This window comes from Phragmites australis, chromosome 17, assembly GCF_958298935.1.
Source record: "Phragmites australis chromosome 17, lpPhrAust1.1, whole genome shotgun sequence".
NCBI classification, from domain to species: Eukaryota; Viridiplantae; Streptophyta; class Magnoliopsida; order Poales; family Poaceae; genus Phragmites; species Phragmites australis.
In genome coordinates this window covers 14,472,324-14,544,412 of record NC_084937.1, presented here as the reverse complement: position 1 = coordinate 14,544,412, position 72,089 = coordinate 14,472,324, and the positions used below count along the sequence as shown (strand labels likewise).

The 72,089-nt window shown below is 41.7% G+C and overlaps 4 protein-coding genes and 1 long non-coding RNA gene across 12 annotated transcripts in view; 2 read left to right on the top strand and 3 right to left on the bottom strand.

Moving 5' to 3' along the window:
* Positions 1-10,825, bottom strand: part of LOC133897388 (replication protein A 70 kDa DNA-binding subunit D-like) — a 12,384-nt gene extending 1,559 nt beyond the window's left edge. For 3 of the 8 annotated variants that reach the window (XM_062338113.1, XM_062338111.1, XM_062338114.1), the window contains exons 1-9: positions 9,202-9,276; positions 8,458-8,532; positions 1,625-1,777; positions 1,180-1,453; positions 989-1,091; positions 754-884; positions 596-677; positions 347-479; positions 39-190 (exon numbers count right to left, since the gene is read on the bottom strand). In XM_062338113.1, the coding sequence (XP_062194097.1) occupies positions 39-190; positions 347-479; positions 596-677; positions 754-884; positions 989-1,091; positions 1,180-1,453; positions 1,625-1,768 (1,019 nt within the window). In that variant the 5' untranslated portion in view covers positions 1,769-1,777; positions 8,458-8,532; positions 9,202-9,276. Of the gene's footprint in view, positions 1-38; positions 191-346; positions 480-595; positions 678-753; positions 885-988; positions 1,092-1,179; positions 1,454-1,624; positions 1,778-6,779; positions 6,854-8,457; positions 8,533-9,201; positions 9,277-9,650; positions 9,726-9,831; positions 9,880-10,263 lie in introns of those variants that run through there. The other 5 variants (XR_009905901.1, XR_009905900.1, XM_062338112.1 and 2 more) reach the window with 4 other exon arrangements.
* On the bottom strand, positions 3,437-16,763 carry LOC133896896 (uncharacterized). The gene is made up of 12 exons (XM_062337532.1): positions 16,424-16,763; positions 15,727-16,310; positions 12,695-12,913; positions 12,162-12,490; positions 11,183-12,060; positions 10,264-10,316; positions 9,999-10,046; positions 9,827-9,879; positions 7,310-7,361; positions 6,780-6,851; positions 5,148-5,288; positions 3,437-4,899 (listed from the first exon to the last, which is right to left on the bottom strand). The coding sequence occupies exons 1-12, from the start codon at positions 16,702-16,704 to the stop codon at positions 3,437-3,439; spliced, it is 4,173 nt and encodes a 1,390-aa protein (XP_062193516.1). The 5' UTR covers positions 16,705-16,763.
* A 32,849-nt stretch (positions 16,764-49,612) lies between these two features.
* Positions 49,613-51,346, top strand: LOC133897396 (UDP-glycosyltransferase 90A1-like). The gene has a single exon (XM_062338124.1). The coding sequence runs from the start codon at positions 49,687-49,689 to the stop codon at positions 51,160-51,162; it is 1,476 nt and encodes a 491-aa protein (XP_062194108.1). The 5' UTR covers positions 49,613-49,686; the 3' UTR covers positions 51,163-51,346.
* A 6,733-nt stretch (positions 51,347-58,079) lies between these two features.
* LOC133896894 (BURP domain-containing protein 14-like) lies at positions 58,080-60,113 on the bottom strand. The gene has a single exon (XM_062337531.1). The coding sequence runs from the start codon at positions 60,111-60,113 to the stop codon at positions 58,080-58,082; it is 2,034 nt and encodes a 677-aa protein (XP_062193515.1).
* Positions 60,114-65,428: 5,315 nt separating this feature from the next.
* LOC133897474 (uncharacterized) lies at positions 65,429-68,766 on the top strand. Its single transcript, XR_009905913.1, has 4 exons — positions 65,429-65,844; positions 65,939-66,070; positions 66,826-67,161; positions 67,750-68,766. It is a non-coding gene; the product is annotated as an uncharacterized LOC133897474 (long non-coding RNA).
* Positions 68,767-72,089: the final 3,323 nt, after the last annotated feature.

Here is a 72,089-nt window from a genome sequence, read left to right as displayed (position 1 = left end):
AGGAAAAAATACATGAAGTAAGAATAGGTGTCAAGTACTTGAAGCGATAGCCTGTGCAAGAACATGTGGTGCATTTATATCCTGGGCCATCTGGAGTGCAAGCACGACTGCATTTGTTGCATGATGCAAACCACCATGCTGTGGTTTGAACCAAGCGAGTAATTGTCACAGTGCAGCGGCATCCATTTTCCTATAATCAAATTTTGTCGATAATTGTCATGCAACAGATATAAGGGAGAATAGCTAATTAACTATGATGCATTATTCTAAGGCATTATGGTTTAGTATTGTAGGAGGAATAATCATTGGGATAAATAATAGCAGCAGTTGCATATATGATCCATACCGGAAAGTCGTATGGATTCATTGTTTCTAAATCTTGGAGCTGCTTATCTTCAACTTGAATTGGTTTTAGTGTGGATGGAGGTTGCTGTGTGGAGGCAGCAGTGCGTTTGATCACCAGTTGTTGGTTTTGGATACTGTGCATAGATGTTTGTAGGGTGAAAAAATAACAAGGAACATATTAATGTTTAGTGTTATAACAGAGAACCTCAAAAGGATATAAATTATTGTATGACAGTATCGATTTACGTACGTGTTATAGAATGGTTCAGCTTCTGGGATTGAAGGATTGAAATACCAGTGACATGCTGCGTTTCCACTTAGGTATTCTTCACCTTTTAAAGTGGAATAGTTAGAGTTGATGATGTATGTTTGTTAGTAAAAAGTATTTGTTGCAAGAGTTGTTATTACCTGCAAAAGTTTTCATGAGATTGCCAACAACAAGAATAACAACCGGTGTAGCTTGTTGTTCATTATAAATTTCATCAATGGTAAACTGCGTGGCTCGCTGTCCCCACAGTGTCAGTTTAACCTCAACATTGCTGTGTGCGAATAAAGTAGTTTATTCATTTGATTCTATTGATTGCATGTATAGCAAACTGGTAGAAATATTAGTGTATAAGTTTGCAAGGAATAGATTGCTTACTTTAGGTCTTTAAGCATGATGTGTCTGCTTACAGTAGGAGTTGACCGATTCGCAAGTTGTATGAGAGATGTGTCTGAAACTTCAGTGACGATGCCAATCACATCTGGAATATGCAACATGCAGTTATTTGAGGAACTTAAAAAGGAATGATTATATAGAGTTAGTAAATAATGGTTAGCAATGATACAAACCCAGGAAATTCTTGTTTTCACCAGTATAATGAGGTAGTTCAAGAAAAGGTGTGAGTTTGTAGACATATCTTGGGAATGTTTCTGGTGGATCTCTCGCTGGAGTTATCTTAGTGTAGCAAGTAAATTCAATCATATATGGTGCATCAACTGGCCTGTACAGGGTTTTGGAATTTGAGACTCTGAAGCGGCTCATAACGTAGATACCACCTTCTTGGAGCAAAGGATCTTTCCTTTCTATTTCTGAGTTTGGTATTTCAGCATATATTGCATTACCCTGTGGTTAAAATTTTGATATAAGTATTCTAAATTATCAAGTAAGTATTCTACATATATGCATGGGAGTTGAATTAGTATTTTAGGTTGGAGACTGAGTATTGTAGAGGTATCCATGTAAGCTGAATAATGGTTATATAGCTGCAAGGTAAGTAAGAAATTATGGCAGTACCTGTTCATCTATAAGAACAAGGTCAATGTGGGCTATTGGTCCATCGTCGGTGCCACCACGATACTCCCACTTGCGTGAGACACGCGCACATATTGTCCAATGTTTGGACTTTGGATGCAACGTTGGGAGAAGATCAAACGGCATATCGCAATCCTGCACATGTGTTATTCAGAGTTGTGAGCTTATAAGAATTAGCATGTGTTACAGAATAGGAATAAAGTGTCTGAAGCAACCAAATTTCAGAAACATTCATGTATATAGCCCTGTGAGCTGTAGATAGCCATTGGAGTTTTTGCTTACCATGTGGATCATTGTATCCAAGTAGCACTGATTTCTCAATATGTAGCAATATAATATAGTGCAATGTGATTTTGGACAGCAACATATGGAGCTTTGTGATGTGACAGGAGGATTGAATCTTCTTCAAAAAGCTGACATTGTAAGGCACATTCACATAGAAATTTTCTACGTGTGCATAGATATAGGAAGAATAGACTGTAGGGCTTCTTTATAAACTATATTCCGTGTAGTATCGGTACAACTGCCATCATCATCCTCTATCAATATCTTGAGACCATGTCTAGAAGTCACACGCGAAACAGCCACATATAGCTGACCATGGCTAAAAACTGGATTTTTCAAATAGATGCCTACTCTATCAAGTGTATGACCCTGACTTTTATTAATGGTCATGCAATAGCATATCTTTATAGGAAATTGACGGCGCTCAAGAACAAAAGGAAGCTTAGAGTTTTTCAGAGTTAAACAGATACGAGGAATGAATATATTTTGTCCTGTGTGTGTGCCGGTGATTATTTGTGCTTCAATAATTGTATCACCCATGGCTGCCACTATCAAGCGTGTTCCGTTGCATAAGCCACTAGATTGATTCAAATTGCGTAGCAGCATTATTGGAACTCCTATTTTAAGGATCAGTCTATGTTGGGGAAAATTGTTCCCGTTTAACGAATTCAAAAACTCAACAGGGTATAGGAGGTCATATGAATCATGGACACCCTGTGCCTTAGATATTTTGTCGCAACTTAGATACTCTTTTTCATCACCAGGTATAAGAGATACCATATGCGAGTTAATTTGATCAGCTACTTCATTAGTCGGTGTTAATATAGCTCTTGCACGGAGATATGAAACATCGGAGAACTTTACTTCTAAATCTGGGTATGTAGCATTGATTAAGCATGCAATTTTGTCATGGTCAGTCATAAGAAGTAGATCATGCGGTATTTTTATCCATGTAGGTTCTAATTCACCTTCTTTTGCTATTGCGTGTAATTTTCCCTCACCTAAATCTAACACCCATTGGCTAAATTCTGCAATTTCTCGTTGAGCTTGTGTGTCTAAATTTGGGCAGCAAAGCCTCATATTTTTACTCAATGTTAAAACTGTGGCATTTTTCCAAAGAGGTGAGTTTATTATTGCTGCATTTACAATTTGTGCCCTTGTACCACCCTCAATAACAGGTAGTATTTGTCTCAAATCGCCTCCCAGAACAACAACTTTGCCACCAAAAGGAGTGTCTTTTGCATGGGGTGTCTGAGTTGACAATAAATCACGAAAAGTTCTATCTAGTGTTTCAAATGCTATTCTATGTGTCATGACAGCTTCATCCCAAATTATTAATGATGTTGCCTCAATAAGTTCAGCTAGCATAGTTCCTCGTTTAATATCACACACAGTGGCATTATCTATGTCACAGGGGATTTTGAATCTAGAATGCGCTGTTCTGCCACCCGGCAATAGCAAGGATGCAACACCAGAAGAGGCAACTGTGAGAACAATTTTCTTTTGTGCTCATAGGTATGCAACTATAGCATTCCATAAATAGGTTTTACCAGTGCCTCCATAACCAGAAACAAAAAAGAAGCCGCATGTATTATTTAGTACTGCATTTGTTATAGTATCAAAAGCTTGACGTTGTTCGTCATTAAGATTTGAAAGTAGGGGATCAGATTCAAGCAACAAATGTTCATTGTCGTATGAAAGTTCTTCATCAATAAGTCGATTTCCATATGCTACATGAGATGGATTTGATCTATGTGGTAAGTTATAATCTCTCATTCTCCCTCCATTCTTTGCAAATAGTGTAGATAGGTCATCAAGTAAATAGTCTCTTAATTCATTGTCAGATAGTTGATAGCTTGGGTTGCCAACAACTTGTCTGAATCTATATTGGATATCATCAACTAATGCTCGCCAAACTTTTTCAAAGAATGTATGTTCGTCGTTAACCTCGCAAAAAAGAAGCATTGTAACAAACAATTGCCTAAGTTGTGCAGAAGTAGCCCATGATGCTGCTTCGTCAAAAGCATTATACCATTCTTGGTCATCACCAAGGAGGCCACGAGCATTGCATGCTTCTTTAAATGTTGCATATGTGACACCGTTGTGTGTTTTGACATCATCATAATTCTGAGCGCCTTTAACAACCATTAACAACATTCTAAGGTAATATCGTTCGCCAACAGATGGATGTACATAATATAGCCGTCCTATTTTTGTTCCTATTTGCCTTGGTTTCCATGCTCTTGATGTTTCATCCCAACGCCATTTTGAGGGGAATTCACAGTATGTTAGCTGTCTTGCTTGAGGATGTATTTGATTGGCTGTGAACCATTCAGTTAGCATGGTTCTACGCAGGAATTCTACAGAGATGATATCTGCTAAATTAGCATTAGCATTGTATGTTATATTATTTTCATTTGGCAAATGTACAGGCAATCTCTCCACAGATGGAAAGTGTCTATGTATGTCAAAGCCAAAAATACGCCAGCATGCATCTTGTTCACAGATGTAGCGGCAATCTAGGTATTCTTTAACCTCATTTGTAGTTTGTGTTTCGTCATCATATGGTACATCCTGCCCATTCCTTATTTTTTCAATATAAACTTTGCCGCAGTCTGGACCCTTTGTCACATACTTGAATAGGTATTTGATGAAAATGCTTTTGTTGCACCATTCTACATTGATGTGCGCTTGAAATTTCTTAAGTAAATGCATATTGTAAGGCACTATCCATCTGTTGTTGAACTTTACATTTCCTTTTTGGATGTACATGTTATTATCAGATCTTTTGTATATTGCAAAGCCATTTTCATCAATAGTGGTCTCAGCATGAAAAGGTTTTGGGTATCGTTTTGAACATTTATTGTTTTTCATGCAGGGGCTGTCCTGATGGGTCTCACCGCATGGGCCATGCGTCATATGTTCAGCAACCAATACATAACCCAGGGGATCAAGTTTTGGATCAGGAATTTCTGCGCTTATGTACGTATCAATGAATGTAGATGATGGCTGTGTGGTGTCGTGGGACACCCATGTAATAATGTGTGCGTGAGGGAGGCCGCGTTTCTGGAATTCGATAGTATGCAAGACTGAGAATGGGTGAAGGAATCCCAGGTAACAGAGGGGGTGGAGGAAAGAGAAAGGAAGTCAGTATAAGTATATTTGGAATAAACATAGCCTAATTTCGGGAAATTATGTTATAATAATTACAAACGCATACCTGCGTTAATCGGCCCAAAAACCACACCTTTTTTTATGTCCTCTAGAAGTTCTTCAAGCTTCATATGATACACTCGCACAACGATGTCGGCCCTATCCGTGGATTTTTGGCCAGGCTCAAAAACCAATGTTTCAGAGATCTCTGGCCATTTGGAATCACATGTAAACGTTGTGAAGAAGTCTGGTGGTCCATACACTCTACATATCGCTATTCCATCATGGTAATTTTGGATCATGTAGCGTCTTCCACCAGTGTGTGAAGCCGGCAATATGGTTTTCCCAATGTGATTCCCGTCTATGCACCCATGGCTTACAGCATCGGTTATACCTTGTAAGTTTTCTACTCTGAGTTTAGCTTGGTTTTTTAGTATGAACCAGAGTCTTATTTCATCTATGCAAGCACGAGCATCAACTTTAGCTTGACTGGATAGTGTGCTGCAACATAAATATGGGTTTGGCTGATTCTTTCTATAGTGGAACATGTAACGGAAATAGTCCTGCATTGTCATTGTAGAGCGTATTTTTTCATGAAGTGGATCAATACCGCTATAAGGTATACCAATCTGGTAACCACGTTCACCATATGGAAAAAGCAGAGGGTATTGGAGCGGCATGAAAGCAGGATGCAAAGCAGATATTTGATGAAGTTGGTCATCATGAGTTTGTATCACTATGTCTCTTTTGAATGTGTCTAGTGTGAAATCACCAACAACAAGCATAGCAAGTTCATCAGTTGTAGGCAAGTTATATTGTACTGGATCACCTTCTTTTGCCCCTATTATTCTAATAATGAATTCCTCATTGTTATGATGTGTGAGTCTATCTCTTGCAAGCTTAAATTTTTTTGCGAATGGATTGTGCATGTAAAGCATCCGCATTAGCTCTTCAACTATTAATGGATCTAGTGGGTCAATAGGCCTTTCTTCTGGGTTCAAAGCATGTATTCTATTTCTAACTTCGTTGGCAGTATCGTATATATATAGTTGTATAAATTTAGGAGGGTTGCCATCTTGTGGAAGCAAAGATCCAATACGGTGGTAGACTTGACCATTAATTTTGAAAACTGGTGGGCCTCGACCATCGTTCATAGAGCGATCTATGTTTGCTCCCATTGATGTAAAAGCAAATAGAGAATTGTATTGGCGTATATTCTTCAAAAACTTTTTGCAACGAGCATCGCCGTTAAATCTACTTAAGTTGGCCAGGGGCTCAGGTCGTTGTTTAAAAGGTGGTATTCTAATCTTGCCTCCTCTGCAGCAAGAATTGTAAATGATTGTATTGTTTCTTATGGATGAATCAGATTTAACCCTTTCTCCAAGCCAAAATAGGGCATGGCAATATCTGCATTCGTATTCAGGTGGCCCAAAATAAGAACGATGGGGATAAGAAGCTGTGTAACATGATGTTTAAATTAGGATATGCGAACCGAGTGTAGTATTGTAGGTAAGCAAAGGTGGCAACAATCGAAGAGGAAGCAACAGAAGCTTAATCAGTCAGCAAAAAGATGTAGCTAAGTAAATTCGGTTGTAAAATGTTTATTTTTTTATTTTTTTCCATTATAAAAAAAATTGGAAAATTGTATTCTACAATGGGATTATGGTGGGCACAAGCGCAATATGGCAACCGCACATACCTTTTAGAGCATCGATGTAATCTTGGCTGAAGTGGCCACATTCTAATGATATTCTATTACCATCTAGCGTTGCTACAACAACAAAGCAACAATAACAGTTTAGACACTAAAAGTATATATTATTGTAGGTAGCTTATAAAATCTAGTGATTCTACAAGGTGGTACTAAACACCTGTCTGCGCCAATCTCTGTTGATCTAATAATCTCCGCCGTTTGCGTTGATATTCAGCTGCGCTCATAGTTAAAGGTGAGTGATGTGCAGCATCACTTGCTACATCACCTGGTACCAGCAATAGATAGTAACACTACTTTTTGTAGCAACTCATCATATGAGCTTAAGATATATGGGAAATAAACATACTTCGCTCTCTGCGAGCTCCACGCCTAGATCGCGCGCGATGTGTGGATGAAGATGCTGTATGTTATAGAAATAGTAGGGGGAAAGATGGTAACCAAGGTTTCAATTTTGTAAGCATATTCTAAACGCAAGAAACAAGAGTAGCACCAAAGGAAAGAAGCGATGAACATACATGTTGAAGGATCAGTTTCTTGGTACGCCTGAACTGCATGCGGCTGCATTGACTATCGAAGCAAATAGGAATAAGCATGAAATGCCAGTAGCATAGTAAATAATAGCTGTTACAGCTTATCATGTTATAATTTGGACAACCATACGTGGACAGGAGGGGGGGAGGAGGGGAGAGAAATGGAGGGAGTTTGATACCAGTGGATAATATAACCCACATTCATTAATAAACATACTGCAATATTTAACAAGGAACACATACAACAACAGGAAGAAAATGTACATAGTGCACTCAACAAAAAATTAGACAAACAAATATAGGGATGCAATCTCTTTTAAGAAAGAGTGGTATTCTGCCTCTAGGCTATCATTGAATTGCAGACTACGCTTTCTGACAGATGCACCCATACCAGCTAAATGGACAACTTTAGTAGCTATACTAAGTGCAGCTTGAGCAATTCTTCTATGCAGAACTAACCCCTGAAAATTATAATCAACCACTAGGAAACCATATATGGCTTGCAGGTAAGCAACGGCCTGAAGAGCAGATTGCTCATAAGCTGCTGTGCATCTTGCTTCAGCACATGACCAGAAAAAAACCTGACGCGAGGTACCTTGTGTACTCATAAAGGGTAACTCTATTTCTACCCCACAAAGAACACTTCCATCACCAGCAATCTCAGAGAGTAATGAAGCATATGGTAGATGGCACTTATCCACAACAGCTTGCAGGAGGGAAACATATGACGCTCCAACGATAAACATATGGGTTGCTTGATTTGTTCTGGTGGGCCTAGTTTTTTTTTTAAAAAAAAGGAGGAAAGAAAAGGAAAATAAAAGAGGGAAAATGCCAGTAAGGCAAGCAAGGAGAAAAACGGGGAGAAGGGTAAAAAAAAAAAAGGGAAAAAAGATTTAAGCGCATTAGTAGGCACGTATGTAGTCAAGCATAGTGTAACATTCGAAGTTAAATACAGCACACACATATACATTCATAGATATATATGCGTGTATACACATGCGCATTTATATATTTCTCCATAAATGGTCAGTAAGATCCAGTGAGGGAATTAGCAGCATGTGAACACGCGCACAAGAATAAGCATCAATGTATTTCAAAGGCAGCTCATAACAAAAAGGGTGTATGGAACTTACTGTGATGGCACAATGGAAGTCTGCGGGCTACTTCACGTTGATCAAGCGACGTAAAAAGCTGCAACAACGATTAACCTGGAGGGAAAATTTTAAATAAAATAATTCTGAATTAAAGTAGTAGCCTCATTGGTAGGACAGTTAAACAATGGTAGACATATATATATATATATATATGTATATGTATATGTATATGTATATGTATATGTATATGTATATGTATGTATGTGTATGTATATATATATATATGCATTTACATATCTGTCTATGTATCCTACACACATATACATTCATACATATATATACGTGTATACACATGCGCATTTATATATTTCTCCATGTATGGTCAGTAAGATTCAGTGAGAGAATTAGCAGCATGTGAACACGCGCACAAGAATAAGCATCGATGTATTTCAAAGGCAGGCATTTATATATTTCTCCATGTATGGTCACTGACATCCAGTGAGAGAATTAGCAGCATGTGAACACAAATACAAATGATACAGATCAATGCATTTCAAAAGCACGTCATAACAAAAAGGGTTCGTAACATTTGACGTTAAATACAACACACACATATACATTCATAGATATATATGCGTGTATACACATGCGCATTTATATATTTCTCCATATATGGTCAGTAAGATCCAGTGAGGGAATTAGCAGCATATGAACACGCGCACAAGAATAAGCATCAATGTATTTCAAAGGCAGGTCATAACAAAAAGGGTTTATGGAACTTACTGTGGCGGCACAATGAAAGTCTGCAGGCTACTTTACGTTGATCAAGCGACGTAAAAAACTGCGACAGCGACTAACCTGGAGGGAAAATTTTAAATAAAATAATTCTGAATTAAAGTAGTAGCCTCACATTGGTAGGACAGTTAAACAATGGCAGATATATATATATACATATATGTATACATATATATATATATATGTATATGTATATATATATATATATGCATTTACATATCTGTCTATTGAAAATAAAATAATTCTGAATTAAAGTAGTAGCCTCACATTAGTAGGACAGATAATCAATGGCAGTCTATATATGCATTTACATATCTCTCTATATATAGTAAGTAAGATCTGGTGACAGAATTAGCAGTATGTGAACACAAATACAAACGATATATATCAATGTATTTCAAAGGCAGATCAGTAGAAGAAGAGCTCCTGGATCTTACAGTGATAGCACAATGGGACTCCGTGGATCACTTCACGTTGATGAAACAACGTAACAAGCCAGGACAGCAAATAACCTGGAGCAAAAAAATTAAAAATTAAAAACCTTTGAGCTAAACACTAATCTAACATGACTTGCGTGTGGGGTATAGGGACCAAAACACCAATGATGCTGTACCAAACCTGTGTAACGGAAGAACCCTGTAAGCAATTCCTTCAACTTGTTCTCCGCTGCAAGCAAAATACAAGGAAACCAACAAATCATAGATTATCATCGAATAAAAAAAATCAAGTAAACAAATACATTATACGTTAACGCTAAATTCGGTTCATTTTTTCCTGTACCAAACCTGTGTAACGGAAGAACCCTATAAGCAATTCCTTCAACTTGTTCTCCGCTGCAAGCAAAATACAAGGAAACCAACAAATCATAGATTATCATCGAATAAAAAAAAATCAAGTAAACAAATACATTATACGTTAACGTTAAATTCGGTTCATTTTTTCCCCTCTCCTTTTGCACAGACGATGAAGTTAATAATAACCCGAGACAAAACCAATGAATCACTGATTAGGGGCGTAGAAAAGAAGCAGAAGAAGCAAATGATGCTGTACCAAATGTGTCTAACGGAAGCACGCTGTAAGCAATTCCTTCAGCTTGTTCTTCGCTGCAAGCAAAATACAAAGAAACCAACAAATCATAGATTATCATCGAATAAAAAAATCAAGTAAACAAATAGATTATAAGTTAAGGCTAAATTCGGTTCATTTTCTCCCCTCTTCTTCTTTTGCGCAGACGATGAAGTTAATAATAACCCGAGACAAAACCAATGTATCACATATTAGGGGCGTAGGAAAGCAGCAGAAGAAGCAAACGATGGCGGCGTCGCCGGCGAAGGAACCAGGGGGAAAAAAGGACGACGAAGAAGAAGGAAAAGAACAACAACAACAAGAAGAAGAGGTGGTGGGGAGAAGGCATCCATAGATCCAGACAGGCAAAAGCAGGAGAGAACAATAATCAGCCGGGGTAGCAGAGAAGAAAAAGAGGGGAAGATATAAAGAGCAGTGTGTGGAAAGTGCTGAGGTAACTAAAGTATAACTACGGTAAAGTTCTCTCTTATCACGCGAGGAAAACGATCATGGGTAAAAACCAAAATCCTAAACAGAAAAAACCGCACGAATCGAAGAACCCTAGGAGACCGAGGAGCTGGAGGCGTACCATGGAGGCCACAGCGAGCTGAAAGCGAACGGCGAAGACAGACGACAGAAAAATCTTTCTTCGTGTTTTCCGTCCCCTTATCTCTATCTCCTCCCTTTTTTTTCACGTGGCCGATCGCTGCAAAGCAAGCACAGCAAACACTAAGCTCAAATCGTCTCTTGAATCGACGTGTGCACTTCCACGAGAACCTTCCCCGCCACTCCAGCGCTATCGCGCGACGCGGGCGCGGGAGGCTCCGCCAACGAGGCAAGCCACACGCCAGTCTAGCGCCATCGTGCGGCGCGCGCGGCACGACCTCGAAAAACGCGACGCGACCTCGGGAAGCCCCGCACACGAGCTGAGCCTAGCGCAGCGCGGAACGCGAGTGCGGGAGGCTCCGCCAACGAAGCCAGTCCAGCGCCATCTCCGCACACGAGCCGAGCCAAACGATACACATCGAGCGGTGGAATCAATTTTGGCCGACGTGGATAGCCTACGTAGCCACCGACACTCCCTGCTTTCATAAGTAGTAATATGAATAATAAAGGCCAACCTTTGAGGAATATTTTTACCCCAACTGCAAAAGATAACGTTCCAAATGTCCGAACTGGCCCCCTTCTAATCCAGTATGGCCTCAAAAGAAGAGCCAATTTCCACCAAAATTCCACTTCTTTCGATAGAACTACAAGAGGGCTCATGGCACAGATCCCAATGGCAGTCTTACGAGCAACAGGAGCTAACACCGTATAGACGCCTAATGCAAAGGCAGCTGTCAAGGCAGTGATGGAAGTCTCCATGAAATATGAGGATGCGCGTAGGTACACTTTGCGGCTCGTCAAGTGGACCATGGAAGTTCCAGAGTACCTGAGACCAAAAGTAGCTATCGAGGAACAAATGAAAGCTAATGCGTTGGCCATCATGAATGCATCAAAAGCATAGCTCCCAGCAAGTGTTGGTGTACCTCCATTTGGGTGATCATCTTGTATGTATCCACCAGGCAGGGCAAAAGTTGCACCGAATGTCACAGTTGCAATTAAAACAGAGCCAATAGACAGATTTTGTGTCAAATCTTTCAAGTTATCCAATTCTTTGATATCATAATCTGATTTTACTCTATGAATATCTTCATATTTTTCATTAAAATGGTCCTCGCGAGAAACACCATTCTTAGCGCCGGCATAAACGAGTGACAAGTGTATCCAGTTAGCGGGGTTCTGTAAACCAAAAGAAGTAGGGACAAAAAAACTATGAAGATGCAGTTATTTCCAGTACCTTCAGACAGCGAAGCTTAAAGAAAACCGAAAGAATAGTTTACCAGATTATAATGCATCCCTGGGGGAATCTTATACCGTGCAATATCTAGAGGATTTTGCCCTTTTGCATTTGTTAAATTCAAACTTACTTCCCGTCTCCCAAGTAGAGCGCGAAACATAAAAAGACTCCCTTCCTGGACAGCTTGGTGCAATGCAGTGTTGCCATCGTTGTCTTGCAGATTCCAAATCCATGCCAGCGATCGATTGCTGCAAGCATAACTGACCAACCTCCTTTTCTTTTTCTCTACAGCAACTTGAAGGAAAGTCCTCCCCTTAGCATCACGCAAACCGGCGCTACTAGGACACCTCTTAACAAACATTGCGACGTTTGGCCATTCACCGGGGCCGGTCCGGAGGGGGTCGAGCGGTGCGACCGTCCCGAGCCCCCAAAATCTAAAGGCCTCATATGTATATATATACTGTGTATATCGGTCTAAATGCAAACTGATAAAATTAGATCTGAACAATTTATATTTAATAATGGGACTCTATTTTTAATCTCGCTTCGGACCACCAAAATATCAGGACCGAGCCTACCATTCACCAACAGATGCAGCGACATGTACGGGGAATAATCCATTGCAATCTGATTGATACAGTGCGTCCGGGTTAGCGTTGAATACTTGCAGACATCCTACAGTTCTTCGCCACCTCGGCACTGGCGTAGCAGCAGCAAAATGAAGAGGCGTGCTCCCGTTTTCGTCCCTTTCTTTAGCAAGGTCCTTGTTCCATCCTAGCAGCTTTTCTGTAAGACCTGAAAACGAGCTATTTATTTTAGAGAAAATTGCAAAATCCGCCAGAAGTCAGTTCAAGATACAAGTACGACTCCCACAAGTTAAATAGTTGAATTTAGCAATCAAAATCATGTTAGGCATAATACTTGTTCATTTGCAAATCTGCATATTATTTATCCTTGTATTAAGGGAACAAAGAACTTATTTTGCATTGGAATACAAAATATGATGTCATATATCGACGGACAAGACTATTAAAACAATATGCCCTGTGTTTTTAGATGGACGGAGTAAATTTCTTGACCAAAATAAAATGTGGGCCCGCTTGTAATAGAAGGACGGTTCTAGAAATTTTTGTGACAGAGTTGAAACTTGAGTTAAATACTTTTTTTCGAAAGGACGGTACTAGCAATGCTGATGTTATTAAAGAAGAAAAAAATTAACCCAGTTTATGAGTAAAACCGGATTCAAAAACCTTAACAACTACATGGTTGATTTAAGGCCAACCTACGAAAGACCCAACAACTTGAGCACCTCAATGACAAAAGCCAAACACCACAACACACCAGCAAAAACAACACACGCGGAGTCCACCAATGGATCCACCAACGAGTCATCATTGCCAAGCTCGACGTATGTTGCGCCCAAGCAGCTCCGACTTTCCGTAGCCAACCACAGCCTCTGTGTGACGCATGCTGCGCCCAAATAGTTCCGCCTTCCCGTAGCCGACCACAACCTCTTTGCAGATGCCCCATGCCCCGTCTACGATAGACTCATGTCATCGTTGCCAAGCTCGTTGGACACCCCGACGCAGCAACTCCGACTCCACCATAGGTCGCCCGAGGGCAAAAAGGCGCCAAACAGAATCGAGACCCCGCCGAACAAACTACCCCTAAAGAGGACCGGTGTGGCCGCAATCGTCGCTGAAGCAGGCTCCCTCCACAACCAAGCAGTCAGCCAAAACGTGGCGTGAGATCCACCAAAGCGACGCCTCCAGGGAGAACATGATGCATCAGGCGCCGCCATCGCCCATCCCGACACAGACAGGGTTTTGACCCGAGGGATCCCACGGCATAAGGGGGAGCACCTTCGACAGACACCTCTAAGGAGGAAGTGGCACCCGAGGGCGTCACCGTCGTTGCCCGAAACCAAATGTCGGGCAAGGCTTTCACTCGGGACACCCAACCCCCACCCGAAGCTGTAGCCACTGCAGGCGCGCGTTGCCCCAAAGCCCCTCCCCCGCCCCCCACTCCAACACGCTCCCCACGGGCCAGACCAGAGGGAATGAAGGGAATCCGGCAAGGGGAGGAGCCGCCATGGCACTGAGGGGCTGAAGGCAACCGAAGACGCAGCGGGAGAAAGCCAAGCTAGTAGCACCACGCCAAGCACAGCACGCGGCCGGATAAGAACACACCCCCTCACCACAAGGCACCCCACGAGCCGGATCAGAGAAAGAGCAAATCCGGCAAGAGGGGGAGTACACTCCAGCTGCACACTTGCCAAGTGCAGGAACCACCACCGCTAGTAACAGCATGATGATAGGAGGGCGGCGACGACAAGACAGCAGCAGCAGTGGAGAGCAGTAGCAACAGGGCATTGAAGGCCAACAGCAGCGGGCAGCAACACCAGCGGAGAGCACATAATGGAAAGGCATTGATGGCCAACACAGCAGCAAGCCTTAACATAGCAAGCCAGTGGCGAGGGCCCATTGAGGGGGACGGTAGGGGCATCGCGCACGACAGGGCCAACAAACCGCAACGACAACAGTGGGCCGCAGGTTGAGCAAGATCCCTAGGTGGTCATGGTTGGCACGGTTGGCAGCTAGGACATTCAGTGTGCCATTGAGCCTCCAGAGCTCGCCGCCCTGGATGTGGTGCCAGCACAGGCCAACGAGCACGAGCCACCACAACTGCTCGCCATCGACTACAACCGGCACCAGATCTACAGCTCGCAGGTGCTCGGCGAGCACCAGAATGCGCACAAGTGCGAGCGCACACACGCCAGACACCGCAGTGATGCGGTGCCGCTCGGGCTCGACCACCACCATGTGCACGTGCACGGCGTGTAGCCAAACGCAGACCAAGGGGCCGCCACCGACCCGGTCCGCCCCCTGACAGAGGGGAACCGCGCGCGGTGCTGGATCTGCGCAGAGCCAACCGTCAGCGCACAGATCCAGCTTGTGGGGATGCCGGATCCACACCTAACGGCGCCCACCGAGCGGAAGAGGGGGGAAGGAGGGAGGAAGGATGGGGAGAGGGGGCGAGACCGTGGCGGCAACCGCTTGGTGCCGCCGCCGCCATCACCGGCCAGCAGTGGTGGCAGCAGCCGCACAAGGTCACGGTGAGGGGGGCTCCGGTGATGGCAATGCGGTCGCCCCCCGTGTCGCCTCGCAGGGAGATGACGCGGGGGTTTTCACTCATCGGCGGTAACCAAGGATTTGGATATCACTTGAGTTAAATACTAAGGATTTGGATATCATCTTTCTGTCCAAACTGCCCTGGCCTGAATGTTTTTTGTTTTGAACTAGGTCTTGTGGCTCGTAATAATGGTGTGGCAAAGCAAATTACAATACAGATGACAACAATGAAGTGATTCAAATAGTATTACATAGATTTCATCTGTTATTAGACATTCACAAAAGTAACTCACAGATGTTATGGTTAAAATAAAAACCATTAGTTCCTTCATTTTTCAAAGTTAGCCTTGTAATGCCTAAAACATACTCTTATGTCTCGAAGCAAAAATAATAATTATATCCGCAGAAAAATGATAGATGAGCCTCGGTGTAAAAGCAACTGAAATTTGGAATGGAGCAAATGCTTATAGTGAGTACCTTTGCTTCGAAGAACCGCAGCGTGCAACGCATTTTGCTCATTTGGCCCCAAATACGATAGGTCTTTATCTTTACTCTTATCATGTAGTGTTTGTGCTATGACTTCCTTCTCTAGCAGCACGGCGAGGTACAATGGTGAAGAGCCCTTTACAGGAAACCTAGCCAATTCTGAATCTGTCGTCAGTAGCAGTTCAACGAGAGGATTATCTCCAATGCGGACAGCCTCGTGCAAGACCGTTTCCTTACTCTCATTCTCTTTTCTCAGCAGGTCCTTCACTATATTGTCACCATATTCACTTCTAGCTAGATTAATGAGATGAGAAACCATTTGGGATTTCCCAGTCCTGGCAGCACAATGCAATGGCGTGTCACCATTGTTATTTACTGCTAACAGGAGGTGTTTGGCCATGTCCTTAATGAAGGTCGCACACTCCTTGAAGTTGTCACCATCCCCATTGGCGGCCACCACATGTAGCACGGTGTCCACTCCAACCGTGACATCCTCTAGAAGCGACGCTGCGGACGGTGTTTGCATGTTTGCGCCTTCTTCTACATCGTCTGAAGATCGCAGCTTTGCCAAGCTTCTGTGGTTGCAGGTACTTCCAGGGTTAAAAACTTATCGACTCCATCCAAAAAAAATGCTTCATGAAGTTTATGCATCACAGTTGGAACTGTCAGATGCGTTTGTTCGTATTACCTGCAGTTGAGAAGATGATGCAATTTCTCCCGATCGCCGTTGCATGCCGCTGCTAGCAGCAGCGGATGCATGCTCGCCGGGGAAGGCTTGGCCGCTGGAGTCTGGTCGCTCGCCATCACCATCACCATCGTGCTAATGTCCTCCTTGTTCAGTAGATCCTTCAGCCGCTGGCAATCGCCACGGTCAGCAGCCACCATAAGTTTTGCATCCATGGCCACTGCCGGAGCATTCTTTGCCACCATTGCCAAGCTAGGAGGCTCGGCTTGAGTGGTCGACGCCATCACCACCACCAGGTTTGCAACTCTCCCTTGCACTTCCTGGTTACAAAAGTTGGATATTAAACGTGTGAGAGGTTATGTGTTCAGTGCCAATCCTGGGACATTCTTATACTGCATCACCGTATTCGTTGGAACCTTGGCTTTATTCCCACGTGCAATCCATTTCATGTTTGCATCAGAATAGCTATCTACATTTGGTTAGGTTGTATTTGTACGTATACATCATTCCACCATTACTTCTTATTTGGTTCTATTCTTGTGCTCCTTTTGATTTATCAGACGAATCAGATCTTGGTACCGTTTGGTGACAGGGACGTTAAAGCCCAATTCTGGATTTGCTTTTTCTTCTATTCATAAATGAAGTACTTTTCGTAAATCAAGTAGAATCTCCTTTACATTTTGCTGAACCTTAGCCCTTTTCTGGCAGCAATTTGCAGAGGCACATCAATATATCACCCTGCTATTCAAGATGTAAATTGGAGTCAGCAGTTCGATAAAAAGGCTGATTTTTTTTTTCCAAAAAACTAATAAGAAACGAAACAGAGGTTCCGAATCCGTTATGAATAGTACTCTTATTTTTCTTGCAATACAAAACAATGCTAATCCCGACGGTTCCTTTGCAAGTGGCCAACGTTTTAGAGTATATTTGGTTAAATATATATCATAACTATACGTAATGACATTGTTGGGAATTATGTTAATGTTAAGTTACAAAAAATGTCAGGAAATATATTAATTTATATTAGACAAACCAGTCGGCAAGCCATAAATAACTGTTCGTAAAGATTGAATATCTTGTACTGATACAAGCAAGTGAACCAGAGACTAAAACTTCCACCGGCTAAAGAGAAATTCTTTTGTCAGGCCTTTGCAAAAGAGTATTTTGCATGTTTGCTGCCGCCAATAAGCAAGAATAAGTTCCAAAGTTTGTATGTGCGCCTGCCAAGATCTTCCTTTAACAATTACGTGACGAGGAAGGTTCTGGTAAGGTCTTCTTTTAATAATGGTGTCATGAGGACATGCCGGCCGGGATGCCAACAAGGCTAGCTTTTAGTAGGTTTGCTATATGAAATGGATCAGAATTTCATATTATTACCTTGTTTGGATTGTTGTATGAATCAAACATGACATGGATCATATGGTCACAAGTAGAATCGTGAATCATGCCCAAGATTGGATTGATCTTGAAAAAATTATAACTTTTGTTTAAGTTGTTTAAGTTTTTTATTTAATTTGCTTTAATTTACACCGTAGAAGTTTGCTTCTAGTTTGCAATATAATCTCGTAATTTTTTTAACTATTACTTTATATAACAAATTAAATGTATATTAGCAGGATTAAAGAATACAATAAATGTATTTGAATCAAATAAAACTTGGTGATTTTGTCCGCCCCACAAAGTGGGTGAGCTTGTGCAGTTGGTCACATGTCAAACAAGATAGATCCTACCTAGTTTGGATACATGTGGATCTGCGAGAATTCTTGATCAAGTGAGTCCCAACTAGCTTAAAAAGCCACAATTTGCTTTTTTAATGATTTTGTGAAGAGGAAGGTACCTACCTGTAAAAACTCTCTTTCTCAAAAGTGATGTGTGTTGATGAAAGAAAATATCTTTTACGAACGAAATGCGGTGAGAGCTCACTTACAGGAATGACTCAAGCTTAAATAAGGAGTGGAGAGGAAAAAAATGCTCAATGTGATGAGGGTAAAAGATTTGTCTCACTGGCCTGATGACCATATGTCTGTATTTACAGTGTCATTTATGATGTAAGTGTACAAATATAGCAATACAGGAATAGTAATATAAACTATCACTATGCAACAGGAACTTAGGGCCGATCGAATCACATGGCTCGAGCCTAGGCAAAATACTTTTAACCTCACTCTGAAGATATTATCTAATTGTGATAGTCACTGTGGTGATATGTGATCCTAGTGCTTGTTCGGTCGTCGACTGCAGTTATTTCGTGTCAGTGGCCTAGGGAGGTTCACAGGCTCTATAGGCCTCGGTCTCCGTAGAGAGTCTAGTGCTCCGGTTTTCAGAGGAATTTTTTACGGCGACCTTTTAACGGTATTTGTGGCTGGGGCATTCTCCTAACACTATGGAATACTTGTTTTGAGGAAAGAATTCAAGCTAAGTGTAAACCAAGTCATATGATAAGGCTCAAGTATCACCTGATACGTAGTCATTACAAAGCCACCGAATATCGCAGCATCAGCGAAGCGAGACTGCAAGAGGACATCGTGATCGCATCATTATGCCGGGATACATGAAAGCATCTCCGCATTTGGGCGGACACAAGTTATTCCATCTATAGCCTTAGCGCTGCTCTGTTGTTAGCCTCCTTTAGCTTTCCACAGGTAAATCGAATCTATACCATTATTGTGGGACGTGCGCTTAGGTTCAAGTGTCTGTTTTGTTTCCTCTAGTTCTACGAAAATAAATATTTTTTTCAGCTGCTCGTATTAAACATTAGCTTAAAACAGGCTATCACATATGGATTTTAAATCCTATCATCGACGGGTATAGATTCCGTCTCTGAAAAAAGAAATTATGATATTGAGCTTATTATAGATAGTTACAACTCCGTCTGTAATAAGACATACGTATGTAATATAGTTATACACATATCAGTTTCGCAACACATACAGATGGATTTTTCTAAAAAATCGTCTATGTGTATTAAGGGTGATAGATGGATTTTAAGGAATCCGTTTGTATACAGTGTCACAGAAGGATTTTTTTCAAAAACCCGCTTGTGTAACCCTTTTCTCCGTAATAAACAATTTTGCTTCTTAGATACTCTCATCATATGGAATACATCATAGTCATCATATGCAAATTCACATAAAAACATCACATGTATATATATCACACATACATCCATGCATCACAGGCATCACATTTAAATTTATTAACATAAGAATACATTATTCTGATCATGGTTCACAATCTAATTAAACATAAAAATAACACTAGAAGAATATTATTCAGAACATAAACCTATACATATGAAACACTAATAGGTCTTTGAGGACTAAGGTTCAACAGTACACCTACATTTCACCGCAATTTCTGCAAAAGTAATGTCTTCATACATCATCTCGTTGTTATCAGGATCATTCATCATTATGATTAACTCAGTCATGTGCTAGAATCAAACAACATTGCTTCTAAATCTTTTGCCCTTGTTAAGTAAAAGATGACAGTTCAAATCAGTTTTGTAGTAAACAAAAATGTTTCCATTGTGATGAACACCAGTTGAGAATTTTTCATCAGGAAAAAAGACAATAGAACACAATTCATAACATAAATTAGGTTCACGACTGTGCCCTTCACAGTAGCGAAGAACACGTTCCACATGACTGAAATCGAAACCAAGCATCCTGATCGTATATGTAACATCTCGAGTTTTAGCATTTAGATTATAGCAAAATTCACTCTTTTTTAAAAAAACTAATTATTTAAACTAACATAAAATCAAGGAAATATATATTTAAATAGATATATATATATACATGTATGTATATATTCAAATTTATTATTATTGACTAAGTATTTAGAAGTGTACCAAATTAATTTCTAAATTAATCCCTGCAATAAGATGATCATATGTTTTTATGCTTCTTTGAGTGGAGATTTGAATTTGGATATCTCTCAAATTTAAATTTAATCCTTAGATTCAAATTCGGCTAAAATCCAAATCCAAATTTAAATAGTCCTATTTTAATTAATCCCAAATCAAATCTTTTACTTTTCTTTCCTTGGGCCGGCCACCCTCCTTTCCCTTCTGCGCAGCCCAACCGAGCCTTCTCCTATCTCTCCCTCGCGCTATGGCCAGTGATGCTAGCTCGGCCCAACTACTGCGCCAACCCAACCGCGCCGCCCCTATCTCTCTCCTCCCATCGACACACGAGACCCACGCACCATAAGCTTCTCCCAGCTCCAGCTCCGCTCGCTTTTAGTCACGCTCTGTTTTCTTCCCGCAATCAAGGCGCAACAACTTCTTGCTGTCCTTCGTCTCTCTGTCTCTCTCTCTACTCTCAAAGCTTTGCCTGACAACCTGTGACTTTGGCATCTGCCACATGCGGATGGCCAGTGATCGTGCTGCCACGCACCACGGATTTCCCGGTGAGCACCGCCCCACCCGCCTTTCTGTTCACTGGGAGCACGAGACGATGCCGCCACCTCCTGCTTCCTCTCCCTCTATAAGATGGGTACGTCGTCCCATTCCCCCCCCCCCCGCTTGCCCCTCGTCTTCATCCTGCCACCACCCAAATCCACTGCTACAACTACGAGCTATTGTTCCAAGCCAAATCGTCACTTCGATCCGCTAGCCACCGCTATAGAGCCGTCATTGGGAGCATGAAGGAGCCATGGGAGAGCATCTAGAATTGAGAGGAGCACAAGGACACAGAGTCAGCTTGCTACTGACGCTGCCGTTGTGCATCCCTCCATCACCTGCTGCCACACCCTCTTCGCATGTCGGTGTTCCTCCCTTCCTCTCTATGTGCCAGCCTTCAAGTCGAGGGCCTGGCATGTCATTGTGCCTCTGTCTTCTGCAAGTGGAGAAAGTGTAGATAGGGGGAGTTGCTGCCCGATTATCTAGTCTTGATGTGACTGGCTATCTCTAGCACAACTCCGGCTAGTCTTTAGTGAGGCGCCGCTGTGATTCCTTAGCGCCGATCTTCGGTGCTGCTCTGCTCCACCCAGCGAGCCCACACGTGCGTCCCCTGGGCCTCTGGCCACGACAGCATAGGCTGGTTAAGCAGGCCATGGTTCACCTGAATGGGCTGGCCTACTGGTGTATACCACCTAAGGCTGTAGGCCACGTCCTGGGCCAGCCTACACCTAGGCCCACGACAGCCTCATGCCGTATTCTTATCCCTGGGCCACCACTGTGCACTCCAGCCCAAGCCCAAACCCAGCCTAGATCCAAATCTGACCCTAGCATAGCTATTGTTCAGTGGGACCCATTAGTTATTGTTCAGTGGGACCCACCTATGGGGCCAACCCATGAATAGTAACATTTTGGGATTTCTCTATTTAATTTTAGATTAATATTCTAGGAGTCATAACTTCTCCATTCTGACTTTGATTTTGGTGATTCTTTCGTCTAAATTCATCTAAATTTGAGATATATCTTTCTATCACCGTGTGATATATATTAGGAGTCATTTAGTTTCCATTTGGTGTATTTTAATTCTTCAATAGCATAGGTCATCGTTAATCGTAACCGCTCTTTGTAGAATTGGAGGATTTCGTGGAGGAACTGGATAATCTTGACTTCGACCAAGGAATAGAGGAAAACTTCGAAGAAGGAAAGTCCTATCTCCTCGATCATTTTGAGCCCAAGTTTCAATAGTCTAATTGATCAACTTAAAACTTGACTTATTATCCCATGTGCTATATATTGTGCTATTTCTACTGCTTGCAGTAGTTAAATCCTATCATACAATTGTCATGCCTTACATGTAACTATCTTGAATTCATGTCACCTTAGGATTACCTGTCGTTATCTATATTAATGTCAGATGACATATTGATATCTAGCATGCTTAGGATTGAATACATCTCTTTGGAGATGTCGCTTCATTGAATATCAACCCAACTCATGTTTCATGAATCTTTGGTGATTGTGGAATCCTTGATAATCATGTGGGATAGTATGGTGGTGTGCAAAATGTGTGAAAACTGCTTTGGAGGAGCACATAGAGTAGTTCTCCGGTGATGATGCTCTTGGGGTCTTGAGTTACCTGCGTGGTACTCATTGCCAATGTTGAAGTTACCTGCCTCGGTCGTATAAGTACCAAATCAATGCGCCATCATGCTAAGCCGCTATAGTGCAACCATACATCCTGTTATGGGCAGGACTTGACTTTCTATCTTCCGACCAAGCTGGACATTTTACTAGGAGTCCAGGGAAGCAAGGAGAACTCAAGCGTCTATCAGGTGCTTCACGGGGGTGTTTATTGAACCATACTCTTTACGAAGGTCAAGGTGGTGCTCTGGCATCCTGTACGTAGGCCTGGAGCACTTGGGGTGTCTCATAGTATAGTCCAGCAAATGAAGGTGATTAAAGCATCTCGATATGATTCGCTCCTCCGTTTGTAACGATTGGAGGCTGAGCATATCGTGTGGGTACAATGTATAACCTCTGTAGAGTATAAATATATTCGAATAGCTGTATCCACGATCATGGACATGCAAAGCAATGACCTCACTTGGTTAGACTCGGAGCCTGTGTATCATCAATGAATGAGTGTGTGGACTAAATATCCGTATGATAAAGTTCATAGCTCGATCTGCCAAGAGCTGAGTGATACTGAAGGTACATCAGACACATTGATAGGGACTGTGGAGTGAGGTGTAGCCCATACCAGGACAATAACACTAGATATATCTTGTTACCTTGTTTAAACTATTTCAAAGTTAACAGTAGAGAATATAACTAGATATCTGCATGAACTGTTTTACGCTTACTAAATTGTAAAGTCTTATTCTTGAGTTATCCTTTACGCATCTATCAACCCTTTGAAGTAGTAAGGACTTGTTAAGTACCTTCCGTACTCATTCTTAATGTCATTCAAATGAGGAGATGGATGCTGACTTTGTGGGAGATCAAGGCGTGGATGAGGAGTAGATTTAATGGTCACATTCGCACCCGAGTTGCATGCAGCTCTGGGTTTTTGTTCTGCTGTGCTTTTGTTGACTGGTTGTCCAGGTTTGTAATGTACCGTATGATTTAAAGACTTTTGTACTTATGTAACCTTAAATTCTTTATATATGATGTATGATTGTGATGCTACAAATGCTGTACTATATATCAACTACTTGATCCAGGAACTAATATAGGAGGTATTAAAGATCCTAGGACAGGGGTCTTATAGCATAGGAATAATCCCATCCTCCCAGTGTTTGATAGCAGTGAATAAAGACATATTCTATACAGAAAAGGGATAGACAACAACAACACTCAGTACACATAATCAAACTCTTACAAATCCTAACAAAACCATGATGCAATTTGAACTCACCTCGTTGCATGGAAGTAAAGGATCAAGATAACGTCTTAGGGGGAATGAATATAGCTTTTACTAATTTTTCTCTTGAAACATGCTAAACTTCACCTTAACAAAATTAATTACAAAATTAAAGATACTCTAGATGATGCAATTGTATATGAAGCTAACCACAACAAGGATTTACACTAAGCAATTTAAGAACTTGCAATAAAATGAAGTAAGAGAAATAAACCAAAGGCGGAGACAAGACTAAATTGTTCCCAAAGTTCGAATCCTTGAGGGGATCCTATGTCTCCATTGAGGGGCTCGGTCACATTTGAGTTAGGTATCTTTCAATTATTTTTCTCCTGAGGTTGTACAAAGCACTAATCGGCTTTCTTGTGGTATTTCTTCTCTTACAGAGGCAAAATCCGGCCTTCATAGTCCTTCTCATGACACACCAAAAATGAATCGGTGGCTTGTGAGCAACTTCTAGCTGTCTAGGAGTCCTCAATCTCCAACACTAAGAAGCACACACAGAGAAGCTTGGAGATGATCCCTAGTGCTCTAATATGAACTGTTATCTCTCTAGCACTCAATCCCTCTTTTTCAAATCTCTCTTTAAAGATGAATCACTTTCCTAGGAGAGGAGATGGGCTTTTGTTTTAAAAATATGTTGAGATTTGAAATGAGCTAAGGTTCAAGGTGAAGATGTGAGAGGGAGTATAAATAGACCCTCTCAAAAACTAGCTGTTTGACACATTTTTAGCCCATATCAGAACTTCCAATCCCTACGATCGGAACGTCCGATGTATGCATTTTAACAGCTTTAGACTCCACTTCCTAACTCAGATTTGATAAAAAATAACACATCAGCACATTTGATGTATTTGATCGGAATACGATCTAGAAAATAAATGGGACCCGAGAACTCTATTTGCAAAAACCGAAGTTTCTGACCTTGATTGGAACTTCCAATCAAAACATTGGAACATCCAATGCATATAACTCAGCAAACATGAAAACCTAGAGTCCATAATTTTTGAACATTCTGACCAGTCGGAACTTTGGATATATCCATCAGAACTTCTGATTTACCAAAGAAAGTTTAGACCCGGTGTCCGTGTTGTGAACTCTCTCTCTCTCTCTCTCTCTCTCTCTCTCTCTCTCTCTCTCTCTCTCTCTCTCTAATCTGAGTACAGATCAATTTGAGCACTTAGTTCATAACAAAACTACCACATTGCACCCTTCTTAATAGTACGATGGTCCTATACTCAATTTTAAAAACAAAAGAGTACTTTACAATAGGAAAAACCATGTGTCGTCTTCTTTCTTTAGTTTTAGGGGTTGCCAACTTTGTGATGCTTTCATTAATTGGACTTTCACCTATTCAAATACTCATTGAATACATTAGTCCCTTAATCATTTGTCGTCAATCATCAAAACCCATGTAGGGGGCTAGATGCACTTCAATCTCCCCTTTTTTGGTGATTGATGATAATACAATTAAATCTTACAAGAGGTATAAAAAATTTGATTTATATATGCTAACATATATGGTGAGCTCCCCCAGAGGTGTGCATTAAGAAACTATTTTTGAAAAATAAATTCATATCTAAAGAGATTTTGCGAGAGCTCCCCCTATATCTTAACATCAATGGGGTGCAAAGCATATATGACATATGAATAATTGATAAACAAAGCACAAATGCATACATATCATGGCATAGAGGAATAATTAATATTTACACAGGGCATAGCATAGCATGTCACACATAGCATCCATACACAATAAGTAGAACATTAAGACTTACAATAATTAACAATCAAGTTCATATTTAAATAAGTTAAAGTACTTAAGATAACTCATGAGATAAACGGAGGACTAAAAATGTCAATTAAGCTTTTCTCTCCCCTTTTGGCACTAGGACACCAAAAATGGAAGAAGAAAACTTAGCAAACAGACTATTCGTCACTCTTATCCTCACTAGCTTTACCATCATCTTCTTCTTCTTCTTCAGACCCACAAACATGAGCGGGTGTGGGAGCTTCATAGAAAGGATCTTCAATAACGTCTTCCTCACTTATCTCCACCTCGGAGCCATCCAGAGAGCATGGAGATTGAATATTGAGATGCTATTAGTCTCCTCATTTACTCGAACCTTGAGCTTGTTGAGCCTCTCTCTCTTTATGTACACGCACTAAAGTGTCCTTGCACAACAAAAGATAGATTTCAAGGTTTTCCAAGTGGTGGAGGAGGATGACTCATGTGGACTTTCCTTCCTTGAGGAGGAGGAGGAGGCTTTCACTGTTCCCTTGGCTTGCTTGATAAGACACACTTGCAAGCTCGTGTGTATTTGCTTCTTGTGAAACTTGAGCATTGAGACACTCACAATCATGCATATTATGTATGGAGCATATCCACATCCTCTATTGGGATCAATGGATATGAGTCTAATTTCCTCCCAAATGAAGTCAAACACATTCTCCCTTCATTCTAGTCAGCAAATTCCTTGTGTAGGAGAGAATGTGGCTTGCATCGCCGTCCTTTGGAGCTAAGGTCTTCCTAAACATCCTATTCAGATAGGCATAGAAAGGAAGAAGACCTTTAGTGCTGCCGAGCTCATACTCTTTATCTTCATTGTACATAAACTCCATGGAATTTGTGGCCATCACTTGCTCACCATGAATCCTTTCTTTGTTACAGAAGTCGTCTTGAGTGAATCCCAAGATTCTAGCAAAGGAAATATACTTAACCTTGCATCATGTCCCATTTGTCATCCAATGCATAGTCCTTGCAGCGTCCTTCCCAACATACAAAGTGGCATAGAATTGTGCAATGAATTAATTGCACCAAGGATACTCAAAAGCCATAATTCATTTGAGATTGTGATGATCACATGCTACTATCACTTCATTGAAGATTTTATTGTCTTGTTTTTCCATGTAGGACCAATCAATCCACTAGATAAGAGAGATGGGAGACTTCCTTGGAAGAATCATAGTTTTGTAGTAGTCCTACTAGAACTAGAGCCAGAAGTGATCATCTGAAGAAAATCTTTGATACTTTTGCTAATCTTCTTCTCTTTCTCTCTTTACAACTGTGTCCTTGCCCCTATAATTGACAACACACCTTGCGCGGTCATTTGACCTTGTGGGCCTTGTCATCCTCAAAGGCCCAATTTCTCCTTGACCTTTCACATCCTCATCCTCTTGGATTTCACCTTGTGCACTTGAGCTGCTTCCTTACCTCTTCCTCTTCGACATTTACCAAGAAGTTGGTGCAAAATTTATACTAGCAAGCTGTAATTTTTCTAGCGGCAGTGATTTGTGCTCCTAGCCACTTACGGATTAGCATTGTCAATAGGGTCAGAAGGGTCATAATTAATTAAGGTGTCAATAAATGGCGTAGAAAATTTGTGCCTTAGCTTCCTAGATGCCACCACCCATGAAACTAGAGCTTGAAACTTTTGTTAAACTTGAAACATTTTTCTTCTGATGTTGAAACTTTTCTTAATTTTTCAGTTGAACTTGAAACTTTTTTATGTGCAAGTTTTGGAATTTTAGTGGGACTTGAAATTTTTTATGTTTAGTACGGACTTGAAACTTCTTTTTGGATTTTTCAGTTGAATTTGTAACTTTTTTACTTGAAATTTATTCTGGATTTTTCGGTTTCAGTTGAACTTGAAAGGTGTTCTTTGGATTTTTTTTTTTATTCTTTTGTTTGATCTGAATTAAAACTTCTCATTCGTTTCTGTTTCAATTTGAGTTGTTGTTGGATTGAAAAAAAGCAAAAGGGAGCGGGAGGGAGAGACTGAGAGGAACGGAGCAGATCACATGATCTGAAAGGAAAGTCGAATGTTGTCAGAACTGTTTGCCATGTAACAAGCGCCCAAATTAGTCGTGTTGTGCAATTTTTCCCTGCAGTGAAGTGCTGAACAAATATACCCAAATGGTTCTCAGTCGATCCTACGGAGAGGGCAAAGAGCTGGTGGTGCGCATCTGGCAGTATTGTGAAGTGCATACCAAAATTTCACTAAAATTGTATGATTGGTTACTAGAAACTAGGCAATCATAATGGGTGAATGACTGTGGAAGCTAAACTCAAAATTTCTGTGATTAAAAATTCACCCTTTATAAATCCGCCAACCTTTTCAAAATTAGAAAATAGCTCCGATTGACTCAAAATATTGGCAGCAGAAAGTAGACAAAATTTTACAACTAATAAAAATAATCACGCCAATCAAAAATCCGGATTTTAAGATATGCTCCCTGAAAGCAAAACTGTGTCAGATGGTGAAGAAATAAATAACATCAACAAACCTAAAGATGATCAACACATTTCGTTGAAAAGCTTTATTTTTATTCTCTGTAGTGTTCACAAGATTGCTCACAAAAGCACCAAAAGTTCTCTAGAAAAAATCTCTATTTTTCAATCTTAGAAACTCTTTTTTTCTTTTTCTTTTTCTTTTTTGAGTTGGGCCCTCTATTGCCGCTGGCGAGGTGGTGGATGCCAGCAATGTGGATTTGGGATGTGAAGGAGTGAGCAGGTGTTGTATATGCTTAGATCTGCACCCAACCAACTCAGATCCGCACTCAAAACAGAGGGTGGGTCAGAGGAGTGCTCGGTAGGGCAAAGCAGTCAGGCCACCGGCGGCGGTGGCGACGGCGGCAGGGGAAATCCTAATCGCCTGAGGTTGCGAGGTTCGTTCCCCAGAGGTCATGTTTCATCGCGAGAGAGGTGGACAACGCTGGTTCAAAGTATTTATGAGATGACATTTATGGATAAATATGCCTGAAGTCCAGGGGCATTCTTGCTTCGTCCGCCTGCAAAAGCTGAGAAGCTTGTCTGGGCTTGCTTCTCGCTTCCTATATAAAATTGGCTTTTGGAAGGGACTGGCTTATGAGAAGTGGCTTACAAAAGTGACATGTTTGGTTAGGCTTTCGGTTTTTGAAGGCGAGAAGCTGAAAATAAACCTAATCAAACGTGGCCGTAGTCTAGGCCTATCCCAACCCGCAACATTCTTGGCTTCAGCTGGCTTGCCTCCCTTCGTGCGCCTAGGCCGCAACCTGCTCCCAGCTAGGCCATGCCCATGCCACATAGGCTGTTGCTTCGCCTCTAGGCCGCTAGTGCCACAATGTGCCTGGGCCTACTGAGGCCACGTGAGCCTCCCCAGCAGGCCAGTAGTGCCTTCGGGACTCCTTGCCCGTATGGGTCATGCCACACGCGCTGACCTGACACGCTTGACTTGGCTATGCCACCTCGACAGCAGGCCACACACTAGGGACTAGGCCACTAGTACCCTAGCCGACTGGGCTGCCAACTTCTCGTGCGCACGTGCTTCACTCTGGGCCCACTAGGTCGTGCACAACCTTGTCAGCTCCCACCTGTATTGGACCGCTGTCAGCTCCCACCTGTATTTGACCGCCCCATTGTGTGCCAGCGCACACGGTCACGCATGGGTTGATGCCAATACCAACAGTGTTGCTCCGTTGTGCGCACCACATAAGGAGGCCACTGATGCACCACGTGCACATATGTACCTCTTGCAACGCACCTCGTCGCAACTTTTACAGGATCTTCACTATCACACCGTATCCCGTATATCTATATGTACGTCCCACGATATGAACTATCTCCACAAAACTATAAACGGTACGTCTTTCACGTACATCTTTTAGTATGATCATCTTCACATGTTCCGTTACCTAGCCCAAACGTCCCATATGACCTCCTGACTGCCTTCACCTCAATTCCTCCGTGAATCTAATCTTGATCCCTGTCACCAAACAAGTTTGCCCTTAGGACACACTAGCACCCGTGAATCTAATCTTGATCCCTGTCACCAACCAAGTTTGCCCTTAGGACACACTAGCACTTGAACAAAACAAATAATCAATTCCGATCACAATTTTCTCTAAACTTAACTCACGTCAATCCACACAATAACACATAAACATAATATTAATGTCATTATGTTAACCACTTTTCTTCTTTCCAATTTCATCACAAAAACCATTTATTCATTCTTGATTTTAAAAGAAAATTCATATAGACCTGGTATTATATCCTTTCATTAATAAAAGTTTGTAAATTTACTTGAACATTCACAAAGTATTTTATACATAAAAGAAAATAGAGATGTACATGTTTTAGGGTATGTTTGGTTCATTTGTCCACTCTTGCCTAGCCTCGTCTAGCAAGGCTAGATGACAAGCAATCATGTTTGGTTCATTAGTTTGGTTTGAATTTGGTCAATGTGGGCAAGGGTTTCCTTATTTTTGAGAGAGAGCCAAATTAGCTTTCCTCTTCTAACAAGATTTGCCTTGCCTAAGAGCATCTCTATTAGACACCCTAAAATTGGTCCTCTATACTCCCATATAGGGAGGCATCCCAAAAAAAAATTCTCCCTAAAATCTTCCCTCCTCCAGCAGATGCCCAATTTGTGACTCCCTATATTCTAAAATTGGTCCACGTAGGCAACTTCCAACTGCTCCCTCGTACACGCCTTCTCTGATTCTATCACCGCTCCTACACAGGCGCCGGCTCAGACGTCCACACCCCTCTACACCTGCGCATGCGTGCGTCATTGTTGGTGGCATTAGATCCACCATGAAGCCCGTGGTCGGTTCATCATCGGATGGGCCAATTGTGATGGGTTCCTACCCTGTGCCGCACGCTTGCCTAACCTCGTAAAGTGGTGGTTGGTGCTGGTGCTGGTGCTGGTGCCGTCATAGTTGTTATTGCGGTGGTGATGCCACCCCTTTGTTCCTGCGTGCGTCGTTGGTGGTGGCGGTGTTTACCACAGGTTACTGTTTGTCATCCTGAACCGTTCGCATGAAGAAGAAGGAGAAATTGATATGTTTTGCGATGATTCGTCATAGCTCTGTCATGCTAGAGGTCTTGGATTCATCGTCATCAGATGATGATGATGAATTCATTATTGCTGCAGCACACGTAGCACAAAATCATTATTAGCTTGACAATAAACCGCACCATGGCGGATCTATCCTTGGACATCAAGTAGTTCATCGGAACAAAGAAGCAGTAAATTTGAGATTGTATTAATACTACTTCTCGGATGATCCTATGTACAACCCTATTTTGTTCAGGTGCAAGTTTGTAATCAGTATATATGTTTTTATTTGTCTTTGTTGTAGACCGTGATATGTATGGCTCATTCTTATCATACCCGCGCAAGATTAGAATGAGGTGTTCTCTGTTTGTATGCATAATGCGTGCTATAGAAGAACATGATGAGTACTTTGTGCAGAAAAGAAATGTAGCCGGTAAACTTGGGTTAAGTTGTTTACAAAATATTACCGCATCATTCTGTATGCTAACTTATGGAGTAGCAACGGATGCTACGCATGATTATATTTGTATCGGAGAAAATACTGCTATATATAGTCTGAAAAGGCTTGTCAAATCTATTGTTGAAGTATTTGGAGATATGTATTTGAGATCACCAAATGAGAATGATATTACTAGATTACTTGCACTTGGGGAGGAAAGAGGTTTTTCGAGAATGCTAGAATCCATAGATTGTATCCATTGGAAGTGGAAGAATTGAGCGGCTGCATGGAAACGTATGTACAACGGTCATATTTACGAGCCTACAATCATTCTAGAAGCTGTTGCTTCACAAGATATCTAGATTTGGTATATTTTCTTTGGTTTACCTGGGTCTTATAATGATATCAATGTTCTTCAATGCTCCTCACTCTTTACGAAGCTAGCTGAAGATCATGCTTCAAAAGTGAATTATATCATCAATAGTCACAATTATACGATGAGATATTTCCTTAAAGATGGTATATATCCTACATGGGCTACATTTGTGAAGACCATGCAGATGCCACAAGGCAATAAGAAGAAATATTTTGCCAAAGCATAAAAAGCAGTTAGAAAGGACGTGGAACAAGCATTTTGGGTTCTACAAGCTTGTTTTGCCATTGTTTGAGGACCAGCGCAATTTTAGGATCAAGATACACTCGAACAAATTATGAGAGCTTGTGTAATCATGCATAACATGATCATTGATGATGAGTGAGATGAAGAAAATGACTTCAATTTTGATGGGGTGGGAGAAACTATGACAGTTTCCCATGAACATACGCCTAAACTTTATGAGTTCATTGAAACTCACAAAAAAATTAGAGACAAAGAAATTCACTCACAACTTCAAGGTGACCTAGTGGATCACCTGTTGCAACGTCATGGAGACCAATATTAACGATAATATTATTATTGTAGTACTAGTTTTATTCAACTTTATGTCCTTTATTATCATCGAAGTAGTAACCATTTTCTTGTTGTCATTTCATTGCTCAGACATTGGCATATCTTTCATTTTTTATATTTTATTAGGCAGCAATTGAGTGCGTGCATTCTGTATAAAGGGCACAACCTACCAAGGTTTACAAAATCGATCAACCATCGGAAATTGCTACCCAGCGAATTTCCAAAATTCACGAATATCGAAAAATTAGCTAAAAATTCGGTGAGAATTCGCTCAAAATTCACTCGGTCAAATTTGTAAATCGAAGGAAAAATCCGATCGAATCGACATTTGGTAACCGCTCGATTTGAATCGAAAACCTATCGAATTTTTGACATTATCCTCATTTATCGCATTTTGAACGATTTTGTCAAAAACCGATCAAATTTACTGATTTAGCGAGCGCAATTCTCGAATTTCATTGAAGTTCAACAAAAACAAAAAAAATCAGAAAAATAGAAAAAAATGTGGCATGAGATTTGCTAGGTTTTGTTTAATCATACCATCACTCCATGCATATATCATACATAGGGAAAAAATGTGTTCTCCTTCCCTTATCCCATAGAGCTGGGCTGAAACAGGCCGTTTGCACTATGCATTTAGCCTATTTTGGCCTTTTTTTTTTAACTATCAATGTTTGAACATATATTTCCTGTTGCAAATGATATTTTTTTGAAATATTTTTTCACAGATACTCTTATAATTGTCTCTAGTTTTTATGGAATTTTTTATTTTTTATTTTTTCAAATCCAATTTGAATTTTTGAATTCAAATACAAAAACCAGTCACATTTCAAATTTGTACCCCACCAAATTGACCGATATTTGTGATATTCAAGCTGTTTTTTTGGCAGTTTTGAACCCTGCAGCCTGTTCGTTCTCTCAATGGTGTTGGATAGCATAGCAATATCGCTAACAACATCAGTGGACATCCATATGATCCATACATCCAAACCATTGATCCAAAACATATAGATTGAAGCTGCTAACAATTTGATAATAAATTTCCACATAAGTAGCTACTTAACAGTTTCATAATAAAATTGCACCCAAGTATGATAATAACATATAGATTGTAGTAAGCAATAGTTCATCAAGTAGCTATCAACCCGAGCTATTCAATCGTCGAGTAATGATCTCATCTTGCAAGCTCATGTATTTTTGTGTAACACCCTCTTTTAAAATTTACTAGAATTTAGTTAGGGTTTAAATGAATAGAATAGGTTAAAACCTATTTCCTTAAATAAATTTAATTTTGACATAGGTTATATCTTGGTTGAGTGCATTCATGCTGGAATAGATGCATTAGAGTTTTTATTGTGTGAAAAAAGCCTTTTGAAAACATTGAGGCACACCATTTGAAGTTTGGAAAGGTTTGAAAAAAAGTATTTCTATAAAATAAAACCCCTTATATTTTCTCTGAGCTGAATTCCCTTTTCCCCTCCCTCTTTCCTTTCTTTTGTTTGCGGCCCACTCTTCTTTCTCCCAGCCGAAGCCGCTGTCCAAGCCCGAGCCGTCCTCCAACTTTCCTCTCACCTGGGTTGTTTCCCAGCCCATTTCTATGCCCACCTTCCCGCTTGGGTCGACCGAAGGCCAGGCCCAGCCACCCATTGGCTGCCGCCCTCTTCTCCCATTAGCGCCTCGTGCCGAACCTGACTTTCCTGCTACGTGGCGCCCTCGAGCCGTCTTCTTCCTTGCGCCGCTACGCCCAAGTCCGAGCCGGTCGAGTCCATGTTGGATACGCCGTCCATCGCCTCTCCCGAGCCCGTATCCCAACCAACCCAGCCTTATCCGCACACCCTCGTGATCTCCCGCCTATATAAAGGTTCGCACCCCCCCTCCTTTTCATCTATTTCGCCAAACCCTAGCTTCTGCTGTCGTCACCATTGTTGCTCTCGATCGAGCTCGCCACCGGCCATTTCCACCGCCTCTTGCTATCGTCGAGACACCCACAAGCTTCGATGTCACCTGCTGCATGCATGGGTGCCCTCGGTTTCGCGCCCTGACCACTAGAACCCTTCCCTGATGCACTCCTGAGCACCGCCATCGTCTACCCCGCCACCGACCGACTTCCCGAGCCACACCACCCAAGGTATGCCATCAAACGGGTTCGTCGTGCCCCCTCCTCTCTTTTCCACCACCGATTCCAGCGAGAGCACTATCGTGCCCGAGCTCCCACCACCGCATGCTGCTCTACCGCCAGTGCCGTGTGCCTTTCCCCATCTCTCAGCTGTCTGATCTAGCATCGATGGCCAAGATTATATCCAACATACCCTTCACCGAGCCAATCCCGTGGTGACATGTGTCACCTTCATAATCCAGTCAGCGCCACATCATCATGCCACGTCATCGCCACCTCAGCACATAAGCCCATGTGTCATGCCACGTCACCGGCCCTTTATCCAGTCATATTTCAAATCACTATGAAAAGTGGTAGTTTTGCACTTTAGACCCTAAACTTCTCTATTATTACCTAAAAGCCCCTATCTTTTTACAGTATAGTCCCTAAATTTTCCTATATTTATAAATAGGTCCCTTGATTTTTACAAAAAGGCCCATATCCTCTTTGTTTTATTCAAAATAAGTCCTTTTCTTTTTTAGGTTTAACCATAACCTTGTTTATAGAATAACTTTCTCAATTTAGCTCTCGTTTAGACGATTTTTGCGCTCTCATGTTCGTAGCAACATGTACTATCTTTTAGTGCCTTTTCATAGATGTTAGGTATTATTGGTATACTGTTATTAGTTAGTTTTGTTGTGTTTTTTTGTGTGTTCCGAGAGCAAACAATGAGCAGTTTGAGAATCTCCAGGACCAAGACTTTGATGAGTCTGAGCATTAAGTTAGAAGAGACAAGTGCCCTTGAACATTTTCATCCTAGTTTTCCAAATGCATTTTTTTATTTCAAATATGCATGCTATTAATCCTGAATCTCATTTACTTATAGTATCATGTTCCATATATTCCTTGTCACCCTAGTTGTTAGTAGTGGTTGTGATGGGTAGTTATGCTTAGCTTTGCATAAGGGTATGGAAGGATTGTTGGTTAAATATGACTAATAAACTATGCAACTATGAGTTAGGAAATACTGGTGATGGTATAGCAACATGGAACCTTAGGCCTTGAGCAAAGAGTTGTTGGTGATGGTGGTTGTAGTTATGTTGTTGGTTTAGTGTTTGCTCAAGTTACCTAAGTAAGGACAGGTTTGTGGAGCGATAACCCAAGAAGTATCATATCAACCACGAAACCTGGTTTGGGATAGGTCTGACCTATTAATTAGTGGATTCTAGTTTTGTGCATGACAAACTGTAAGAGTAGATGTGTGAGGATTGCCAAGGCCAGAACCATTTGGTTAGTGGTAAGAGATACATAGTGGAAGGGAAGAGTGAAATCTTGCTGGAGTTACAAGGTGTAAAAGGGGGCTTCTGGGTGGTATAAAAGCCACTTTGACGTCGGTGAAATCTAGCGGGCATGCACATACTGGATGAAACTTTGTTACGGCCTTGTAGTGATCTTCGAGCGACACACCATAGGCGTGTGTTAAGTACTTGGCTGGCAGGGCAACAAGAAAATCATGACTCGTGAGGAAAGCTGGACAATCTCTACAGAGTGTTAAATTTTATATATCAGTCATGCTCACGGTCATGAGAGACTTGGATCCTCACATGAATAGTTGGATGGGTTTGGTTTGATTTAGTTGGTTTGGTTGGATGCTTGGTTACTTGTGATGGGTATCAAGACGGATGATTTGAGAACGTGAAGTGGTTTTTGGGTAGTTGAGAATCATATGGACATGTTTGTAGAAGTTGGGAGTTATTGATGAATCTCATAGTTAAATAGGATGCTTTTATAACTCTTCGTTAGCATAGTTGATATTTATATAAATTTAACATGTTACAGTATGTTCCTTTATTTAAGCGTGTATGTCATTTACTTTTCACACTTACAGAGTACGATATGTACTCACACTTGCTATTTCCATCTAAATGTACATCAAACGTTGCTTAGACAATAAAGAAGAAATAGACTACTTCGCCGACGAAGATGAATTTTGCTAGGCTGGTAGACCTCTGGTCGATTGCCTGTGGAAGATGAGAGATTTATTGTATTTTGCTAGTTTGTTTTAGTTGAAGACTTTGAAGTCTTTCTATTTTGTTTAAGTTAAACATTGTAATAATAGTACTGTGTGTGATACATTGATGAAGTCGCTACATACATGAAACTTGATCCTAACATACATGTGGTTTACATCTGATTTTGTCTCTTTATAAAACCGGGTGTAACATATTGCTGTTGCGGGCCAGACATACCACTAATGTCTATTGCCATAATTCTCACTTCTTCTAACATTCTCTTGAACTCAAACTCTTTTCTCTTTAACTCTAGATTTTTTTTTTTTGGCAAGTGCAACCCTCTCTTATTCCAGTGCATATTCTTGTTTGTATCTCTCGTCTTTCTTGAGCTCTTTCTCCGCATCAACCTCTTTTTTTCTTAGCCCAAAAATTATCTAACGCCTGCATGTGCATAAGATCTACACCTTGACGTAATTTTTTTTTGTCCCTCTTCTTATCTATTGGTCTCTTCGATTTAGAATATTCTAGAGTTGTAGCCTCACTCTCATTAGGGCTAATAGGAGTAGATGTAACCAGACATGAAGTGTTAGATGTCTTCTATTTTTTGTGAGATGACTTTTGAGTATGCATGTCAATCTACTTTGGCTGTGTTTATAAGAGGTTCCAACAATGCATCAATTGAAATGACTTATTGGTCTTATCATCCGACTTAAACGAAGTGCATGCCTACATTAACTATACAAGTAAAAAAAAAAGTTAGCACATTTAGCACCAATTCATGTAGATGTATTGACAACAAAATTATAGAGAAACTTGTCAATAACCTTGTCTTGGTAAGACACTTCGTTTTGCTTTCTACCCTCAATCCAGCTTAGACATCCGGTAAACTTGTTGACATTTTCTTGAATAGCAAACCAATGTGCATGAGGGAACTTTGGGTGCAATTTGATGTGAAGTTCTTGTTGGAGTGGAAATAATTATAAATTCTTTTCCAATATGTAGAACGAGTTTGATCGGTGCCTTGGATTGTATCCATACTGATATTGAGCTATATCGACACCAATATTTCGTCTTTCTTCTCACTGAAATTCTTTGATTTTTTTTTAATTTGGTCTCATGATGGGAGTACTTTTACAATTAGTGTTACTTGCTTCTCGGTGGGCTATTCAGTCCATTCCAAACCAGTTCATTGTGCTCCTCTCATTCATCAAGATAATATAATATTCACTTTCATCTATAATCCCTATTAAATTTATAAAAATATTAATTATTTTAGAATACTATGCAGGACTACTATGCAACTTGACATATAATTTCACATGACAGAAAACGATACAATGTCAAAACGATACATGCACATATAGATTTCATTTATAACAGCCAATGCCAAGCTAATAGTAAAGTAGTCATTTGTTTTTATAATAGGTATGGAGGCTGCAGACAGAGAAGTGGTTATCTATATTGGTTTCTGGTGGAATCAAGGACTTCAAGAACAGTGAGATCTCTTCGATTGATATTTTCTGCACAATGTTGAGTCATTCTGAACCAGAGCAGCGCTCTGTTGCATTACATCAACTTGGGAGGATTATTAACTCAACGAATTCTACTGAAGCTGATTCGAAATATCCTACTTATAACCAAAATGTTCTCACATCTGGTTCAACAATTGCATCCCTTCTAGCATTCGCAACTAACAAGAGTGGTTTGGACATCAAATATCATTCAGCCTTGAGTAGAAATTATATAGGCATTTCGAGGAAAGCTAGGGCAGCATCATGATTTGATTTTACTTGTTTCCAATGCATCCTTGGACCAGGAGGAGGAGGAGGAGAGGACGTGACAGGCGGAGGTCACCGCCTTAGATGAAGTCATGGGCCAGGCAAGGGTCGTCACGGTCAGGGGACATCGACGGCACGCGGTGGGAGGGCGGGGTGGTGGTGACCGGTGGAGCACGACCTTGGAGTGGTGGAGTCGACCTTGGAGCAGGAAGAAGCGCGGGAAGGAGGAGGGGGCACGACCGATAGAGATCGCCACGTCCGATGAAATCACAGACCGAGCAGGGGTGGTGCCAGCCGGTGGAGCATGCCGCTTGGGTGGCGGGTTGGCACGGGAAGGAGAGTGGAAAAGAGAGTCCTGCATGGGAACCCGAGGGGGGGACGTATTGGGAACGAAGCTAGCTCGGTAGAGGTAGCTAGGATGGGGTCTGTTTAGAGGTAAAAATAGAGATTCTATTTGGAGAGCTGTTGAAGGATGATTTTTAATAAAAATCTCTAAATTTATCTATAGAAAGCCAAATGAGCTGTCTCTTGAAGGTGCTCTAACCTTGCCAAACATGATTAGGGAGCAAGGGTGTGCAAAAAAAACCCAAACATACTAGCGTCACAGAAGTTGAAAGCTCAACCCGCAGAGACGTGGACGGGTGCAGTACATTGGCGGAGGGGTCAATGTACTTACTATCCACTATGGTCGGTCACGTTGTTTCTTCCTCAGTCGCCTGCCATGGGACCTGGACTCTTCTGCTTCCACATCTCAAGGTTCTCAGTACAGGTTCACCATGCTACAATAAAATCTTATTGTGCATAAGCTGCACTCAGTTCTTTTTTTAAACCATGAGCAGAGCAGTGCTCTTTCATTTAAGTAGGGGAAGCAAGTAAAGGTGAGAACGCATTATATATGGATTGAATAGTATACTTTTCACATTGCTATCTATATTTTAATTCAAATACGAATATGGATCTGAATATCCTCAAATATGAATACGAATCCGCATTCGGATATCTACTCGATCAGATTATATGCAAATATCTTATACTTTTAATGACAAGAAAATTTATTTTGGTGTGCAAAAATTTCGTTCACATTTGGAATTTACTGGAATTATCGAAATTTTAGAATTTTTGTTCAAAATTCATGTAAGAAATTTAAATTTTTGTTCCAATTTGACTGAAATTTATTCTAATTTGATTGGGCCGGAATATATAAATTTTGTTCCTCTCTAAAATTTCTAAAACTTTAGCGAAATGAATCCGAACCTCGAAAACGAATTTAGATACATCCATTTTAGTATCTATTTCAAAAATAAATACGGATATGAATATTTATATTCATGTTTTGGTGGATACCATCTATTTTCCACCCTTAGAAGCAAACCAAGTTTTACATACGGTGTATTACATAATGAAACAAATAGATTCCTCAAGAGATAGAAACGAACACAAAATTAACTAAGGTATCTCCAGGCTCCCACACGCTAGCTGCCGCAACTCGACCTCCTCCGTGATGAGCCTGAAGACTTGGAGCGGCTGCTGCGAATTTCCTTCAAAAACTCTCATGTTTCGCTCCTTCCACAAGATTCGTGTTGTGTACATCAAGATTGTAGCGGTGTTTCTCTTTGGTTTGCTGTGAATGGCAATAGAGACGATGTCCACCATTTGGACAACACTACTACAGAAAAGATTATCCGTGTCCTCCTTTAACTACCGGTTTAAAAATAACTATAATAAAATATCACTACCGGTTCTTACCAAACATCGACAGTAATAACCCGTCCGACAAAAACCGATAATAATAATCAAATATCATTGTCGGTTCGTTATATTAACCGACAGTGATAATAAAATGCATCATACATTAATTTATATGAAAATTGTAACACTTGATGAGATCTACAATGTTATAGTTCACAACATTTTATTTAAAGCCACATAAATACCCAAACAATGTTCTAAAGTATATCAAAGGAAAAACCACACATTTGACCACAAAGTAAATTGCCGAATTTGAACGTAACACTAGTAAGAATGATTGAAAAAGCTAAAATACACATATGGTCACAAAGTTGAAAACCTATATGCCCCACTGACTTACAGATGTTGGACTACATCTAAAAAAATTTAAATAAATTGAAAAAGGTCAATTTTCGATCAGAAACTACATAGGTCCTATAGAGGGTTTTATGAGCCTTTTTTGTCAAGAAAAGTACATGTGTAAACACATATATTTTTTCAGATGCACCTTCTTGTTAGCTTCGAATGTAGAGATTGAACGTCAAAATCGGACTTCGTATGCAAAAGTTATAACTGTTTTACTGTACGGATTGAAGACAAACTTTTCATACAAAGTCAAATGAAGACAAACTTTATATAAAAATTATAGCTCTTAACGAGATATACAACTTTGTAGTTAATAAACTTTTCATTTAAAACTATCTATATGCCTAAATACTCAACTAAAGATTTAAGCAGGAAATATCAAAAGAATAAATTACCTTATAGACTGTGAGGTGACATGGAAAAGAAGTTTTACGCAAGCGGGTGAAGTCACAGGTTCGACTCCTACAAACTGCACGGGTGTGTAAATTGTATATTTGTTGGTTCAACACAAGTAAGAGAGTCTGCGGGAGTTTGTTCGTCAATTGAAAAAAAAATCAACCACTAAACCACTGTCAGTTCTAAAACCAGAAGTCAATTGGGACAGATACTGTATTGTTTGTCCATAGACGCACCTTCTCCCAAACTTCTTTCGCATAACTGCACCGCAGTTTCTTGTTCTTGATCACATAGCGTGCATGTAGGATCGCATGGCCAGTTCCGTTTGGTTAATTTGTCAGCCGTCAAGATGTTGTTTTGGACTAACAATCATGCGAAAACCTTATGCTTTCCTTCAGTGTGCGCCCTCCAAACTGTATTAGCGCCAAATGAGTTGAATGAGATGTGAAACTGCACCTGATTAGGCAGATTTGGCAGTGTATTTGCCATTCGGCGTCCATGTCCATGCAATTTTTTCAGTCAGGTCAGTTAACTGAATTTGTTGGACGCATTCCCAAACTGAAATAAACTCGGCCATTTCTTGGGCAGTTTCGTCCATCCTCCATAGGCCTCGCGTCCAATTTCCTTCAAAAATTCTCCTATTCGGTTGTCATATATTTGCTGGATTACTTAAACAACGTAACAATAACCACGGTGCAGAGCAGAAATGCCATAATTTGATTCTTTAGAGAAAAATGAAATTAAGTCGGAGTTTTTTAAAATCTTTGATGAAGGACGGAATCTATTTCTCCACAAAAACGTTACTTCAGCATCTCATAATGCTAGGTTTGAATTCCTTAAAAATGCTTTGCTGCAGCTGGTGGGCTCTACTTAAAACAAACCTTATGTTCAGTAGTTAGTGTGCATCATAACAATTAGCAAGTGTTCTTTTTCAATGTGTGTTGACAATATGATCTTGATTGAATAACTACCATTGGAACACACGGTTGGTGATTGGTTCTACTACGCCAAGTCTTCCTTCCAGTACATATACTATACATAATATGTCTTCTTTAACACTATAGTAAGTTTCTTCTTTTCTTTCTGTTTTCTACTGAACACATGCTCCCTGATAATCTCTAGCCGATCGAGCCTTGACTTTAGGTTCGACAAATTGCAATGTACTATACTTACAGTTGCACCAGTGACCAAATTCCTGATAGAATATAAGATAAAATTTCAAAAAATTACAAGCTCTTTATATTAGTATAACTTTGTCCTTACCGGTTTTTTGTTCATTGAGAAATCATTTAATTTGAGAGAGAAGGAATCATTTTATTGTCTCTCTAAACAAGCATTTTTGCAATAGATGTTCTCCACATTTTGATGTCAAAATTTTACGCAAGGACGTTGACATCTGCGAATTGTTTAGGTTGTTCTGACTCAAAGGCAGTTTATCAAGAAGCTGGTGCAAAATTTATTGCAAGCTGTAATGTTTATAGTGGCAATGATTTGTGCTCCTAACCACTTACTCCAATGCGATCAAAAGGTTCTTAATTAATTAAGATGCCTTCAACCATGATGTAGACTTGATGCATTTCCACGATAAATGGTTGTTTTTAATTTATTGTGCATTGAATCATACGAGCATGGCCTTGCAATACGGTTTACCAGTCAACTTCTATCCTTCCATTATATCAAGCGGGGGAAGCTGAGATTTGGTGAACATGATTGATCGCTACTGAAGCGACACAAAATGTGGACAAGATTAATATATTACAGAATGACAAATAGTTCATGAAAAGATAATTGAAAATTCACAAGAAGCAAGCAACATCTCAAATGTTGTCTTCCCGACACTGATGAACCTCTTAAATGTTGATTGTCTGCGCGCTTTTCTTCAAGGTCAGAAAAGTAGCCCAAGCTAAGACCTAACTCTCAATTTCCAAGTCTTTCTTCGAAAGCAGATGCGATTGCTTCCTAACCTCCGAATATATTCTTCCAATAATATATGAGCATACTTTGTAGAACTTAATTACATCTTAATTAACTGGATCATTAGCCCTAACATCAAACACTACTTTAATTGCGAAAGCATGTGGACATACTGGCGTTCGGAGATGCCATTTAGAGTTGATTGGTGAGGAGGAGATGCGTCGGTGTAGCCATACAAACCATCGGTGTAGTGGACGCCATCATGGTAAAGCACCTCAGTGAAATCACAACAACGGCGGCCTTCACCTTATTCTCTGCGCCTTTTTAGGATCGGATTAGAAGATGTGGGGGGATATCAAGCCAGACGTGGGAATTGTGATCGCACGTTGCACGGGACTCCTCCCTTTGGTTTTTATAGCGCATCACAAGGTAGGATCACAACCATTTGTTGGTTGGGGCTCCTGATCAGAGCGCTGGAGAGGTAATGGACTCTCCCTCTTTCTCGGTCACGTTAGAGATCACATCAAAGCATAAGGCTGAGATCAATTCCAACATTTCTCCCCTTTGATCGTAAGGCTAACATCATAAGTACACTCTCAATAAAATAATACACCAAGGCAAAGTATTACAGCGGCTGATTAAATACCACTAAAACCCAAATACCTATAGTATATCACTCCATCTCGAAATGGAAGTTCGTTATTCCTAATGGGAGTTGGTTTGCATTATGGTCCTTTTATCCAGAATCATAGTCTTTCCAATAACCTCATACCAGTAACATGATCACGAAAGATATGGGGTGGTAAGTCTTGAGTGAGCGGATCCGTAAATATTGACTTAGTACTTATATGCTTGATACTTATTGTTTGATCCTAGATTCTATCATTCATAACGTGATATTTAATATCGATGTGTTTGGTAACACCACTCGACTTATTGTTACTCATATAGAAAACTATGGATTGATTATCGCAGTATAACGTAAGTGGCTTTTAAATGTTGTCTATCACTCTTAATCCCGGGATAAAATTCTGTAGTCATACAGCCTGTCCAGTAGCCTTATAACATGCTACAAACTCATCTTGCATCATTGATGATGTCGTAAGTGTCTGTTTGGAGCTTTTTCATGAGATAGCTCCTCCAACGAGAGTGAAGATATAACCTCATGTGGATTTCTTAGTATCCACACACCCCACAAAGTCTGAATCTGAATAAACAACAACTTCAAGGTTATCAAAAATTTTAAATACGAGCATATAGTTCTTAGTGCCTTGCAAATAGCGAAGAACTTACTTAACAGTTTTCCAGTGGTCCGGTCTCGGATTTGACTGATATCTGCCAAGCATCTCAATAATGAAAGTTAAGTCAGGACGCGTACATACTTGAGCATACATAATGCTTCCGACAGTTGAAGCATAAGGGACCAACTTCATCTGATCAGCTTCGTATTGGTTCCTCGGACATTGAAATATCTCAAACTTATCATCCTTAACAATAGGAGCAGACGTAGTAGAGCATTTATGCATATTATATTTCTTCAGTACTCTATCAATTTACGCCTTTTGAGATAAACCTAATACTCTTTGGACCGATCTTAGTGAATCTCAATGCCAACAACATAAGAAGCTTCACCAAGATCCTTCGTATCAAAATTGGAGGACATAAATCTCTTGATCTCAAACAGCATATCCTTATCACTGCTAGCCGATAAGATATCATCCACATAAAGAACTAAGGTAGTGTTTGGTTGGAGAGCGAGGTGGGATGGGATGATTCCATTCATGTATTTAGGGATGGGATGGGATGGTCCGAAATCAGATGTTTGTTTGGTGGGTGGGATGGAACGACTCCATTTTAGATTTCGGGCCCACCGTCAGTGACCCGTTCCAAGTGGGATGGCTGCGTTCAGTCTTTTTTCTGGAACGGATCCGTCCCGAATCTTTGAAGAATATTCTCTAATTCAGAACCATTCCATCCCACTGAACTCTAACCAAACAGCTCAAAAACAGAATGGATCCGCTCCGTCCCACCCCATCCCACGAACCAAACACTACCTAAGATGATGAATTTTTCCCCTTTAAACTTTACATAAATGCAGTTATCAACTTTATTTTCTTTAAAGTCAAAATTTCTAATGACTTTATCAAACTTGAGATACCACTGCCTAGATGCTTGTTTTAGACTATAAATTGATTTCTTAAGGCGGTATTCTAAATGCTCTTTGTCTTCTATGACAAAACCTTCCGATTAAGCCATGGAAACATTTTCTTCCAAGTCACCATTAAGGAATATCGTCTTTACGTCCATCTGATACAGCTCTAAATCATAATACGCTACAAGTGCCATAATTATTCTGAAAGAATCTTTACTTGATATAGGAGAAAAAGTTTCATTATAATCAATCTCTTCTTTTTGCGAGAAGCCTTTAGGTACGAGCCTCGCTTTGAACCTTTCGATATTCCCCTTAGATTCATGCTTTGTTTCGTAGACCCATTTGCAACCTACTATTTTGGCTCCGTCAGGGATTTCTACTAGGTCCCATACATCATTATCGCTCATAGACTTTAATTCGTCCTTCATGCCAGTAAAACACTCAGGTGAATGGTCACATATCATGACCTCTTTATATGAGTTAGGATCTTCTGCCTTCCCTATGTCATTAACATCCTCATTCATGTAGACAACATAATCGTTCGAGATGGCAGGTCTCCTATCACGCTATGATCTCCTAATCAGTTCATTAGGTACTGCAGGACTAAGACTGGGTACTACAGGGGACTGCTAAGGCTTATCGTTAGGTGCAACGTTAGGAATTTTAGAGACCTCAATAGGGGTGCACTGATGTTAGTTTCTACTGAAGGTGCAACCACCTAAGGCACAGGGATGTAAGGCTCTTGGATCAGCGGTGTAGGAACATAAACCAGCCTTTTCTCAAGATCAACTTCCCTGAGCTTTAGATCCTTGTTCTCAAGAAATACAATGTGTCTTATTTAAAAAACTTAGTGATCATGTCTAGACAGTAGAAGCAATACCCCTTCGATTTCTCGAGATATTCGATAAAGTGACAACTATCTTAGGATCTAATTTTCCAATATATAGTTTAAATAATTTAGCTTCAACTGTACAACCTCACACACGTAAATACTTCAAAGAGGGCTTTCTTCCAATCTATAATTCATAAGGTGTTTTTGGAACTGATTTACTGGGAACCCGATTAAAAATGTGTGTGGCTGTCTTAAGTGCCGCCATCCATAGTCCAACTGGTAAACAAGAATAGCCGAGCATACTTCGCACCATGTCCATAAATGTGCGGTTGCGTCTCTCAGCTACCCCATTTTGCTGAGATTCACCAGGTATAGAATATTGAGCTACTATGCCATTTTCATGAAGGAATTTGGCAAAGGGACCAGGGATTTACCCGTATGAGGCATGTCTCCCATAATACCCCCCCCCCCCCGTGATCGGATCTCACTACTTTAATCTTTAGGTTGTGTTGATTTTCTACCTCAGCCTTAAATATTTTGAATTTATCGAGAGACCCAGATCGATCTTTAATGGTGTAGATATAGCCATAACGTGAGAAATCATCAGTGTAGGTAATGAATGAATCAAAATCATCCACCGATGTCACAAAAAAAAGGACCACAGATATCCGTATGAATTAATTCTAATAATCTTATGCTCCAAGTGGCCCCCTTCCTTATTTGCTTAACGTATATTCCTTTAATACAATCTATGCAGTGGTTAGAGTTAGAGAAGTCTAAGGGTTAAAGAATCTCTTCCTTAATGAGACGCTCCATTTTGCCCCTCGAAATATGGCATAAACGACAGTGCCACAGTTCCGAAGAAGTCTTATTAATTGTACTTCTCTTTCCCTTATAGCTTACATCACAGATATTCATAGACACAGATGATTCATTAAGAGGAAGCATGTAAAGTTTGTCTTGTTAGATGGCAAAACCAATAACATATGAATTAAATTTAAGAATGCACTTATTGTCTCCAAAATTACAATGAAAACCATCATCGTCCAACGTCGAAACTAAAATGAGATTCCTCCTCATGGAAGGAACATAAACTACATTATTTAGTCTAAGAGTGAAGCCACTATCAAGAACTAATGGAAGGGATCCGATAGCTTCAACTTCAGCTTCCTTCCCATTGGCAACTCTAAGACTTCGCTGCCCCTTTCCTAATATTCTCGCGGTAAGGAATCCCTGTAATGAGTTGGTAACATGCACAGTAGCACCTGAGTCAATCCACCATGAATTAAGAGAAAAATCAGCATAAAGAGATTCATCAATAAATATTATTAAATCATTACCCTTCTTTGCGAGCCACTATAGGAAACCAACATAGTCTTTCTGGTAGTGGTACTTCTTGTGGCAGAAGTGATATCCATCATCCTTAGATTCTTGAGAAGAAGGAGCAGAAGGAGCAGTGCCTTGGGCGCCCTCTGTGCTGTCTTGTCGTGCTTAGCGACAAAATGCAACTTCTTCTTAGAGTTGAAATCTCCTTGGATTTTTTTTTTTGTTTCTGGAGCTGCTAACTTGATTAATAAAATCTTTGTTTTCAACCCTCAGCCTCTCTTCCTCTTAGACACACATCGTGATCAAGTCGCTCATTGTCCATTTCTCTTCCTGAGTATTGTAGTTAATATTAAAGGGAGAAAATTTAGGAGAGAGAGAAATGTCATAATGAAATGGACAAAAAAACCATCAGAGATTTCTATTTCCATGCTCTTAAGTTTAGCAGCTATGTCTGTCATCACCATGATATGTTCTCTTATGCTGCCGGATCTATAATTATACTTAGTGTTGAGGTGCTTCTAAATTAATGTATTGACATAAATCTTGGAGTTGTCTTTGAATTGCTCCTCCACGGATGCTAAGTACGTCTTAGCTTTTTTTGAGGTTGGGATTGCTCCCCTTATAGCTTCTGAGGTCAAGTTCCTCATAATCATAAGTGACATGCGGTTAGACCACTCCCACTTCTCTAAAAGTGCATCATAAGTTTTCTTTTGATAATCATAATTCTCCACACTAATGGTGGAAGCAGTGGGAGTGTCAACCCTGAATGCATAGTCAAGGTCCAAAACGTTAAGGACAACAATCACCTTAGCTTTCCAAGCGGGAAAGTTATTCCCCGTAAGTTACTCTATGCCATCAATTGTGGCGGCAACAGAGGAAACACTAAGAGTTGGAGAGAAAAATTAGGTCAAATTAGAAATTTGTCATAAAGAAATAATTTGCACAAAATAATCCTATGTTGGTCTGATTAAAATCATGTAAAATATAAAACTCTAATCCGCATAACCATTGGGCAGAAAACGGAAAAGAATTTGATTAAACAAATAAAATGGCACATAATTATAGTCAAAATTGGTCAAAAAGAAATTATCAACCTACATAATTTGGTTGTAAAATTCTCCGAAAAATCTTCCCGTTGGTTCCAATTCAACCAGAGAATTAATCATAATTTTATGCATTAAACATCATTAATTACAATGCATAAATTACAAAAACATTAGAAAACACTAGAAAATCCATTAAAATGGAAAAAGCCCAACATAAAACATCAAATTGTCTCGGCCCACGCTCGGTCCAAAACTGCCCACATGCGCGCCTCCTGCGTCTAGCTCAGAACGCGGACGCCGGCCCGACCTTTATAGCGCACGCCCGCGAGCATCGTGGTAGTTCATTCGCATCCGACTATCGTCTGCCATTTTCGTCGGATCAAAACCAGCGGCTGGCCCTGAAAACCCTAAACCTAACATCATTTTGCTCACCCCCATTTCATTAGCATCGAAAGAGAGAGCAGCAGTGAGACCCGGTGACGGCAAGCCATCGGCGAAACGAGAGAGAGAGCGGAGCGAAAAGAAATGATGCCGCCATGGGTCGGCTCACCGGAGCATGCGTGCGACTGTGGTTGCACGTGTCTCCGTCGAGTTGGTCTTAGGTGGTTTCATAAAGGCAGCGTGTGCGCGCGGCAGAGAGAAGAGGAGGCGTGCTCCGGCGGATCTACAACGCACGCAAGAAGACGACATCGGCGAGAGGAGGTCACGGCCGGAGAAACCGCGTGCAACCGAGGAAAAAGAAAGGAGATGCACCAACAAAACGTAAGTCATTCCCTTGTTCTCTACTTGTTCTAGGGTTCTTGAGTTGGGGCACGATTTTGGGGCTTGATTGGAGATTTAGGGTTTCAAAATTAGGGAAAAGTGGGGTTAGGGTTACTAAAGGAGGGGAAAACCGAGGGTTTTGCGAAATTTGTTAATCCCTTTCTTCTATATGCTAAATCCGAGTCGGATTAACCCCATCCGAGCCCCCAAACACACATATGTGCATGAACATGACTAACACATGATTAATAAGTTCTAAACCGAGGCCAATTTAAACTAAACATGGTCAATTGAGTCTAATATGTGTCAATTATGATCAAGCAGGGGTCGGATCACAACAACCATAAGCATAAAGTCATAAACAGAGTATAAACATATGGATCCGAGCCAAATTGTCCTTGAAAACATATGGTTAACAACTAATTACAATTGAACCGAACCTAATGTGGCATAATTGATCATAAAAAGGCATCATCCGAACATAAGCTAATCTAGTTAGGTATAATTGGGCCTGATTAGGGCTAAGGTGACTCTGATACTAAATGTAGAACTTAATTACATCTTAATTAAGTGTATCATTAGCCCTAACATCAAACGCCACCTTAATTGCGGAAGCATGTGGACATACCGGCGTTTGGAGATGCCATCTAGAGTTGATTGGTGAGGAGATGCGTCGGTGTAGCCGTGTAGACCGTCGGTGTAATAGACACCAGCGTTATGAAGCACCTCGATGAAGTCACAACGGCAGCGGTCTTCACCTTGTTCTCAGCACCTTCTTAGGATCGGATTAGAAGATGTGGGGGAGAGATCAAGCCAGATGTGGGAATTGTGATCGCACGTTGCATGGGACTCCCCCTTTAGTTTTTATAGTGCAGCATAAGGTGGGATCGCAACCATTTGTTGTTTGGCCTCCCGATCAGAGAGCTGGAGAGGGAATTGACTCTTTCTCTTTCCCGGTCATGTTAGGGATCACGTCAATGCATAAGACCGAGATCCATTCCGACATACTTAGCCCATCTTATCGATTGGCTACCATTCAAATTGTCCTAGTTTAAAAAAGCCAGAACAGATTGATAGACGACTTCTAATTCTTTACTTTCAGTTCTCCGGCACCTTACACGGCTGAACATCCATTCGCAAAAATTATGTTACTTTGCTGCATGTAATTGATTTTTTTAAGAGTCAAATGGAAATGTGAGCTTCCTATATATCTTCTAGATGCAACAGCTTATAAATGATACACTTGCACCAGCTTCTAATCACCGAGCAGTTGATCAGTCATCACTACACCAAAAATTTTCTGACTCTGTGTCTCCGTCGCGTTAGCAATGGCTGTTGTCTCTTCGTCTCCAGAGACCCATGCGCGCCCTCACAAAGCCATCTTCCCTTTCATGGCCAAGGGCCACACCATCCCGCTCATCCACCTCGCCCACCACCTCCGCCGCCACGGCAACGCCGCCGTCACCTTCATCACCACCCCTGGCAACGCTGTCTTCGTTCGCGAGGGGCTGTCCGGCGCGGACGCGGCCGTCGTCGAGCTCGCCTTCCCAGCCGACGTCCCTGGCATCCTGCCGGGCGTTGAGAGTGCCGAGGGCCTCACGTCCATGTCCTCCTTCGCCATCTTCGCCGAGGCCACGTCCCTGCTGAAGCCACAGCTCGAGGCGTCCCTAGCCAGGATGCAGCCGCCCGCCAGCCTCCTCGTTGCCGACCCGTTCCTGTACTGGACCAACGCGTCGGCGGCAAGGCTCGGCGTCCCGAAGGTGTCGTTCTTCGGCATCTCAGCGTTCGCGCAAGTCATGCGGGAGCTGCGGGTGCGCCACGACCCGTGTGCCACGTTACGGCACGGCGACGTCGATGCCGACGGCAACCCAGCCACCTTCACGATGCCGGAGTTCCCGCACATCAAGCTCACGTTCGAGGACTTCATGGCGCCCTTCGGCGACCCGGCGTCCATAGGACCCATGCTGGAGCTCGACGGCAAGCTGGGCAAGGCCATAGAGGAAAGCCAAGGCCTCATCATCAACACTTTCCATGGCCTAGAGACCCCGTACGTTGAGTTCTGGAACCAGCACGTCGGGCCCAAGGCCTGGCCCGTCGGACCGCTCTGCCTCTCCCAGCCAGCATCTGCGCCAAGTGATGCCCCGCCCTCGTGGATGGTGTGGCTTGACGACAAGGCGGCCGCTGGGAGGGCCGTGCTGTACGTCGCCCTGGGAACGCTAGCCGCGATCTCAGAGTCACAACTGAAAGAGGTCGCGGACGGGCTGGAGCGGGCCGATGTGGACTTCGTGTGGGCTGTTAGGCCCGAGAACGTCGACCTCGGTCAGGGTTTCGAGGAGCGTACAAAGGGTAGGGGCTTGGTGGTGAGAGAATGGGTGGAGCAGCTGGAGATCCTGAAGCATGGCAGCGTGCGAGGGTTCTTGAGCCATTGTGGGTGGAACTCGGTGCTTGAGAGTGTTGCCGCCGGCGTGCCGTTGGCCGTCTGGCCCATGCATGCCGACCAACCTTTCAATGCAAAGTTCATAGTCGATGAGTTGAAGATCGCAGTCAGAGTTCAGACAAGTGATGGGACGATTAGGGGTTTGGTCACGAGCGAGGAGGTTTCGAAAGTGGTGACGGCTCTGATGCTTGGCGAGGAAGGGTTGGAGGCGGCGAAGAATGTGGCGGAGCTGTCAGCGCTCGCTAAGGAGGCCATGGCGGAGGGAGGATCGTCATGGAAAGCAGTGGAGAACATGATCAGTGAGTTGTGCGTGACGAGCCTGCATGGGAAGGTAGAGGCGAGCCAGGAGCAGAAAGTGGATCTTTAGAATGTTTTTTTGAGTTCTTGGTTGTTTTAATCTTCCTGAGAAATAATTGGGTGGAGTGCAAGCAACTAATGTTTTGCTATGAACTACGAAGAAAATAACGTAAGTGTGTGAATTTTAGAAAAGGAAAACAAATTGTTGGCATGTGATGCATGTTTCTGATCTGAAGCATATAAAAAATTGAGAAATTCCGTTTAGTCTACTATGACATGTTTCGGCCAGTTGGAGCTAGCGTCGATCTAAAAGCACCACTTAAACGTTACGCTTCCGACTGTCCAAACTAAACAAATCAGCAGTCGGTCATCGTCATAAAGAAACATCATGAATAATTTATTTGTGATGACGACCTACCGTCTAAAGAAACATCATGCTTACACTTACAACAATGGAATTCCATGGCCATCAAAAGCACCGCATGCAGCCTACTGGCCCGTAGCTGATTTCACACCCTTGCAAACGATGGTTTTCTTGAGTGGCCAGTTTGGGGAGGTGGACAGGCTATTTCGAGAGCGAGTCTACTGTTGGTAAGTCAGGAATTGGGCTTTCAGAAGACATAGGTGGGCTGGGAAGGAGAAAATTGGCTCATGTTGCTTCTGATATTTGTTTGTTTGTTTTTTCATGCTCTTTTTTAGTTTTTTAATAATGGAAAGCAAGTTTCTGGCCTCTGCACTAAATGGTGCACACGACCTAATCATGTTTTTTTTTATGTATGGTTCATTGTGCATTTTTCTTTATTTGATGAGTGGAAGATTCTGATAAGAGTATCGATGAGTGATGAGGCAATTAGGAGTTCAAAAACGATAAGATTTAGGAGGCGGTGAGTGCTTTGATACCAAGCGAGGAAAGGGTGAAGGTGACAAAGCTATCGGCCTGTGCTAAGGAGGCCATGGTGGAGGCCTCGTCATGGACAGCAGGGGAGGATATGATTTTTGAGTTGTGTGTGACGAGCATGCTTTTAAATTAGAGGCTAGGAAGGAGGAGACAGTGGATGTTTAGCAGTTCTTTGTTCTTTCGTTTTTTAAGAAATAATTTGGTAGGAACTTACGCAACCCGGAGCTTAGTAGTTTCGTCGAAAGGAAATCATGTATGGAAATGTGTGTGAATCGTGAGAACGAATTTGTCTTGCAACCATCAAACACCTTGTACTTAAACATTTGCCACAACTATGTCAATGCGTGAAGAATTTATAAAATCAATGACCAGTTGTTTCTTTTCCTTCTTGAGAGGAAAATTTAGGCTTCATTCATTCATTCGTAGTGTTAAGAGGTACATGAAAGAAGTTTTGGGCCGTAGGAGCCCAATTGTGCTTCCCCGGTAAATGAGCTACATTGTTTGAAACTCTGCTTCATTTGAAAACTGATATCAATTTGTGGCCTGCTCTGGATCTCCTACAAGTACATATTTGAGAGCATTACAGTTTTATTGATTGTAAATTTACCCAATTTTATGGACACTAATAATTGCAAAAAATATCTTTTAAGATAATTGAATTATAAAACTTACCAACTAGAGAAGCACACAACATTGCAAAAGAAAAATATAGATAAAAGACAAGGCCTCTTGGAGAGAAATTTCATACTTTCTCCTTTTCGTGAGGAGCTGGATGAGGAAAAAAACTGCCATGTCCAGTTTTGTAGTGGAGATGGAACTAAAAAAGAACCATCCACTATTTTTATAGGAAATGAAATGACAGAATATCCAGCCTCTACATTGCGAGATGCGCACAACCTAACACTTATTACATGATACTATAGCAGCTTAAAGCTAACAGACAAAAAGAAACAACCTCAAATTTGTACATGCCAAAAGTACGAGAATTCCCAAGCATAATGTAGGCCCCGTTTGGGGGAGCTGAAGCTTTTCCAGAAGCTGCTGGTCCAAGAAGCTAGCTGGCTGGTCTGAGAAGTAGCTGGTCCGAGAAGCGCTGGTCTGAGAAGCTAGTCTGTTTGGCAACATAGCTTTTGGATACCTGGTGGGAGGGCTGAGTTGAATAAGTTTGGGTGGAATGTCTGAAATACCCTTAGGGATAATGAAGGCTATTTTTTTATGTCAGTCCAAAATTGCAAGCATCATAGTTTATAATTAAAACACACGAGAAAATGAACGGAACTTCTTCAAAAAATGTCAGAACTAAAAGAAGCAGGAGCAGCACATCCATTGTCAAAATTGGAGAACAGGTTCACCAAAAAAACAATCATTAAAGGCCCAAATGATTCAACCTGTTCGACAGCTTCCACCAGCACATCAAAAAAATCATTAAAGGCCCAGATCATTCAACTTGTTCGACGGCTTCCACCAGCACATCCAACAGAATCAGGAATTTGCACATACAAAATAATTAGTGCATTATCCTATTTCCATCTACTCTCTACCTGCCATCAATGAATTTGCAATAAAATCACGAAGTGCACACATATCACCATCATCTGATGATGTGCCATTGTAGTCTCCTCCCGATGAGTCAACTAGTGGGATGTATTCTTCATCTTCGTCGCACATCTCAAATAGTTCATCATTTAGAGCACTATCACGGATGAAGTTATGAAGTGACATGCATGCAATGATGATCTTCTTCTGCTTCTCAACTGGAAAACTTGGCATATGCAATAGAACTCGCCATTTCATTTTCAGCACACCAAAAGAACGCTCAATTACGTTACGAAGAGAGGAGTGAGCATGATTGAACACTTCTTTGAGTCCACTTGGCCTATGCCCCCCTTGAAACTCAGGTATATGATACTTGTGGCCTTTGAAGGGAGCTAGAAAACCTTTTTTATTAGGATATCCAGAATCAACAAGATAGAATTTCCCTACACGTAAAAATAATATGAGACAACAAATCAACATGACAAGGGCAAAAGTAATAGGTTTATTTGTAGGATCTATGTACCTTACCTTCAGGAGGATGTGGAAAAAAATCTAAGTATCGGCACAAAGAATCATTGAATACTCTAGAGTCATGCGCAGAACCAGGCCATCCCGCTACAAAAAATGTGAATCTCATATCAAAGTCACAGATAGCCATCACGTTCTGTGTCGGATATCCATGACGACCAATGTGTGGGATCATCTCAGTTGCTGGCACAACAACCCGTATATGTGTGCCATCTATTGCACCAATGCAATTGTTGAAGTAGGGAGAAAAAACGAGAATCTTTAACCCTTGGGTGAATTGTTGTAAAATGTGCATCTTTTGGTTTTATATTGTCCCCAGCTAACAAGTTGAGACATTCCAAGACTTCATTAAATTTCCGACTAATTGTTTCAGTTGATCGCTTGAATATGTTCTCAACTTGAAGAAATGACTGAGGACCACCACACATCCATAAAAACATCCCTAGAGCTTCAACAGAACCCATCACTCTTGTGGATTTAAGTCCATAATTTTCAACCAATGTTGCATGCAACTTGTCAAAAACAGGACGATTCATACGAAACATGTTGTAGCAATCTCTGTTCACTTGTAGTTGATCAATGACCCATTGATACCCAGTTCGTCGTGGAGGGGGTCTCTCCTTTTTATTTAGATATTTATCATTATGGTTCATAGCAATAAGAGCAACTGTTGATCCTACTTGGAGTAATAAATCATCACTGTCACTCTCACTAGATGAATCATCGTGACTTTCACTTGATGAGCTCATCTACAAAAACAAAACAAATGGTCTTAAAGGTCAGCTGCAATAAGGGTCATAGAATTACACATAAGGTTCATCTAAAATTAAAAAGATAGCATTATAATACCATAACTTCAAACATTACATATATGGTTCAGCTAAAATTAAAAAAATAGCATTACAATACCATAACTTCAAACATTACATATATGGTTCAGCTAAAATTAAAAAGATAGCATTACAATACCATTACTTCAAACATTACATATGGTTCAGCTAAAATTAAAAAGATAGCATTACACATAAGGTTCTTACAGTACCATAATTTGAAACATTACATATATGGTTCAGCTGAAATAAAAATGATAGCATAATATTAGGATACATCACATGATTGATCAAAAAGTCTAGTCCCTTTTCCTCTCTTCGTACATCCTCTTGAGCCAAGCCACCTTTCCTTCATTAGTTTTAAAGGATTTAAACACTGCACGGTATTCTTGCTTGATAAAAAGCTTGGTGGCCATAAAGTGTTCATCGCTTCCTTCATACCCGCATTCACGGCTTGTTCAATGAGCTCTATGATATCATCCTCAACCTTTTGAGCATTCTTCGTTTTGCCGGTAGAAATCACATCAATAAGACGTGTCACTTGCCTAACCATGGGATTCCTACCCTTCTTCTTGGGGTTTTGTGGAAGGTCATTATTAATCTTACGCTTTCCTCCCTTTTTTTCATCGTCTACAATGGTAGCATCATCTTCACCCTCCGTAGAATCATCACCAACCTCAATGGGAGCTGCATTTGTAGGAGCACCTGGAATGACCGAAGATGCACCCGTGACATTGATATGTTGAAACATAACTTCAAGCTCATCTAGGTTCTCCATAGGGCCATCACGAAACTTGCGATATTTGATGTTTTCCTGAAATAACAAAGTCATATTCTTATTAATCACAACATTCATGCATGGATTTGAAAGGGACAAAATTAAAAAAAAAACTTCAGATTTACATACCGCTATTTTGGCCTCCCACCATTCATCACTAGCTGTAATTATTCCCTTTTGAACGTCAAAACCAAGACCGGTTGCAGCCCTCTTCAAATCTAACCATAAGTTGTATTGTGCCTTCAATGCATCCCATTTGTTCTTCAGCTTGCCATGTGGATAGTGTTGTCGTTTAGTCCTTTCTTTGAATTTTTCCTCAAGGTTATTGTAGCCAATGGCACTCAAGATATTTCCCGGTCTATTCCCAGCTAGAGTTTCTTCCTTACATATCTCACAGAACACTCTCGTCGCATATGCATCCCAATTAGCTTTCGGCACCTTCACTTTATCCATCTAATTTACCGCAAATTACTATGAAATCAGCAAAACATATGGCAAGTGAGTAGCATACTGTTTACAAAACATTTGAGCTCACTGAAACATGCAAACTTTGACAAACTTATCCAGACTACACTATTATAAAAATAGTTTAGGATTTCTTAACCTTCATCTCTGCTTACAATTCAGTGTAAAATGCCTCAACTCAGTGTAAACTTGACAAATTTGCCGTTCAGTGTCACTTGCCCTGATACAAATTTTAGTTCAGTGTAATCTACAAACCTCAATGAGGAAATTTTTTTAGCATACATGTGCATCTTGCATATGCTCAGAAATGCTCAGTCAATGCTAATAAACTAGCATGGCAGGCGCATGGCAGGCATCTTCCATCGACAATTGCTCACAGCATGGCAGGCATACAAGGACGTGTAAAACCCACCTGGAGGCGAGGGGCAGCGGCGGTGGGGTCGGATGGCCGGAGGAGAAGCAAGGTTGGTCGTCAAATGGAAGGGCGGCGGCAGCGGTCGTCGATGGAAGGGGCGCGCAGTCGTCGATGGAAGGGGCGCGCAGTCGTCGATTGAAGGGCGGCGGGGGCGGTCGTCGACTGAACGGCGGCGGGGGCGGTCGTCGACTGAACAGCGCGCGAGGACGTCGACTGAAGGGCGCGCGGGTCGGCTGAACGGCGCGGTCGTCGACTGAACGACGCGGTCGTCGAGTGAAGGACACGCGAGGACGTCGACTGAAGGGGCGGCGACGGCGGTCCTCGATGGAAGGCGTGCGCGGTCGTCAATTGAACGGCGCGCGAGGACGTCGACTGCAGGGAGCGCGCGGGTCGACTGAAGGGCTGGCGCCGGCAGGACAAGGCGTCGGGGTCTCGGGAGTTCGGGAGGTGGAAGAGCACCGGCTAGATCTGGATCCATGGGAAGGGAGAGGAAACTGATATTTATACCAGTGGTATTGATGGGTAAATTCTTCTCAACTTTTAGGGGACGTTGGTAACCACAACCCGCAGAAGCTCGGGAAGCTGCCCTGGGGGAGCTTTTTGATTCCAGTACAAATGCTAGCTTTTGGAGATGGCGGATTGTGATAGAATCGGACCCGTTTGGCGTAGCTTATGCTTTTCCAGCTGCTGGGAGTAGCAGAAGCTGTGAAAAAGCTACCCCAAACAGGGCCGTAACATGTTGCTAAACCTCGGCTTATGCTTAGAGAAGAGCTCCATTATATTAGTCTCCAAACTGCGACACATCAACTTCACTGGACATATGCAATATGAATGGTTCGCCAAATATCGCGAGCAAATTGACAATCGAAAAAAGTGGTGAATTGTTTCATCATTGTTAAAGATCAACGTTTTTTTCTACCATTCCAATTAAGAAACATTAAGACCCCAAAATAACTAGATTTCGTAAACAAAAGACTAGAAGTAATTGATTAACTGTTGAATCCTTCCATTTCCGTATCAACAATATTACGTTGACGGCGAGCAATTTTGTTGTTGTTGAAGTACAGTACCAGGAACAAAAATTTCGACGCCCAGTGTACCACATTATGGACATTTAACAAACAGTAACCAAATTGAGTTAGTTAACGAAGCAATTTTCTTCTTCGTTTCTATTGTTCTTCCGGTGACCAACAAATTAGCACCGCTTGTTGACTTGTTGTTCAACAAGACTACATTCCGTTACTATTATACGGGTTATGAAAGGAACTAGTTGCATACAGCCATTTCATGTCCTGTACAACTGAGCATGCACAATGTGCTCCCAAACCACCACTTATACCAACCAGGGATTTCATCTGTTTAATTCTTTTTCTTTGATTTGCCTCAACAAAATAATTAAATTTGATCAACAACATAATATTAGTAACAAATCCAAAAAACTATCTTAAACTGAAAAGAGTACGAGGAGACAGGACTTTGTTAAATTCAGAAATGTAAGTGGATCGGAGATAGGCCAAAAGAAACGGTTGTGATGGCTCTAATCAGCAACGGTCCAAGTCATGTCTCCCTGGAAGATCCAGTGGCACACCTCGATCTCACCGGGTTTCCCACCGAGCGCGATGAACGCCCCGTGATTCGGGCTCCAATCAGACGTCTCAAGGTGGCAGATGGCCACGCCATGGTTGATCTTCCGGTTGGAATCGACGTCCAGGATGTCGGCCTCGTACAGCCGGACTCGTGGCACTGAGTGGCAGTAGTACACTAGGTACGGGAACAGGCTCTGGTGACACGACACGGACCGTGTCACGCCGCCGCCGGCGATGCCCGTGATCTTGCCGAGCCGGACGTCCCTGCCGCTGCCCACCGTGGACTCCGTGCTGCGCACAGCGATGTTGCTGCCCAGAATCTCCACGGCGAAGTCCAGCATGTCCTCGGCCGACGTCGTGCACCGCTTGGTCTCGCCCCGGCTGGGTGGGCGCGCGCACTCGGCCACCGTCGACTCCACAACCTGCCTCATTGCTGTGCCCCGTGGCGCTCCGAACAATGCCGACACGGCTTCCGCCTGGAAGGGTATCTTCGCGGCGATGTCCCTCGGCAGGAACGCCCGTGGCGGCATCTTGTCGCTGATGTCCGGCATTGGCATTCGGTTTCCCATCATGAGGTCTCTCTCCCGGAAGAACTTCCCTGGCTCTGGCGACCACTTCGTCAGCCGGTGCCCGGGCGCCGTTGCCGCCGCGGCCGTCTTCGATACCTCCATCTTTGACATGTTCTGGTACTCCTTGAACTCGACGCCTTCGTTGGAGTACGCCTTGAAAGTTGTGTTGTCGCCGGAGTAGTGCGTGAACCCGATGCGGTGGTTGGGGTTCGAGCCCTGGCCGTACCCCTTGAACGCCACGCTCCCGGGGTTGACCGAATTGCCGTAGCTGTTGAAGTCGGCGGCCGCGCCATTGGCGTTGTTCGCGTAGGACGTGAAGCTGTCGTCGCCGACGTTGGCGTCGTCCCTGTACCCCTTGAACTCGTCGACGCCGGCGTTGCTGCCGGAGGCGTAGCTCCGGAACATGTTCTCGGGCGCGTTCCCCTCGAGGCCGTAGGACGTGAACGTGTCGTTGAAGTCGTTTGCCTTCTCGCCGTAGTTGATGAAGCCGGAAGCGATCGTGTTGGAGTTGTTGCCGTAGGTCTTGAAGGACTCGCCCGCACCGTTCGCGGTTTTGCCGTACCCGGTGAAGCTCTCGATGCCGGAGTTCGCGTCCTGCGCGTACGCCGCGAACTCGCGGGCCCGGCCGTTGCCTGTGGTGTCGTAGGTGGCGAAGGTCACGGCCACCGTGTTGGTCTGTCCGGCGTAGCCGGCGAACTCCCCGGCGCCGCCGGTGGCACCGGTGGTGTACGAGTTGAAGCTGGACGTCCCAATGTTGTTCTCAGCCTCGTAGCCCGTGAAGGAGTCGTTCCGCCCCAACGAGCCCTTGCCATACCGCCGGAACGAGTCGACGGGGTTGCTCTTCGCCCTCGAGTAGAGAGCGAACTGGTCGGCGCCGCCGCCTCCACTGTTACCGTAGCTGCTGAAGTTGCCGTTCTCGTAGTTCTTGAACGGCGCGGCGGCGCCAGCACCGCCAGAGGCGGCGGCGGCACCCTCCACGGTCGAGGAGGACGCCGACCAGGACGCCGCTGGGGTCGAGGGGCAAAGCAGGGACGCTGCGGCACAGAAGTCACGGAGGCGGGAGGCAAGCTTGCCCGCGGAGGCCAGGGTGGAGAACGTAGCGGCGTCCGGCGCCGAGAGCGGGGAGAGCTTGGCAAAGAAGAAGGCCGGGTGCGGGCGGTTGCTGCGCACCTTCCGGCTCCAGTACCGGATGAACGCCGCCTTCGCCGTGAACGGGTTCACGGGCAGCGACCACGCCGGTATCAGCCGTGGCAAGCCTCGTGGTAGCGTCGGCGTGGGCGGCGACGGAGCAGGGGACGGGGGGATGGCGTTGGACGACGGTGGAGGTGAAGGTGGCGGGGTTGTACGTGTCAGAGGACAGAGGAGTAGCAGAGTGGTGATGCTCAGGAGGAGGTGAGCGGGGCGAGGGGACGCCATTGTTGCGGGTTGCGGTCAGGGGCTTTGGAAGCGAGGAGTTGGGGTGTGCACAGATATTTATAGGAGCAGGGAAGTTTGGACTTTGGAGGGAGGGCCAAGGGGCGGGACGTGTGAAATAGGTGGCCGAACTTGGGATGTGGTAGTGTTGAAATTTGTACCTGCACACTGATGCCATGCATTGGACGGGTCAGAATACAGAAGAGGTGATACTCTGTTCAAACTGAGACTCTTCAAGTCCAAGCCTGAACTGTGAGTCTTGGGAGTTTCTTTTTTCACATTTGAGCAACATAATTTGCATCCTCCCGGGCTTGCCTTGAATTTGCAGTCTGCATTGTGAAACAATGGACTTGCTCATCTATCTATAACATAACATATATCAAAGTCCAAGAATCGGCAGCTTCTCAAGGGTCTGATTCCTGTAGCTAACATATATTAAAGGTCCAAAACAACGGCCTCCCGAGTTTGGGACGTTATTGTAGCTACTGTAGAAGTGGGTCCTGCTTATGTATATGTATAAAAAATGGATACATATAATTTCATTTTTAGGAAATTCCAGAAAAAAATGTCGAAATAAATATTAGTTGTATTGATAAATCAATTGAAATAATCTAAAATGCAAAGAAAAATATCTAAAACGCAAAAAAATATTAAACAAATTTGTTAGGTTCTTATTACTTTCTTCTACATGTTAAAATTATGTGCATGCATGAAAGTACTATTGTTTTCCCTATAATTAAATGAATGTGTTAAATACTAATAAATTCATAAATAAATATTGAGATGTCCAAAATTAGTGAATCTAATTTTTTTAGTTTTCTTTTGTCATGCTCTGTGCAAAAAAAAAATGGGCGCGGCGTAGGCACGCCAATCAACCTAGTAGCTTTAATTGTCACTGTATCGTGGGCTTCATGGAGTAGCTGAAGGATTATTACATGCCAATGCAAATACCAACTAAGTATTCAGGTATGATAATCGCTCACAGCCAGTGGCGGAGCCAGGAATAAACCATAGGGGGCAGAGAACAAGACCAATTTTGTGGATCAAAATTTTCACTTAATCTAATGATAATCAACAAGTACACAAGTGCTAGAGTAATAAGAGTTAGTAGAATTTGATGAAAGCATTAAGGATAACTTCATGACACATTGCTCATAGGTTCATCTCTTTTTCTTTTGAAGAATGAATAAATGGGTTTCTGAGTAACCATTGCCACCTAAATAAAAGAAATTACCAACTAGTCATTAATTGCTAAAGAAACAAATCACATGAACTCAGTCATGTATGAACTATGAAATTAGGTCTAATAAATGGGTTTGGGAATTTGGAGAAGAAGGAGAACCTGGATGGCGGTCGCGGCCAAGCAGCCTTGTGGCGTTGCGGTTGGGGCGGGGCGCAATGCCGTCGCTGGGGAATCGTGGCAGCTGAAGAGCTCGGAGGTCGGCAAAGGTGACCGAGGAGGCCGTCAATGGCTCCAGCGGTCAAGCCTGCCTAGATGCGTCGAGCGAATGCGACGCTGTGAGCTCCTACATCCCCAATTCTGTGAGTCCACCGGGGAATCGCAGTGGCCGGCGAAGCCGACCGCGGAGACCATCAATGGCTCAAGTGGTCAAGCCTTGATGTGTTATGCGAGTGCGAAGCTACGAGATCTCTGATCTTGATCCCCAATTATGTGACGACGTGAGGTTAGAATGGAGATGTGCATTCGTGTCATCGTGTGAGACTAGGCTTGCCACCTGTGACCTATGTTTGCTTCTACATGGCCGCGGCCCGCGGGCTAATTTTTTGTGCAGATTGTGGGCTGGATTAGCTGCCAGCCAGATTAACTGCAAATTGCCTTTTCACTCTTCAAAAAATGTTGCACAGTAGGGGGGGGGGGGCGGAGCCTAGGTTGGCCGATGCCTGGCTCCGCCCCTGCTCGCAGCATGTTGTCGTACATGCTACAGTACCAACCCGTCTGAGAGCAAGCTAGCTGGCTATGTTGTTGGCTCAGCAATAACAAACTGACAATGACAAAGATATATCTATAGGAATAGTCCTACAATAGTTGTGCAAGGGTAAGCACCCAACTTTAAAAGTGGGAAACCTCTTATCTCATAGGCTGGCTTTTGGGATGCAGAAAAACCCTTTCATCCTACAATATCCATAAGCTCTAAGTTTCTTCTGTTTTGCAGAGAATTTTAAGCTAGAGATTGGTGATCATTTTTTTTAGGACGTGCATGGCACATATTTTCATTAAGAGAAGATTGGCGACCATGAATGTATAACGCATATATGACATCTTAGGTGCATATTTATAGAAGGTAGTGATATTGATACAGTTTACACGGGGTCGGTTGTTAACACATTTCTCTTTCTTGCAATTGCCAAACATTTCAGAAAGAACTGTTTATATATCTGACAATCCTTCAATTTTTAAACCTATAGCGCATCCAAGAGACAAGTTTTTCCATCGCTTACCCGATTTTAGGGTTTTGGATCATGTGTTGATATTCGATTTTAGTCTATATACATGTGTTGGCACAAAAATATGGATCCTCGCGCCAACACACGAGCACCTCGTGTGCAATCCGCAGTGGCACACGCAGGGTGTACAACAGCGGGGGTAACTATTGCTCTTTCACGGCAACGAGCGATCGATTTACGAGCAAATTGGTAAATGATAACTAACCCGGCGAGCAGCACCTTAGAAGCCCAGTCTGGCACTGCGGCGACAGATCTTCGTCACCAAATCGCACCTGGAAGGGACCTGTCAGGGCACAGTTAGCCAACGGCTTGTCCTTGGTCGTTGAGATCAAGAACGAGTAGCAGCAGAAGGAGGAAGAAGTAGGAACATGACTATATGAGCTAGGAAAAAGACGAAAGATAATGTAAACTGTGTTTGATCGATTGGTTGATATCCTTAATTGATAATGACCCTCTCATATTTAAAGGGCAGCAGATCTTAGTCATAATAGATCAGAACTCCTAATTCAAACTGAACAAGACTTATAGATATAATTCGGCTATGCCTACCTGATCTCTAAACTCTCTATAACAAACATATATTTCCTATTTGAACACGTAAAACTCCCATATATCTACCCAAATACGCTTTAATGTAGTTCGGCCTCCTTTGATTCGATCAACTCTTTCATCTGTCCGGAGACCAACTGCAGGAATAAACTATTATTACTGGTCGCCTGGTCATTGGTTATAACCACTGATCGTGTTCACTGGTTTGAATTTACTATTTACTGGTCTGAAATCACTGTTTACTATTCTGAAATCACTATTCACTAGTCAGAATTACTGTTCACTGTTTGCTGGTCGGGCACTATTTACCTGATCGGTCACTATTTATCTGGTCGCTTTATTGTTCATCCGGTCGTGATACTGTTTATATGATCGTGGTATTGTTCATCTAATTACGGTACTGTTTATCTGATCATCCATTAAGCTAGTCGTTGCCGCAATGATCACTATAAATATCAAATCTTATCATCAACAACATGAAAATAGATGCATTATACATTTAAATAATATACACACACAACTCCAAATTTTAGACAACCCAGTTACAAGGCTGATTCTCACATACTCAATACAAGGTCAGGTACCGAGCGAGTAATTGGTTACTGAGTTTTAACATCCCCTGTGTCTGCAATAGATAAGATCTTGCCCCCTCTACTGAGTTTGTTGACCTCAACGTCAATGTAGACTGCACGGAATTGTGGTATGACCAAAACTTCTAGATAGACTCTGGTATTTCCTGGAGCTCACAGCAACTCGCTAGATTTAAAAACATAAGAAATTTGAGGGTGCCTAGATATTTTGGTAATTGCTCGAGCCTGGAGCAACCTACCAAGTTTAGATCTTCCAAACTTTCCAAGTTACCAAGTTGATGAGACAATTATTGAAGCTTGGCACAATATGATAGGTACAACAGCCGAAGCTCATAAAAATAAAAACTCAACCGACCTAGAAGCAGTTAGGTGACATTATAAATATAAAAAAATAGACATTAAATTTGTGTTAAAAGGAACTTGAAACTTGATGATCTAGACATACATTCACATCCTTAACCAACTAAACCAGACTCGGTGCTTTAACCGAAGCACATGAAGACTGCAAAGATATACAGGTAACTCACCAATCCCTAGACAGCATGACAAGTTGAGGTGCTTTAGGGTGTGTTTGTTTGTTCGCATGAGGTTTTGTAGAGCTGCATCGTATATTCTGGATGAGGGGAAGCAGGTTGAGGGGATCCGTATTCTGGGGAAAAAGTATGTTTGGTTGGTTGGATGAGCGGATGCAGGTTGAATTTAAGTTTGTGTTTGATAGGTTGAATCTGAAGCTGCATGAAGGAGCTCGTTGTCGCTGACGAGTGGGCCCAGCTGCATCCGGCGAGCCAGGGCGGCAACTACGGCCGAATCGGACGCACGCGTGGATGCAGCATCTGACCGTATGCCTACACCCACGCGTGCAAGGCTGCTCTGGTCATCCGCCCATCCAAACATTCGTCTCAGTCATCCTATACGTCGAACATTGCACCGAGGGTCAGAGGCAACTTCTCAAGTTTGTCACATTGTCCTTGTAGATTGAAATATTTTAAATTCTGAAATCTTCCGATGAATAAGGGTATCACTTCAATGCAAGTTTTTGCAAGATCCAAAGACTCAAGGTTTGTCGAGCAACTAATTTCATTAGGTAATGCTTTAATTCTCGAGACCAAAACATTGAGGTATCTAAGATGTAATATTCAAACATTAAAAGTTCATTTGGATAAAACTTTTTCCGTTAAGATCCTAGTGTTTTTTGAGGGTATCCATAGGGCAACTTAGAAGCTCCTTTAGAAAGCAACAGGGAGCCCGCATCTCGTTACAGTCTGTTTTCACGGGAAACTGCACCTATCTTGATAGGTCGGGATTCTCTCCCCCGCATCAGGAATGGGATCCAGTGACTTCAAATCATTGTGCACCATTAAATTGTAAATCCACGTATCAGATTTTAATGCTACAGAACATTATGAACAGTAAAAATCGGCGAAGTTGATACTGTATATTACTTCCTCTGATTACAAATGTAAGTTATTTTAGACTAAGTGCACAAGGATTAAGAAAGCATATCAAATAACTTTATTATTATTTATTTATTCTATATTGGAAAAGATAACTTATTTATTTGTGAGAGTGATAGTATTTATTAAATAAGGGTAAGATTGGAAAAAATTATAAAAGTTTGAGAATAATTTATATTTAAAAAATAGTTGAGAGGGCAAAAACTATATTTGTGAGAGTAGAGTACTACGATTCTTTGCTATAGCATTTTCTGTTCGTGTTCGCGAGTCGCGATGGCCACCGCCATCTCCACCTCGACGGCCGCCGCCTCTACGCCAGAGAAAGGGAGATGGCGGAGAGCCCTAGATCCTCCCCGCGGCGGCAGGCAGCGGCTCCCAAAGACGGCGCTGGCCTGCTCAGCCCGCGGTTCCGGTTGGCCGCCGCGCTGGCAGGGTGGGACGAGGAGTCCGTCCTCCTCGCGACGCTCGTCGTCGAGGACAACCCCGTCCTGGAGTCCCGCCGCAAGACCTGGTCCTCCACCTCCGCCGGTGGAAGCACCGGATCCAGCACGAGGTGCTCCTCCGCTCGATGCTCGCCTGTCCAAAGAAGCCAAGGCAGCTGCCGTGTACTCCTCTGACTTGAAGCGTGCTGCCCAGACTGCATAGGCGATCGCAGCAGCTTGCGATGTATCCAAAGTATGAACATGCTGGAACAGCTTGTATCCAATGTTTCTCGCTGCATGAATTACTGCTTGGTTGCCTAAAAAGATGAATTGTTTGTTTGTTTCAGGTTGTGTTTGATCAGGCGCTAATAGAAAGGCACATAGGAGATCTCCACGGTCTGAAGTTTGATGATGCTGTCAGAAGCAAGCCTGAAGCTTACACGGCTTTCTCATCTGTCAACAGGAACCAAGAAATCCCTGTAACTTGCTTCCATCCTCTTCTGAAGAACCTCTTTGTTTTAGTTGGTGAAAAGCGATAGCCATGTCGCCACAGGATTCACATTAGCAGAAATGCAGCATCAACCATTAGTCTTTGAAGAACATGCATTAGACACTTGTCATTTGGTCACATCCAGATGCTTACTGAAAATTTTGTGTCTCCATTGAATCCTTCCGAGTCAGTGAAAGAGCCCTCTTTCTGTTGGTTGCTGCTACTAGCTATTATAAATTTTCCCTTGTTTTTTGAATGTAATAAAATTTCTTGTTTCTCATATTATTGATTTTTCTGAATTTTCTCGATTTTTCTGATTTTTTTAGATCAGTTTTGTTCCCTGGGATTTCCATCCCCTTGATTCTCAAACAGCTGCAGGGGAAAAAACCCGAGCAGGAATATCCCCCTAGAGAAATGAACTCAAAAACCCCCAAGGGATCTCCTTCCCTAGGATTCCCTCCCCTTGCTTCCAAACATAACCTGAGGTATCTCAGTTTGCCATGCTTTTATTTAGATGGAGTTCAAGAAGCGTCTCAGTTGTCCATTTGTCGTTTACTTTTGCTATATCTAGGTGTGTGACCCGGTATAAGCAGTTTTATGTGCTTACTTTTTTTACCCTAGTCTTAATAAAATAGTAGAGCCACTGTCAATGATAATACTAGACTGTTTCGGTAAAATTAATGTTGATTTGAGTAATGATTGTCAAATGGTCAAGATCAAACAACTGACTGCCTCTTCTTCTAGGCCTCTAAATAGCAGCTAGGTGCAGCCGTGCATCAAAGACCCAACAGACATGGATAATACTCAGTAATTGTTGTCTACCGCGCTAAATGCAGCTGGTCCATCAATTGCTTCTGTTGTGATCAATGAGTCCAAACTTTGCAATAGTTTTAGAGATGATTTGGAAAACCGACAAAGAATTCTGAAGACAAGTACTTGGAGTACCGGTTAAATGCTCCGGTTCAAAGTGGAGAGAGGTGATCAGGACTTTGAAATCGCTGGTATATGATATTGAGGATATTAATAATTAATACTACCATTTGAAGGGAAGTTCAAAAAAACAAGAATTTCCTTCAAAAGGTAAACTCTATTCTAAATGTTTTATGGCATGCATTGATGATCTAAAGAAATTATGTTATGGGAAATTGGGAATGAAATGAAAAGGAAAGTATAGCTATCATAATATCTAACTCATGTACCAAACTTAAAGTTTGTAGATCTCAATAACCCATCTTTTCTAAATTAAGCTTTCTTTTATTTGGAATCTGTAATTTTTCTGCTGAAGCACGTAGAATCACTAGAAGACATGAAACTATAGATATGCTCAAGAATTGGCATCAAGACTCCTGAGTCGTTTTGTTGTCTCTTCTGGAATGAAGCTGTAAACTTGATGTCTTAAGTACCTAGGTCTGCATTTTATCAAAAATCCACTGTTTCATTTTGTTGAAAATGGCCTGATACATGTGTGACGTGTGTTGCATTACATTTAAACCAACACAAAAATGAACATCTTATATTTACATCAATTATCACATGGTGTAGCATGCCCACATAAGTTCTGTAGCTCTGTATCTACTGCATTTTTATTGTGTTTGGAGACATGTGCTTATCATAAAATAGCTCTGTATCACTGCATTTTTATTGATTTACCACTTGATATTTTTTTAGGTTTCATCATTGTTCTCTATGTCAAATCGTATTCTTTCAATGTTTAATCTGATTAGATAGATGAATTCTGTTGGAGATGAGCTGAGGAGGGTACAGGATCTCCTTCTATGTGTTGACACATTGATGAATTCTATGCCCAAGCAGATCAATCTATGTTCAAATACAAGTGGTGCAGTCGTTGGAAGGGTTGAGGATTTTCACAAGATCATGGCCATATTGATGCTAAAGAATTCTGAAGAGATTTATATTGTAGCTATAGTTGCTCCCGTTGGTTTCAGCAAGACTAGCCTTGTGAGACTGCTTTATTGTGCCGTAGGACAGAAAAGGAATTCCAATTAAGAATTTGGATTGACTTGTCTATATGCACAGTCGACCTTGAATTATTTTTGCAAGAGATTGTGTCAAATCCATGCAAGCAGATTGATGATAACTTGCAATTGAAGAATGTTGTCAAAAGCATACTTAGTGATCAAGATTGCTTGATTGCATTAGATGGCCTGCAGGGTGTGGATCAAAGAATAGCCGAGCTTAAGGATATGTTGATGACAGATCGAGATACACAAAGCAATATTGTAGTGACCACTCACAGTGAAACGGTCGCTAACATGATTGCCATAATAAATCCATATAGGCTGCCTGCTTTATCTGCTGACGACTGCTGTAAAATTGTTCTGAATACCATAATATGTCTTGATGATGATGGACTATTTATGGAAAATCGAGCAGAATTTATTGGATCAGTGCTAAGTACAGGACCAAAGTTTCCTGAAATCTGGCAGCTTGCTAAAGATGAAGAGATATGGAAGGTTGAGGACGATTTCTCCAATGTGCCACCATTGTTGCAGTCCTATAGATTGATCTATTATAAAATGCCACAAAATCTAAGGTTGTACTTCCTAGGGCATTAGGCATCAAAAGACAATCTCACTTGACAATGGTTGGCACTTGAACTGATTTAGACTGACCATAACACCTTGCCTTTCGAAGTTACTGTAGACCGATATGTTGAGGAGATGAAGGCACTATTTTTCCTTGATATGTTATTTTCTCACTTTCGTGTCTCTTCTTAAGAAGCCTTAATGAGTGCACATTCCCACATTCCATGAACAAAGAGGGAGGGGGCCTTTTTTTACCTTTCTGAACCAAAAGGGGCTCAAGTAAGCAATTTTCTCAATACATAATTGCTATAAAAATATAACTTCTCAAATTCGACCCATGCACAACATTACTGAAAAGATGAATCAAGAGACTAATAATATGAGCAATTGTTGTTCTTTTTCCCTTGGAGTAGTTCATAAATAATGCAAGAACACCATGATATGGACAGTTTACCAGTCTTTGCCCATAAATTTTGCGTTTGTTTATGTAGTGTATAATAGGTCAGATTGTTTGGAGTTAACAGTAATTCTGAGTTTGGGCTTAGCTAATTTTATTAACTGTATTTGCTTTTCAGTTTGCTGAAGAAAATCGTGAGATATTCCATATGCATTCATTGGCCTATGAACTTGCAAGATCTGTTGCTAGTAAAGAAATTATTGTAATTTCAGAAGGTTGTAAGGCTGCAGACATTAGATATTGTGACTATCGCTATGTGCACCTTTCTGTTGGTACCTTAAAATCAATAGATCGTAAAGATTGGCCTATTAAGGAAAGTTCATTGGCTCTGAAGAGCCATGATGCAGAATTGGAGCTTTTTGGCCAAATTATTTCAAAAAAAAAAAATTTCTTGTGTGTCTTGGATCTTAGAGGATGCTGCATGCAAGAAATACCCAATTGTGTCTTTCAGTGGAATCAATTGTATCTACCTTGATGTGTCAGGTCTGCCTCTTGCAAAATTCTTGCTCGGAAGAAACAGTTTTTAGTATCTAGAAACATTGAATATGTTTAATACCAAACTAGAAGAACTTCCTTATTCCATCAGCAATTTAAAGATGCTCAGCTTTCTATGTTTAAGAGGTTGTGACAAACTTTTATGCTTGCCAAACTCTTTTGTTCATTTGCCAAATTGTAGTTTATCCCCACCTCTTGTTCTCTATCAGATTCAAACAACAAACATGTTTCCATGGTAAGCATGTTATATATGTTTTGTGGGGATTCCTAAATTCTTAAGTACACTTTCCATGAAAAAATCGTTATAGGTGTCAAAGTAACTTACAAGAGTATTTTTTATTTTACTTTCAATGTATAAATAATTTTACTCAGGTTTAGCATGTTTGTGTGTTATTATCTTCTTGTGTAGTCACATCTTTGCACTTGGCTAGGCACAAGGGTTTGTTCTACTATAGTTTCGTATTAAAGTATAAAACTTGATATTAAACTCTAAAAGTTTTTAAATAATAACCAATAAATGATTGAACCAAGTATCTCTTAGTTCTCTTTCTCATCAATTTTTGTTCTCTGTCTTGTTTTTCCTATCCCTTTAAATACTCCTTACAAGCCAGATTTCTTGTATGTACAATTGTACCAATATGGTATTTGATGCTCTTTCTAATTATGCACTTGTGTTTCCAAAGGAAATTGAAGAATAAACAAACCAGACACATAGTCACCAGATTCCAAATCCTAACTTATCCTCCTGTGACTTAAGCTCAAATGCAGCGTTTGTACTAACTTCATCAGATATCTCAACATATGAGTATGCATCATCTAAAGGTGCAAAATAGGTATGATAGGTTATTCTATTTAGACTAGTACATATGAATGAAGTTCTTGTAATGTTTTTAGGTGATTATAGTGTCTGTCCTATTGACATCAGTTCAACTTACAATGCTGCTTGCCTGCTTCCACAACTACTAAGGTATTTTTCAAAGAAAAAATATGTTGTCATATGAAGATCAATATATTGTTCGTTAATGCAACTTATTGACTGGGGAATTGCAATGCTTTCACCATTCCGAGATTAAATATATATGGTTGTATTCAATCCGTGCATTAGAAATGGCAAAGTATCTAAAACTTGGATCCATGCTTTGATTTCTATTTTTTTTAGGGATTGGTTAGCAAGCTAGGACACCCACGAGCTGAAAGATTATCTATATTAGACATAAATGCACTCATCACATTTGTATTTTGTCACTTGAGATGTGAAGTCTTAAGAGTTTTTGGAATAAGTAAGTTTTTAGAATGGCTACAGTTGGCTGGGTATTTGTTTATTTGTGAGCATTGCACTGAGGTGAGCATGCCCTTTCAAATGTTCTATGAAATGACACTAAAATATCTGAAGATAACTTTGTGTGTAGCCATTCTAAAAACTTAACATCTCACATATATGTCTAATATAGATAACTTAACCTTTCAGCTCGTAGGTGTACTAACTTGCTAACCAATACCTAAAAAATACAGAAATCAAAGCATGGACCCAATATCCAGATACATTGCCATTTCTAATGTCAGAATGTCGTTCGGCCTTCGCAACGCCAGAGCAACCTTCGCACGATTGATAAGAAAAGTTCTCAGGATGCAATTGGACCACGACATAGCAGCTTACGTAGATGTCATCATTGTTCGCAGCTGACGCGAGGGAGACCATTGGGCAGATTTAGAGGAGACCTTTGCAAACCTTTGGGTGGCAGGCCTACACTTGAACCTAGAGAAGTGTGTATTCAGTGTCCATTTGGGCCAGTTACTGGGATGTCTGGTATCCTGAAGGGGCATCGAAGACAACCCATAGAAGATTCGGGCCAAATCAATCAAGAAAACATAACGCTTGGTCGAAAAGATGACCCGGTGAATCGCTTCATCCCTCGGTCAGTAGAAAAGAGTTTGCCTTTCCTTCGCATCCTTTGATGCTCAGACCCATTCAGATGGATTGATGAGAAGCAAACGACATTTAAGGCCTTGAAGGAACATTTGATAACACTCACCACCCTAGCCAGTCCAGAGCCCAGTGCCAGTTTATTGTTGTATGTTGCTATATCATCTTCAGCAGTCAACATGGTCTTGGTCCAAGAGAAGAAAACAAAGGAAGGTCTTTGGCAACTGCCGGTTTACTTTGTCTCGGAGGTGTTGAGTGGTCCGAAGGAGAGATACTCTTAGCTTGAGAAAATGTCATAAGCCATAATCATGGCGTCGCTAAAGCTGAAGCATTACTTCACAGCTCACCCGGTTAGAATCCCAACTTTGCACCCCTTGAAAGATATCTTCACAAATCGCAAAGCCACTGGGCACATAGGAAATGGGCCACCAAGCTCTCCCCGCTATGCGTCACCTGTCGCGCGCACAGCTATCAAATCCCAAGCCTTGGTGACTTTTTCGCTAATTAGACACCCGGTGCTGGAGGGCCAACTGATCCATAGCCTAACCCGATATGGACCTTATACACTTAGGGAGCTTGGGGACTT

Excerpts from the sequence above, each read along its gene's own strand:
- LOC133897396 (XM_062338124.1), top strand. The coding sequence starts at position 49,687 with ATGGCTGTTGTCTCTTCGTCTCCAGAGACCCATGCGCGCCCTCACAAA.
- LOC133896896 (XM_062337532.1), bottom strand. The coding sequence starts at position 16,704 with ATGGCGTCGACCACTCAAGCCGAGCCTCCTAGCTTGGCAATGGTGGCA. Across the intron at positions 10,317-11,182 it reads CGTGTGCGGGGCTTCCCGAG|CGAAGAACAAGCTGAAGGAA; the intron begins GTCGCGTCGCGT and ends TTTTGCTTGCAG. Across the intron at positions 6,852-7,309 it reads AGAAACTGATCCTTCAACAT|CAACGCTAGATGGTAATAGA; the intron begins GTATGTTCATCG and ends TTGTTGTTGTAG.
- LOC133896894 (XM_062337531.1), bottom strand. The coding sequence starts at position 60,113 with ATGGCGTCCCCTCGCCCCGCTCACCTCCTCCTGAGCATCACCACTCTG.